Raw genomic sequence first — 60,948 nt, 5'->3', positions numbered from 1 at the left:
GTTCATGTACTCACTGTAAAGGAATGAATATAGTAATCTCAAACTGGCAGAGGCCACTATGGTAAGGGGACTTGGAAGCAGTGAAGGGTTCTGGTATAGATGAACCAAAGTGGGTTGTAGTACATACGTGCATGGAAGCAATGCTAGGAATCTCTCCGTATAGCTATCCTTACCTCAAACTAACAAACATGCTGTGTATTTCTTATTATATCTTATGTTTTCTCTTCTAAATCGCAGAACAAGAGGGACAAACAGGTTCTGCCTGGAAGCAGAGGTGGGGGTGTGTTGAGGTGGCCCAAACGTTGTGAGTAAATGTAACAATGATAAAATAAAAAAATAAAAATAATGACAAAATAATGCCACTTTGATTCCTCCTCAAGTGAATTAAATGTATATCCAGTATGTGACCATGTTATACAATCCATTAAAATGTGAAATATGATATACAAATTATGAATAACTTTATTAATTAACATGCATAAGAAACAGGGGAAGGAGGGTCTGCCATACCTGTCTTTCAGGATTTCACCTACTCAGAGCTCAGCCATTTAGGTGCTATTATAGCTCCTATGTTATTCTCTCCAACCAATCCCATTTTAGGGTTGGGAATATGATCTCGCTATTGGCTACTTCACCATCTGCTTACTTTATGACATCATTCTCCCACCAAACCTACTGCCATCCGGTAGAATCTTGGGGTTTCCATGGAGTTATCTGTAAACAAATTTGGATCAGTCCTTCATACTGGACAAATGAGCTGTTTATCTTCTTCTTCCCAGACATCTTCTAGTATTACCGCATCTCTTGTATCTGCAATTGATGTTAACTCTTCCGTGATCATGTCAGGTAAGGAAAACAACAACTTTAAAAAAAAAAACTTTTTTATATATAATGAAAAAATTAGATTAACTCACCAACCGTAAATTTAGTAGTAGACTCAAAGCAGCTTAGAATACTGGGGGGAAAGCATTGAACTAGAAATATGGAGACCTGATTTCATTTGTGGCTTTGACATTTACTAGGTATGTAACTAGGGACATTATTTACTCTATCACAAAATGGTTCCTCATCTGCTACATGAGGATACAGGACTGCTGATGTTCTGTTCCTTATGTTTTCTAATACTGAGTCTTAAAGGCCATGTATATAGTGAAATCAGAGATTTCCAGAGTGTTAGTTTCAACAAAAACAGATAAACCAAGGTGGTATTAAAAACTAGCCTCATATACCAAGATGTTTCATCTGTAACTGTCTACCTTCATTAAGATTCCACTTTTGTATTTCAAATTTAGCTCTGATCTAAAAGTAATATCCATGTGTTTTGGAGTTTTATGTTTCAAGTAGGTGAAAAGAGGAATAAGGAGAGAAGAGGGAGAGGAGTGGGTTATCAGAAGTAAAGATTTTCTAGAGAAAAAAGCTGGGGATTATTTACATTAAGCATAGGCTGACAGGAACTGAAGGGAATGAAGAAAATATATAAATGAGGAAAGAGAAAACATAAGAATGTCAAGCAGGGACACATTGTTGAGAAAAAAGATCATTTGAGAAAGAATGTTGACAAGCACAGTTGATTTTGTAAAAAATGCACAAAAGCAGTTAAAATCTACTCAAAGAAAAGCAAAATGAAGTTGTTTTCAGAAAATGCTTGTATTAATTGATTAGGAAGATGACTAAGGGAGAACAGGGTATCACTAGTAAAAGCAGTTTCTCAGATAAGTCACATTTGGTTGTTTGCATTTTTTCTAATGACTCTAGATATAGATGACAATTGACAGTTTTGAATATGAATATTTTAGAAATATATTTTATGATTGACTATTCCTACAAGTATAGTAAGAATAGGGTTTATATAGAAAGAAGGCTGATGTAATAGAATTTTTAATGTCTTATTTCATCCTGGATTATTAAACTACATGAATTCAAAAAAAATTGATGCATCCTAATGTGTCAAAAATAAAGTTTCAAGTAAAAGTTTCTTTTGATTTTATAATAATTTTCTTCTTTTTGTTTTGGTACTACTTGAGTACCTCCACACCAATAATTTTCTTCCTAAAACAGAGTACATTGTTATTAATAGTCACTGTTTTAGACACAAGAATAAAAAGAAAGACCTTTCTAAAAATAAAAGGTCAATCCCCACGTCTCTAATTCCACATTTATCTAAAATAATTTTGTGAATTCTTGGTTTTTTTTAACACTTAAAAATTGTTTGGACTGGAGTTATAGCTCAAGGACAGAGTATATGCTTACCACATTCAAGGGCCTCACTTCAATTTTCACATCAGCACCCCCCAACTTTTTTTGTTTTAGGTGGATTCTAGTGGTAATTTTTTTCAAGCTTTTGGGGTGACCTGTTACTGAAAGTTGAAGTGAATATAAGCTAAATTTTGGGTATAAATCTCAGAACTTTCAGCATTATTTTAAAGTATTTTTCCTGTTTTTTAATATGGCTATATTAATTGAAATATATACCTATTAGGATTGATATCTTTTACTTGTTGGGTATACTCAGAGATATATGAATGAACACAATAATGGAATTCCTTTATAATTATTGCTTTACTCTCCACTTTTTACAACTTTATTTTGTTTAGTTTAGTTTTTTTTATTGGTGTGGGAATGGCATCTCCCTATGTGACTCAACCTGACCTCAAACACTTGGACTCAAGTAATCTTCCTACCTCAGCATTCCTGATTGCTGGGACTACAGATGTACAGAGATTCATACCAATTTGTATTGAAATATTGGTCTAGACAAAATATGGCTACTTCAGTGTTCACATTTGCTGCATTGTTCTGTCTGTTACACACTTGTTACTGGTAGAGTTTCTCTGTCTACATGTACCCATCGGAAAGACATTCAAAATCAGGCTGGGTGGGGTGGTAGGTGCCTAAAATCCAAGGCATTCCAAGGCTGAGGTGGGAGAATTCCAAGTACAAGGCCAGCTTAGGTAACTTTGTTCAACCCTGCCTCGAAAACTTATTTTTCAAATTGAAAATCATTTCTACAGCAGTTTTGTTTTAGTTAATAGTATTCACTAAAAAAGAATAGATAACATTCATTTTCATAATATTATATATATATGATAACAGAACTTCCTTTATTATTATATTTACTATGCTTTTTAAAAATTTTTATTTTATGCTTGCTATGTATTCAAATCTAATTAACATCTATTTATTCTTTTTAATTCTTTGCAGTTTGTCTATCTTTGCAGAACTCACTATGTATTCTCCATACAAATCATATATAAATGTCTCTTTTATTCTTGGATGAGTTACCATTATTATTATTGAAAGCATGTTACATATGAATAACCTGAGGCTCAGAAAGTTTAAATAGCTTTTTTTTTTTTTTTGCAAAAAATATTTTTTGAAAACTATTAGGAATTTATTTTAACTTAGGATCCAAGGATATTCTAGTTTTAAAATGCTTCAATTCTAGGACATAGTTATAAGTTTGTAACAACCTACTTCATCAGTGACAGCCATCTTAAACTGTTTGATTTCTGGTGTTTCAGTGAGTATTGGAACTAAAGACTTCCTAATTACAACAACCTTAAGATAATACTGCTCCTCAAAGTGAAAGTCTGTCCATCTCATCAATTTCCATCACCCTGTTTCCTTCTACAGAAAATTTCCAAAATACATCTTTACTTGGAACTGCAAATTCTCCCCAGCTCACTCGTCCTGTGGTGAGCAATACCTCTTCCATAGTGGGAAGTGTCTGCAACCTCTCCAGAGTCTCTGGGCCAGCCATGACTTCAGCATGGCTGCGGCCATCAGCCTCTAACACCTCTTTCCAGCCACTCGTGGGTAGTGCCTACATTTACCAACATTCTAGCACAACTATGTTGTCTGAAGTTACTGGCCAGAGCCAGATACCTACTTCAGCTGCCTCCTATTCAGGTATTTTTGAGTGGGGTACTGCACAAAGCACAGAAAAGAAGTCATCCTCACCTGGAAACTTCACTGGGACTCTTATTGACCAGGACACAGCAAATTCTTCCATGACTGTAACAACCCAATATGATAAAGCTTCAGATGCCAATAAGGTGGTCCCCCTATCCCCATCATTACCTGCCAACTTTGTTCAAGCAACACCATCTCAGATTCCCACTCAAGCATATAGCATGTCACTTCCTTATCAGGAAGGAAGTCATGTCTATTACTATAATCAAAACACATTGGGGCCTCCGTTATCTGGAGAGCGTGGCTTCTGCCTACAATCTTATGGCTGTGTTTCATATGGAGGGAGTGGGTCCTCTATCTGTCAACCAGAAATGGTGATGGTTCTAAAGAAAGTTCAGCCTACAAACATCCTAACACCGGTTTCAACCTCTGGAATCTACTACTCTATGCCTGCTCAACCCAACAGAGAAATGAGTTTTCAAGGTGAGTACAAATAGCAAAAATGGAAAAGGAATAAGGTTAGCATTCAAAAGGAGAGACAGATCTGCAGATGAGTAGTGGTTAGTCCACAAATGGGTAGAGTTGAACTCCTGAGATTTCAACAACTACACTTACTCGGTGCTCTCCATTTCCAGATTTGATATAAGGTCAAGAGCTGGAGCCATGGATCAATTAGTACAGCACCTGCCTAGCAAGTGTAAGGTCCTGAGTTCAATGCCCACTACTTCCAAAAACAAAGAAACAATCAAATAAGCAAGTAAAAAAGTAAAAGTGAAAATGCAGAGCACTATAATGGTCATTCATGTTGTGTTTAAAAGTCCGCTTAAATCACACTGAATGAGGCTTCATTTTTCACTACCCTGGCAAAACCTCCATGCAATAATTAATTCCCTTCCAAGATCTTTTGCTTTTGTGTATTTAGAAAACACTTCAAAACCTTTCATTGTAGTAATGGTTTAATTTTCTTTAATTTTTTGGGTTCAAGATCTAGTCCAAAGTGAGTAAGCACAACATATGCCCTTGTTTATAAATTTCATGAGAAATGACATTGCTTTTTCTCTTACTACATGGTTTAACATATTTTTATACTCACAAAGAGGGAGCAGAGATTTCTAGTATTTGTAAAACACTTTTTGTTCATTTTTTCATGGTGTTTCTGATTGAAACAAGGGCCAAGAGTACAGTGACAAGTGCTCTACTAACAGTCACACCCTAGCCTAATACATTTCATCTTTCCAAACTTTGATTTGACTTACATCAATCCTATGAAATACAAAGAAAACCAAAAACCAATGACATTAACGGAGTAGCAGCAACTCCAACAGTCACGACCTATTTCCTAATGCAGCGTCCTGTCCATGGGTCTTAAGAAAAACCATAAAAGTGGCTTGCTCACTGTTGGCAGGTGCATGGTTGCTGTGTTGGTGTGCAGGACAAGAGTATCTCACTTACCAGGGACTGACTTCTTCCTTGATTTCTTTTCAGTGATGGAAACTTCCATGAGGACAGAGACTTCTGTAGAATTGCAACCTTCAAGCCAGGCATTTTGTTTTCCACAAACTTCAGATTTCCTTACATCTTGCGGTAGCATAAATGCTCAAATACTTGAGAATAACCCACCACTTGAGCTTGGAGACATTTCAGTACTAACTGCCGTCCAAAGTTCTACCAATAACCTGGCATTGCCTCAAGCTCCTAACCAGGAACAAATAGAACATGAGAATTTGAATGAAATAAAAACAAAGCTTTCAAAGCCTGTGGAGGCCTACCATATCCCAATTGACAATCGGGATTCTCCACTACTCCCTTTAGAAATCCCTGACATTCATCAATTTCTGGAATGCATCAAACCTTTAGACCAAGAGGAGAAGCCTGATTCTGAAAATGCCAATTTGGTCAAGAATAGCCTAAGTTTTGAGAACCAAGGGACACTTGAAAATAGGGTTGAATGTAGCAATGGTTTTGTGGACATGGCTGCATTGGTGGAGAATATTGAACTCCCACCTATTTTCAACTCATTGGCAGAACATCACCAGTCCAAATTTCCCACAACCATAAAAGCCAATGACATGAGAGATGCCAAGGTGAATCAGGGGCAGAAAAAGTCAAGGATTGTAAAGGAACTCACTGACTATATCAGAAAGAAGAAGGATAGAGATTCTGAGCTTATCGATGGAGCTCCTAAGGACAAAATTCAGCGTCACAACCCAGAGTGTCTTTTGGAGAGAGAAATGATTGTGTGCAGTGCTGTATCCAGTGACAGCCCAACTGTAATCACAACCAAGCATTCTACCTGCAAACCTCCAAAAGCTGCATACAGTAGGGCCAGCAAGGCTAAAGGCCTTGGGCAAGAAAAGACCAAAAACACCACACAAAACAATTCCAAGAAAGTTGAAGAGAATAAGCAGACAAGGAATAAAGTGAAGTCAGACGAGAAAACGATTCCCAAGATGAAGAGGAAGAGAAATCAACCCGAGCTTAGCCAGGAGACATTTAAAAAGCCTCGCACCTATCTAGGTATGCACATGCTGCAGTCAGTGCAGGTTTTTCATGCACTGGGGAAGAAGACTGATAAGAAAATTGGGTCATCCTCGTGTCGGGCTTTGGCAAATTTGAGCACCACCAAAGGCTCCCAGTATTCTGCAGCTATCAAATCACGGCTGGATACCCCACATGAGGGCAAAGGTCCTAAGAAGACTCAAGTCAAAGCCCAGAAAGAAGATAGCAGTGCTGGCAATGAATGCTCCTCTCCATCCCAGTATGAGCTGCCTCCACCTGGCAAGGTCAAGTTGATACCTTTACCTTTTCTGAATCCTGACAAGCCTCAACCTCGACCTGTTCCTCGGAGGCCACAGGCTTTTGCCTCACGTAGGCCCACTGGATCTTACCCTCATCCTAACTCAGCTCAATCTCTGGCAGTCAATGCATGTCAACCAGCTAGTGCCAACACATCTTTGATAAGTCCTGCCAAACCAGCTCGGCCAATTTCATTCAATGCAACTCTACCAGGTTTGACCAAGCCTACCCAGCCTAATGTCTCTCAGTCTGCTGCTGCTAGACCTGCACCCTACAAAACATCTTCTTTCACTTCTTTCCAGAGGCAGCCTGTTTCCACTACTATGGCCAAGTTCCAGCCACCACCTAAGTCTCAAACCCAATTTCTACTGCAAGATTTCAGCCTGCAACCAATTCCATGGAGAAAGCCCAATGTTCCTGAGCCAGTAATGTCAAGCCCCATCACAAAAGAGCAACGGCCAGAGCGTGAGGCCATGAAAAGGAAGGCTCAGCAAGAGCGCGAGCATGCAGCCAAATACACTTCTTTGGGAAAAGTGCAGTTTTTCATTGAGAGAGAAAGAGAAATGGAAATTTCTCAATACTATGGCTATGTAATGTAAGAGCTGCTATTGTTGGTACCCTTTAAGTATCAAACGATTTTCACATATATACATCGACATAGATATTTAAACATATAGATAGATAGGTATATAAAATAATATAGATAAAAATATAAAGATTTCTCTATTCTGATATATTTTAAAAAATAAAATTGAAGTAATGTAATAGAATTAAGAAATGAGCAATAAAGAGGTCTTTGGAGTTTTGAAATGCTACTACGTGTGGTTTTTTTTGATAGAAGTGGGGATTATAAAAAGAGGAACTGAAATTTGAGAGTACAAAGGGAGGGAAAGGATAAGAAATGAGGGAAGAGGAAGGCATGTGGTCCAGAAGTAGTATGGTTGAAAGGGGAGAAATTACATGGGCCTATAAGAAGAATCAGGAATGGGTAAAATGACACAGTGTGAGGTTGGGGTGTAAAGAACAAAATTTGGAAAATGTTTAGAATGGTAGAAGATGGGTCTCAGTTGATTAGAAGCAATGAAAAAAAATCATGCTTCATGAACAACCAGACAAGCATTTTAGAAAATTAGATTTAGAACTGAATTCCAACAGATTTAGGTTATCTGTGAATAATGCTGGGAATGGTGAATACAAAATATGGGAGAATCTACCACATGAGTGACAAGGGCTCAGCTATCCCGGGGGCACATGATAACGTGGGGCCTAACCCAATGAACTGCAACATCTTTGGGTCCACCCAGATGACGGCCTGCAATATAAATCACCATTCTCTCAACACCCTTCACTGGGAACTAAAATGGGCTACTTCAATGAACCTTCAGATACATTGTTCCACTTTACTAGTGAGGTTTAGCAATGGGCTGAGATCACTTTACATGCAAAGGAACAAGGTCATGATTTGAATCTGAGGTCCGAAACTTTGAAAACCTCATTTCTTTCAAGTGCCCATGGGTGTGCAACTTGGCTTTTGAGAGCACAGCATCTGGAGGTCATAGGTGGACAAGATCAAGTCTCTGAAGGGAGGCAAGTATTGAGTGCAGGGGCTGGGTCCTCCTCCACTGACCCTGGCATGTGCTGCCTTTTTCCAACCACTGCCATCAAGAGCGTGACAAAAACTGGGAATCCATGCCCATCCCAGGAGACAGGAATTCACACGTGAGCAGTGAGTCACCTCCGAGGGGGAGCATGCTGGCTCGCACGTGCAAAGGTGTCCCACGTCATGTGGGAGCAAGAGGGGGTGGCATACACGGCAGTACTATAGGAAGGGAAGGGAGTTGGAGAGTGAATGGGGTAGTGGATGTCAGTGTTGGAGAACTAGCAATTTACATATTAAAAATTATTTCATGAGACAACATTAAATTCACCATTTTAAAGGGTATAATTCAGTGAAATTTAGAACATTCTCAACATTTTTCAACCATCAGCACTATACATTCTGTAATATTTTCATTATTCCCAAAAGCAACACCTCTACTCTATAGCAGTCATGCCCCATCCCTTACTCTCTCTGACCCCAGATAGCTACTAAACTATCTGCCTTTTCTGGACATTTATAAAAATGGAATACAATGTGTGTCTTTTTATATCTGTCTTCTTTCACTTAGACATAGTTTTCAAGGTTCATCTATTTGTGTAGAGTGTGAGATTCATCCATTCCTTTTTATGACTGAATATTGCACATTTGTATATACACCTATCATTTGTTGGAGATTGGTTTGTTTCCCTTAGTAACTTACATGTGAGAGTGAATTCTGTGCTGAGTGACACCTAGCTACATTATTTATCCCATTCACATGTAAGAATAGAGAGTACCAATATTTTTTGAGACTGTATCCCTCTCTATATCTCAGACTGGCCTCAAGTCTGTCAAAACTAATCCTCTTATCTCAGTCTCAAAAACTGGGATTAAAAGTGTACATCAGCACATCCAATTTGAGGATCACTCTTTTAGCTTCCCAAAACATATCTTCTGCATTTTTGTTTTTGTTTTTATTTTTAATATTCAAAAGTAGAGTGGGTTGTTTTCTGGGATTTTCCATTTGTTTCCCATCTGGAGATTTATACTTTGTGTTTTTTGTTCCTCACAGCAATATCTCCTCTTTGCAGAGCTGCATTCTGATAAGGAGCTCTGCATGCTCATTTTCAATACTGTAGACTGGCCTGCAGATCCTATCATGGGTCCCTGTAGTTACCGTCACCTTTCATTATGCACAGGGAATTGGTTCTTTGAACTCTCACAGATATCAAAATTTGAGGATGCTGGAGGCCTTTATGTAAAATGGGATCGTATTTGCCTACAACTGGCATATATATTCTTATATATTTTAACATATCTCTAGATTACTTATTGTACCAAATACAATGAAAATGCTATGTAAATGGTTTTATCATTATACTGATGAGGAAAGAATGACCAAATAGTCTGTACATGTTCAGTTTAGACAAAACTTTTATTCAGAATATTTTGAACCAAATTCAGTGGAATCCACAGATGCAGAACCCATGGGTGCAGAGAATTAACTGTAATCACTTTGGGACTGGGCGAAATCCCAGGAAGTTTGCTCTTTCTCTCAAACTGGCCCACAGGAGACACCTTGCAGCACCATGAAGTCCTCTTGTGTACCTCTCCCTCTGGTTCAAATGTTGATGTCAGGCAGGTCTGGTGCTTACTGTTGGTGGTTTGCCTATCCTCTAGTCCTAGGGTTTGCTTTGTTCTCTGTTTCTGGATTAAATGCTTCTCATGGGTTTTAGTTTGACCTTTTTGCATGAGAGGGACTGAGGTTATTAAAAACTGCACTGTTGCTTCTATCTTTCTGGGGCTTAAACTCGAGTCTTTGCAATTGCTTGCTTACCAGACATTCTATGCCTTGAGCCACATCTCCAGCCCTTAAGTCATCAAGTTTGTGGTGATTTGTTAGACTAGTCACAAGAAAGTCATGTAATGCTGCTGCAACTAAATAGCCATTTGCAAAATAATACATGTATATTAAAAGAAAACAATTCTACTTCACTTGCAAAAAACAATTATTAATTGCTAATGGGATATGTGTACTCACTGTGAACTGTACTATGTCTTAAACCATGTAATCAAACTGGGCACTGACAGATTTATTTCCTGTTCCACATGATTTTCACAGGATTTTTACAATTTACTGCACTTACTGATGAAACCGCAGCTTCAAAAAGATATGGCAGCATTTAAAGGAATATATAATGACACTATGTTAAAACTATGAACACCCTGCTAGCAAAAGTTCACACAGTTTCTAACAGATGTCAAGTATTGCTATGAATCCTTCATGAATTTACAATATGCTGGTGTACCCCCACTGAATCTGCTGTGCTGTCCTGTGGTTGGCACTTCAGTGCACCTTTTGTATGTAGTCCCAATTGCTTTTCTGGCTCCCAAGATTGACCCTTAAAATTTGTCAACACTGAAGACATGATAATCATTTCACTGTGTAAGTCAGGTCCTGTAATTCTTCTGCTCAAGTCTTCCAATTGCTTCTCATTTCATCATGAGTCAAACTCAATGTCTTTACAATGGCCTAAAAGGCCCTGCTTACATCAGCGGTCTGCAAACATTCTCTGAAAAGAGCCAGACAACAAATATGTTATTCTTGTGGGCCAAGTTGTCTCTGCCTCAGCTAATCCCCTGTGCAGTCATAGCAAGGCAGCAGTCATGGAAAATACGTAAACAAATGGCTATGACAAAGGTCCAATAAAACTTTATTTATAAAAGCAGGCTGCATTGGTTCACTGACCATTGCCTTGCATGATGAATTGCATGTTCTCTTTCACTCACTCCACTCCAGTCATAATGAGCCCACTTGCTGTTCCCTTCCTAGAATGTTCTTCTCACTTTTTTCAGGTCTTTTCTCAAATCTTATCTCTTCAAAAAGAGCCTCTCTGATCACACTATGTGAAATAACCATCACTCCTGTGTTCTCCTGTCCCACTCTCTGATTCCCTTTGCCAGAGCCTATTTCTTCTGTAGAATGTGGACCTTCTGATTATACACTGTGTAACTGACTTCTTTGTCATATTATTTTCTCAAAATCTATCACTCACTTTCCCATCATTAAAATGTAAGATCCTGCTGTGTGTCAGTGGATCATGCCTGTAATCCTAGCTACTCAGAAAGAGAGATCAGGAGGATCACGTTTCAAGGCCAGCCAAGGTCATGAGACCCTATCTCCAAAGAACCCCTCAGAACAAAGGGCTGGTGGAGTGGCTCAAGGTGTAGACCCTGAGTTCAAACTCAAGGATTGCAAATAAATAAATAAAATGTAAGATCTTTGAGGGAGGGTAGTTTTGCTTCTTCCTTTGTCCCCCTCCCTTTCTTTCTTCCTCTTCCCCTCTCTCCTCCACTCCCAAATCAAATTCAGAGCATGCCAAATTGTTTTCTTGTTTAATTGACAAGCTGATTCCAAAATTCAAATGGAGGGAAGAGGACATATCTCACAGAACTTGAGGAAGATTTGCAAGACCTGTGTTCTATCCTCAGTCACACACATGTGCATGCACACACACACAAACAAATGCAAATAAACCAGAAATAGATATGGAAATAAAAAAGACAGAATACCAAAATAACCATGTAAAAAGAACAAAATAGGAATGGGAGGGATGGGTGGCTGCTTTCATGAATTATAAATCTGTTATAATCACAACAATATAATACCAGTATAAAATACAATTTGACTAATAGAATATAGTAAAAAGTAGATAAAGAAACCCATCTCATAAAGGACAAAGGCACAATGACAGTGCAGTTATAAGTTAGAATATAATAGTTTTCTCAACATATGGTGCTGGAATATCTGCCTATCCATATCTGCAAAATAAATTTGAATACAAACATCACACCACATACAAAAATGAACTCAACATGGATCAGCATTGAAATGTAAGACCTAAAAACTATAAAATTTCTTCAAGAAAACAAAGGATAAAATCTATCTGTCATAACGCTTGACAATGATTACTTAGATATGACATTAAAATCAAAACACATAAACAACAAATACAGAAATTGGATTTCATCAAAATTTGAAACTTCAGCTATTCATATGGCATTATTAAGGGATGCAGCTCAGGGTAAATTGCTTGGTTAGTTTGAGTGAAGCCCTTGCTTCAATCACCAGCAATTGCTCTAAAAGGATATTATTTTGAGGATGCACAGTCAGTGTACAAACTATCCTTGTGGTAAATATAGCTGATAAAGGAATGGTATTCAGATTACATAAAAAAAACCTCTTAAATCCCAACAAATAGTAATGTACATTTTAAAATGGAAAAGTACTTACAAAGACACTTTGAAAAAGATGTGTGAATAGAAAAATAAGGGCATAGAAAGATGCTCAATATTATTATTCATTATTGTAGTGACATTAAAACCATAGGTTTATGCACAACCCATCCATTAAAATAGCTAATTTTTAAAAAATTAGCAATCCTATGTGTTTGTGAAGATAGGGAGATGATGAGAATGAAAAAGGTACAATTATTTTGAAAACAGTTTTGTGGTCTGTTATGAAGAGATTATAACAGAGCATCAAGTATCTTTTGATAGTGGTTGATTTGTTAATCATCTTGATTCTGGTGATTAAGTACATGCTCAATACATGTCAAAATTTACCAAGTGGCTCAGTATATATATATGAAGTTTATTGTATATCATAATAATACCTTATTAATCTTGCAAACAAAAAATGCTGTGTTGGAGAAATAAGCTTCTAAGAGGAAACTGCAAGTTAAAGGTAGAGGACTGAGGTATTTAACCTTATAGTAATTAGAAGTGATAGCTGGATTTGAAGGAATAGGTTAACATGATCAGATCTGAATTTTTGTAAATACATAATTACAGTTGTAGAGTAGATCATGGCACCAGAAAGAAGGGCAGAAAGGAAAAAGAGTTCCAAGGTTATTGAAGTCTCTCAGGTAGAGATGATGGTAACTGACCTGATTATAGTAAAGGCATAGGAAAGAAGCAGGTCAACAAAAGTCCTAGGAGTTCCACTCACATTGAGAAAAGTGCAGTGGGATTATGATATTTTTTTCACTGAGCATCAATAGTTCTCATTTTGTTTTTATATAAACCACATTTCTGACATGAACAGTGGTGTAACAGATCATTGTTCTGCAGTGCAGTGTTAAGCACTGTACACATTGCTGCAATATACATGAGAGTCCATCTATGTATATAATGGTCCTATCTTTCACCATATGCCAAGTTGTTCAAACAGCACTAAGATATCCTCACAGTTGGGTCAGGCAGTACTCTGAGTCTGTTTTGGATGACCCAGTTAAGTTCAAGATCTTCCACTTATTTATGTCTTTTTTGCCCAATAAAATAGATAATACTATTTCAAAGTGTCCCTAAAACACTTATATCACATATTGAGTACTTTGATTACAGGCACGAGCCAGCTTTAGGTTTGGTAATATATTTAATATTATCATAAACAGTTCCAAAACAGTACTGTGTTCTTCATTAAAATGAATTTTAATGACATTGGCACCAAGTTATCTTTCCTTATTATTATTTGACCATGATTTAAAAATTATGTTTTCAACTAAGTACATTGTTTCATTGAAAGAAAATGTATAGGTTTTGGATGAAGTAAAAATGTTTGGTGCTGTCAGGGGATATGTTTGGTGTATTGTTCACAATCATGTTTTAAGATACATTAGCATGTTATATAAAATGTCATAGAATTTTCATTTTTTGAAAATTTTCTGTTAGTTTTTCTCATACATATTTGACACATGCATCACTAGTTCTGTGTGTATGTGTTTAAATTTTTTTGTAAATAGTCACTTAAAATGGTCTCTTAGATACTCTTTTGCAATCAATGTCTTCTATTGATTAAACTCAATAAATATTAACATGTAGAAATATTCACATTGTGGAAGTACAGTTATATGGATAATTATAATCTGCTTACATAGGGATTGTGTCCAAAATAATTAGCTTTAAAAACCTTACTCAAAGTGGTTTAAATTATAAAATCAATATTTTTATTATTTTTTTATTATTCCACAAGTGTTTATATGATTTGCTGTGCATATTTTATAAGTAGCAGGAACTTAACCTGTGTTCTCTGCCAAATTAAAAATATTCTATTATTTGGTTCTTAAATTTCATAGGATGATTCTCTGTATAATATATACTGCATCATCAAAACAGGAGTTATGTTTGTGTTATACCTAAATGTAGGGCTGTATTTCCTCATTTTCTGAAAAATCATTTGTCATTTATATTTCTCAAATCTGATAGTAACTCTTAATGCTTAACACTATTGATGTGAATATCCCTTTATTCATATTTTAGAATATGTAGCAAATTCTGTCAATCTATGCATCCATTTTTAAAATTTTTTTTGACAGTGTCTCACTGTTAGACAAGGCTGATTTGCCTCACTCAATCTTCTGAGTGTTGGGATTACCTTTTACTCTAAACTGGATTATTCTCCAGCTGTGTTTAGTCTTTGCAAAATATTTTTATTCTTCACTCCCCAAAGAGTTTGAAATTTAGAGGAGAAATACAATTAGCATTAAACAATGTCATAAATTTGTTCTTGTCTTTTGTCAATTTGTTTTGGCTGGTGAGCCAAAACATCTTGGGGCATCTGATACTGTCTGTAAATCTCTTAATAGTTAATGGTCAAAAGCCAATGTTCACTCTGTGACCCTCCCAAGAAATTTAAGTGACGTCTATAGGTATCTGTTTTCCTTGGTAGCAGGCATTTTCTCTGGACTGAATGTGTGTTACCTTCCACCATTCATGTGTGTAAATCCTCCATAGTGTCAGGACTGAGGAGAATTGTAGTTATAAGGTCATAAAGACAATGACCTCATGAATGGGATTAGTGCCTTTATGAAAAGCCTTTTAGGCCCTTGCTCTTATCAACAGGTAGAAACACAGAGAGAAACATCATCTATTTGGTGTTTGGAGTTTGCAAGGCTCTGGATTTCTTGGTGCCCAAGTATTACACATTCAGCCTCCAGAACTGTGATACATAAATATGTGTTCTGCATAAGTCCCTGAATGAGTGGTATTTTCTTTATTTAGTTATAGAAGCCAGAACAGACTGAAACAAGGGCAATTTTAACAGTGTGCCACAATCTGGGAAGTGTAGAGTAACAGAAGTTTGTTCGCTCTCAGCTCTGAATTGAAGGCTGTAAGTCTCAAATTAATGTTTTGTCAAAACCATGCTTCTCTACAAAGGCAACATGGAGGAGCCTTCATTGCTTCTTCCAACCCTTTTCAGAATGCTAGAAATCCATGACATTGCTTGGCTCCAGGTGCATCACTCCAATATCACCACATGGTCTTATAAGTACAGCTGGCACTGGATTTAGTATCCTTTCTTGTCCAGGATGACCTCATCTCAACTAGATTATATGTGAAATTACCCTATTTTCAAATGTCATAATTACAGGCACCAAAGTGTAGGACTTGAATATCTTTTTTTAGGAGACACAGTTCATCCCTCAACAGTAGTGGTAACTGTAGTAGTCTGGGAATTGTCAGGAACAGAGAACCGATATTATTCCATCTTAATTTCACCTTTCCATTCACATTTCCCATGGTCAGACATATAATATCAATCTATTTGGAGGAAGGCATTGTGTTTTCATCTTATTCAGGTTTTGAGGGAGACAGAAGTAAAGGAATAAAAGCCTATGCCAGCCCAATCCTTCCTTATTTCTGTATGACTTGACGATAACACACACACACACACACACACACACACACACACACACACACACACACACACTATCCATTTATACATATAAAGTGAATGTCTTTGCTTAATATGGGAAAAGTAAGAAGAGAACTTAACAGATTTTTTCTAAATATATTCTCTCATATTGTTCTGATTCCCCCTCCTATGTCTGCATCCTAAATATCCCATACACAAATCAGCCTTCAGTTAAGGGTTTTTCACTGTTGTTTGTTATAATGCCACCATTTCTTATTAAAAAGGTTTCCCTTTCTGTTTCCTAATTTCTCCAACTTGATTTTGGAACTCACTATCTTCACAATTGGTAATCCATTCAATATTTTAAATCAGAAATCTTTTATTCCCCTCTTACTTATCCAAACTTCTACAAATTCTATAGATGAAAATGCCAATATTCAGAAAGCAAATAGAACAAAGAAATACAAGCAGATTTGTGTACAATTGATATGTGCTGAAATTCCACTGCTTTACAAATTGATTTGTGACTAACTTCTCTGAGCTTAGTTGAATCACATGTAAGTGTAATAATGACATATAATAAAGGTACATTTTCACTTATAATGACATATCTTTTCCTATTATGGTTATCATCCTTAGGTTTAGTTTTCATTGCTTTATTTAAGTAATTGTAATTCAACAGAGCCAGATGTGCACTTGTAGCTTCCAGAAGTTGCTTGATGTATGTAGTAGGTAACTTTTCCATCTCTAAGATAAAACAGCTGACATAAGAATTTGAGGGGTAAAATTATCTATTTTGATTCATTGTTTCAGAAAGTTCAGTCCAAGGTTACTTGGCTGCATGTATCTGGGCCCATGGTAAGAGGATAATCTGGCTGTGGGAGCATATGGAGGAGGAAGTTGAACAGGTCATGATGGACAGGAAGCAAAGAGAGTGGAAGAGACTGGGTACCAGGGATAAGTTTCAAAGGCAGGCCCACAGTGACCTGCTTTCTCCACCTAGCCCCATATATTAATGTTTCACCACCTCCCAAAATACCACCACCAGTGTGGAACCAATGTTATTCCTATGAGACCGTGTGGGGATATTTCATATTCAAACCACAACAATGTAATAAGTAAATTGTAAAGTAGCAGGACAATAAAAGTCAATATAGTCAGTGAATTTAGTTAGAATAACTTAATTTTTGTTGGTAAATTAAGTGGTATGGGCCTTTCTCTGTTTCTTTTAATGTTTTATTTTAGGGAGGAATTAAAATTTACATACATAATTTTGGAATTAAGTCAACAACAAAATGAAGACAACAGAGCACCTGGCAGCTACTAGTTATAAATTGGCAAGTGCTCCAAAAATGCCTCCTAAAAAAATGAATGCTCAACTCACCATTGTCACTTTAACCAAAAGGAAAACAAGGTGCCAAAACAGCACCTGATCAAATTGATTATCCACTGTTTGGTATGCATTTCCGATCCCATCAAGTAAGACAAAGGAATTAATGGCAGAGGATTATCAAACACCTGACTGTGTTAAGGTTTGCTGTTCCCCACGGAGGAGGATGCCATGTTCTGTGTTTTGATAGTAGGATACACAGGACATAGCTCCAAACCAACAGCAAGATTTGTTACAGCAGGCACATGGAAGGAAATCTGAGGAATTCCCAGGTTCAAGCTCAAAAGAGTCTTCTTCCTTTGGAGTTTATTTAAAAAAACTCTTCAATCTTATAAACATATTCAGCAATGTAGCAGGACACAAAATGAACACACAAAATGCAGTAGCATTTCAATGTACAAAGAATGAACAGTCTGAGAATGAAATCAGGAAAACCATAGCATTCACAATAATTTCTAAAAAGCTAATATATCTTGGATTAAATTAATGAAGGAGGTGACTGACCTACGCAACAAAAAGTATGTTACTAAAGAAAGAAATCAATGGAGACATTTAGAAGATGGAAGGACATTCCATGCTCTTGTATCAGCTGAATCAATATTGTGAAAATGGCTACACCAGAAAACACAGTTTATATGTTCAATGAAATCCCCATCAAAATTACAATAACATTCTTCTCTGAGATAGAAAATCCAATCCTAAAGTTCATGTGGAACCATAATTGTCCTTGAATAGCCAAATCAATTTGGAGCAAAAAGAGCAATGCTGGTATCACAATACCCGACTTAAAACTATACTGTAGAAGCATAGTAATTAAAAAAAAAGCATAGTACCAGAACAAAAGAGACAGGAAGACCAATGGAACAGACACAAACCCATACACCTACAAACTTTTGATATTCAACAAAGGAGCCCAAAACATGCATTGGAGAAACAGATAGCCTTTTCAACAAATGGTGTTGGGAAAACTCGATATCCACACATAGAAGACTGAACTAGATTCCAGTCTCTCACCTTGTACTAGTGTCAATTCAAAGTGGATCAAAGATCTTAATCCAAGTTATAAAACTGCAAAATTACCCTAGGTAAAAATATGGAATATTCTGCATCATATATGCATATGAAACTTTATGAATAGAATTCCAATAACTCAATAATTATGAGAAAAGATTGTCAAATGGTACTGCATGAAAGTAAAAAGCTTCTGACTAGACTGAATATGACTAGACTGAAGAGAGAGTCTATAGAATGGAAGAAAACCTTTTTCAGCTATATGTCAGACAAGGAATTAATAAACAGAATACATGGGGAGCTCAGAAACTAACCCTGCAAAGCATTAAAAACCCACTGAACAAGGGGGCAAATGAACTGGACAGACAATTCTAAAAAACAAAGTAAAAGTGGCCAATAAGTATATCCTCGGTCATAAAGGAAATGCAAATCAAAACAACATTACAATTTTTACCTCACTCCAGTCAGAAGGGTTATCATCAATACTACATACAACTAATGCTGGCAAGGATTTGGGGGAAAAGGAATACTTTCACATTGTTGATGGGAATGTAAATTAGTGCAATGACCATCTAAAGCAGTGTGGAGGATCCTCAAAATATAAAAAGGGACCTAGCATACAATCCAGTGCTACCACTTCAGGGAATATATCTACAAGATGTACTCCAGGATACAAAAGAGTCATTTGCACACCCATGTTTGTTGCATCATTGTTCACAACAGCTAATACATGAAAATAGCCCAGATGCCCCATAACTGAAGGAATAAAAATCTACTCATTATGACAATGTGTCTAGATTTTTACATTGAAAAATTATTAGGCAACATACTTTTATACTTCTGTAGCAGTTAGAAAATCTTTTCAAAAGATTTCAAGTAGTTGAAATAGCAAAAATATATTAAGCAACTCTGATTAACATATATGAAGGAGAGTTTTATGAAGAAAAGTACAAATATTTTATTACAAGGGATTAAAGAAAGCCTTTGCACATGAAGCCTTTTAATGTTCATTAACAAAGAGATGCATCTTGATAACAGAGATTTCAAACTTCTCTACAATTTAATTTTCAGAAATACTACAATTAAAAATTTTGACAAGTTTGCCCTAAAATTTACATGAAAGTGCCAAGACTGAGGGTAAAGTTTTGTCAAGACCATGGTAGTGTGGCTAGTTCTACATGATCTCAGAATTTATCCTAAATCTTTAAAGCAGATGGAGCTGAATAAATTCAGACCGAATATCGTTGGGGATGTGAGGAAACAGGCATTAACTCCCTCTAAAACTTCCTGAAAGATCAAAAGTGGTAGCTGTCTGTGAACTTCTATAATTTTCACTCCCAGAGTTGTCTTGGTTCTACCCCTCACCAAACAAGCTATTCAACTTTTCTTTCAATACTTTGAGTTATTCTATTACCTCAGTTGGTTTTTCCTGCTTACACAAAAAGAAAATAATAACCTTAACCAGTTCACAGGAACAATGATTAACATTTGTCAGACAAGAGTAGGAACTGAATGTGGCTTTTGGTTTTTAAGCTTGGTTTCTCATAAAAATAAAATTATTAAGAGCAATAATTGAGTTAATAAAAGGAAGCCTATTTTGCCAGATAATTGATAATTTTGCATTTGAAAAACTTAATTTGATATGTGCTATGGTAATAATTCTCTTCCCACCATCCTGTTAATCAATTTCCATGTTGTATTTCATCTCAAAACAGACAACCTCTCACATTTCATGATGGTCACTTTTGTGTCACATGTTATTTCCATTATGTATGCATGAATGGTCCTTCTATATTTCTCCTTCACACTTCCACTCAATGATCAGAATGCCACATGTAATTTAGAAGATGGAAGGACATTCCATGTTCTTGTATCAGCTGAATCAATACTGGCTTCATAGAATGAGTTTGGCAGTGTTCTTTCCCATTTCTTGGAAACCTTAAGGAGTGTTGGCATTAGTTCTTCTTTAATGGTCTGGTAAGAGTCAGTGGAGAATCCATCAGGTACTTGACTTTCTTATTGGGGAGACTCTTGAAAGCTGCTCCTATTTCATTTCATGTTATAGATCTGTTTAGGTGATTAATTTCCTCTTGGTTCAATTTTGGATGTTCATATGTATGTACAAAGCTGTCCATTTCTTCTGGATTTTCCAAATTATTTCAATAGATGTTTTCAAAGTAGTCCCTGATGATTCCCTGGATATCCTTGGTGTTCATTTTATATTTGCCTTTTTGTTTCTAATTTTATTAATTTGGGTCTTCATCTAGTCATTGTAGTCACTTTTGCCAGGGGTTTGACAGTCTTTTTTATTCTTTCAAAGAACAAGTTTTTTATTTCATTGATTCTTTGTGAGATTTTTTTTTTGGTCTCTATTTCTTTGATTTTGTCCCTTCTTTTTATTATTTCTCTCCTTCTGCTTGTTTTGGGTTTAGCTTATTATTGTTTTTCAGGCAGTTTGAGATACAGCACTAGGTCATTTATTTGAAATCTTTCTGTGTTTTTAATATATGCACTCATAGCTACAAACTTTCCTCTCAGGATTATCTTTGCTGTGTCCATAGGTTTTAATAGGTTGTGTTTTCATTTTCATTAAATTCCAGGAACTTTTAGATTTAATTTGGCTTTTCTTTACTGTTTCACTCTGTTATTATCAATGTATCTCTCTAAACATGTTTCACAATTCACCACCAACTAAAATGGTTATTTTGTGATGCACCCCTGTGTTCCCATGCAGTAGCATGAACTGTGCAGAGAGTACAGTGAAGAAACTGAGAGTACTCCAGGGAACCTAGAACTTATGTAGCTTTCCAAAGAGCTTCCATTGCTTCCCACTGTGAGTATGGCTCGTGGGGCATCAGGGCACCACCCAGAAGTCTGTGACTAATCTCACAGTGCCAGGTGTGGTGATACCTGTTTCCCTGTAAGATGTCAATTCTCTCTCAGAAATAAGACCTGCCCCAGAGAGAGATACAAGAAGTACCAGGCTGCCTTTGGAAGACTTGACTCTTTTCTTGACGACTCCTCTTGAAGTGCACTTTCCTAGTGTAAGTCAGGTGGGAAATACTCTTTCTTTAGAACTTAACTCTGCTCATACTGTCTTCTGAGTATACTGGGCTGATTCACAGATACCCTGCTCTTCATGCCCTGTGATTGCAAGGCTACTCCCAGGCTACTTGGATAGGTGCAGCCAGTGCTGTCACGTGTCCAAAACTTGTCTGTCCCACCAGCCATGAAATATCTCCATCAGATGTCAGAAATGGCTTGCAGAGCACTTTGGGGAGAAGCTTAACTTAGTTTTTGGTTCTAATCATAGTAAAGTCTTACAATTTTTGATGCACTTATATTCTACTTTCAAATTATTTTATGATCTTTCTGAAGAAATATTGCTAAATTTTAAATGAACTTTCTCTTTCACAACATTATTAAATCTTCCCCTCTCCCACTTGTACCAATCCCAGACCAGACCTGTTTTATCTTCCCATTCCCTGTTTTTGTGAAAAAGGAATTTTTGTTTGTTTACAATAACTTCACAGGGAGTTGCCTTGTGACATTTCCATTACCAGTTCAGATTTCTTGACTTTTATAAACCCCAATAATAGTTTCACTATTCAGATTATTCCCAATAATAGCTTCATTACTCAGATTATTACCAATGTTTCATTGTTTTGATAAGTTAATGAAGACTTTCTTAATCCAAGTAAAATCCAAAGATCCAAGTAAGATTTCTACACAAAAATGCTTGCTCTTCATTATTACTAAAATTATGGCACAAAGATTTACTACTATATTTCCTCTAAAAATCCATAGTTTTGCTTATTAAATTTATGTCTTGATAATTGAGAGTTAAGTTTAGCACATGGCATGATGAAAGTATCCAAAATGGCCAAAACAATGCACCTGTATATCAAGTTGTCCAGGTACTATTTGTTTAAAACACTACCCTTTCCCCAACTGAATTGTCCCATCTTAAATATCAATTAACCATAAATACAAGGGCTTATTTCTTGACATTTAATTCTATTATAATTTTCTATTTGTCTATCTTTATGCCAGTATCAAATCGAATTGATTATTTTAGCTTTGTATTAAGTTTTAAAATCCATTAAATATGAGTCTTCCAACTGTGTTGCTGTTAGTATAACTTTGGGTAATTTTTTATTCCTTCCATTTCCTCACAGAGATTGGAACCAACTTGTCAATCTTCTGTTGAAGTTTTAAAAGAGTTTAATGGAGTCTATGCTTCAGATGAAGAAATACATTTTGATATAAAGAACTCTCATATTTAATGAAGAAAAGATGTCTATTTATTGATGTCTCTAGGTTGTTTGAATGATATCTTGCAGTTTCAGTGCGCAGATCTTTCTTGTACTTTTTTATTAAGTTAAATTACATTTTGTTTGGTGCCAATGTAATTAACCAATTTCTTTATTTCACTTTTGGAATGTTGAGCTGCTAGCGATAGGATGGAAGTAATAAAGTCCCACAATCTGAGTGATTTAAGACAATAAGAATTTATTTTATTTTATCACAGAACAAAGTAGTAAGAAGCCAGAGTGTCATGTTCCAACACTCTTTGGATTGTGGCAGCAAAACTCCAATCTCCCACTCAATCTTCACACAGACTCCTCTGTGTGTATCTGTCTTTTCTAATTCTTATTAGGACACCAGAGTTTTTGGATAAATGTCTCACCCCACTCCATTATGATCTCATTTGCACTATTTATGTCTATGGGAGCAGGAGGAAAAAACTGTTTCTTGAGGAAACATATCTTTGTGATGACACAATTCAACTCATTACAGCCACTACATAGAAGTAAAATTTATTTTTCATGTTGATTTTATATATTGCAGCCTTATTACATCCCTAAAAACTTTTTGATCATGTTTGTACAAATAGAGGTAGTTTTCTTCTTCCTCTACAATCTTTTCCTCTGATATTTTCCTGTCTAGATCTTATTATGAATAGAAGAGTAACAATATCCTGACTTATTCCTGACCTTAGGGAGAAATTATTGTCTTCCATCATGACATATGGCCTTAATTATGCTTTTTTCATAGATTAAGGATGTTTAATTCTGTTCCTGGTTTGCGGGGCATTTTTATCAGGAAGGTATGTTGGATTTTGTTATATGCTTTCACTAAGATAATCATGTAGCTTTAATCTCTTCTCAGTTGGATCCATATTAAGTTTATCTTAGTGGATACTCACATTTTAAACAAAATTTCCATTCCTAAGAAAAGTTCTATGTGTTCATGGTGCATAATCCTTTTTAAGTATGTTGATGCTAGGAAGTTAATAATTCTTGTGCCCATATTCATAATAGATATTGATCTATAGATCTGTTTTCATGGGATATTATTGTCTAATTTGTTATCAGAGTGACATAACCTTATATAATGACTTGAAAAGTGATAAACACACTTTGGAATATTTTTGAGAGTTTGTGAAGGCATAGCATTAACTCAATTTTAATTAAATTTTGAATTTGACAGAATTTACCTGTGAAGCCTCTTCCCTGAAAATTTCTGGCAGTGAAATAAGGTCACCACTAAATAAACTGTCTTAATTCTTACCGTTCCAATTAGATTTTAATGTTCTGAACTAGGGTCAGTTTGTGCATTTGTAGGATTACATGTCACTTAAATTATCTAATTTATTGTCACATAATTATTTATGCTATTCTCTCATAATCATTTTATCATAGATTATTGGCCATACACATAAGAACAAAAATTGAGTTTTTTCCAGGCATAATAGTAGGTGCCTATAATTCCAGCACTTTGGAGGTTGAGACAAGAGGATTACAAATTCAAAGCCAATCTGGACTACAAAATGAGACCCTGTCTCAAACAACCAAAAAACTGAGTTTTTTGTGGTTTTAATTTTATCACAATGATGTTATAAGTTCCTTTTATATGGTTCCTTGAGCATAGCTGTTTTCCTTACTCTTGGGGAGATAAAATGAGATTTTTTTGCAATATGTTTTGCTTTTGGTTGTTATTTTTATGCAAATTGCACTAAATTATCCTTGAAAGAAGGTAATATCTATTGTACTATCATTATAATAGTATTTATAATGTTAGATCACTGTTAAGGTTTGATATTAGAAAAAATTAGTTATACTGATAGGCAAAGTAAATTTCAATGTTTTGCTCTGCACTTCCCTGGTCACAAATAAGAATGAACAACTATTAAAATTTGTATTGGCAAAGTTCTGTCACCTGAATGAGCTGTTCGTAAACTTTGCTTATTTTTTTATAAGTGTTTCTACCTTTTTGTGGAGTTATATATTCTTATTTTATCACTTTCTATTTTAAATACCCCACAATCCATTGCTTATATTTTAACTTGGCTTCAAACTTATGAATAAGATATTTCTTATTTTGATAGGTGGATTCCCTACATTTAAAGTTTACTTTTTTAACATGTAGTTCTGTAATCAACATTAAATCCTGTTTTTAAATAGCATAAATCTGAATTTGTCACCAGTGTTGAGCAAATGGGTGCCTATGTCTTGTCAGTGCCCAGTGAAGCTTTCCATATTGTGGAACTTTCCATATTGGAATTATAATGACATAACCTAGTTTCTAGTGATCCACATGCTTAGGCTAAAGATAGTTTAAATGTGAGACAGCCTATACCCTCACTTCTGACTCTGCCTCTGTAGAAAAACGTAAGGATGGAATTCCTAATAGGCCTTTCATCTCCAAGACTGAACACCAGCTCTTAGTATTGTGTTCACCAAAGAGGAATCAAGCCTTCACATATTATCCTATAATATGATCTGCAACTGGAATCTCTATTTGTCACATATTTGAAAGAAGACCCTTCTAAAACCCTTGAGGTTTTATTTTATATATTCATTTCCCACTACTTACAGATTAGGGATCAAACAATGCTTTGACAATATACTGAAGAATATATGCATTGGCTCCCCAAAGATCTAAAAGATTCTTATCCTGTTCCTATAAAAGTCATTCACAATAACTAAATACAGTCATATTTTGTATATGCTGTGATACTTTAAACCACATTGTAGATGTACAATTAGCCATTTAGTATAAAAAGCTATTGACATTTATTGGCTGTAACTCAAAGAATCTTGGGGATAAGCACAGTCCATAACACTATCATCTCAATCAAGGCTATGAACAAAGCCACCACTTCCAAAACTTTTATCTTACACTCTCTATTATTAATTAGTATGGTGGCTCCTAGTTTTGTTGTAAGTCCAATGCAAATAAGATCTACTTTCTTAGAAAATCTTAAGTAGACAATACAATTTGTTCATAAAACAGTATAGTACAATAGCTTATTTATTTTGTATAACTAAAACTTTGTGTACACTAGAATTTAAACCCCTTCATTTCACCCTCTAGACATTGTGACTTACCATTCTATGTTTTGCTTCTAGAGTTCATTATTTTGTATTCCATACATAAATAAATTCATTTAGCATTCTTCTTTCTATGCCTAGGTTTTTTTTCACTTAACATATGGTATTCCATGTCCATTTATATTGTTACAAGTGGAAGGATTTCCTTTTTTAAAGTTGAATAATATCCCATTGTATGCAAAAAGGACAATTTATCTCTTTGGTTATTGAGAGATATTTTGTCTGTGTGCATACCTTGGCTATTATGAATAAGCCTGCAATCAATACAAGAGTGCACATGTCTCTGGAATGCTGATTTCTATACTTCTGAAGCCATACGTGGAAGTTGGATTATGGATCATGTGGTAAGGCTATTTTAATTGTTTTATGTACCTCCATACTGCTTTCCATAATGGATATACCAATTGATATTCCTAGAAAGAGTGTAGAAGGATTTCCTTTTCTTTACACCCTCCTCAAAAAGGTTTGAGCTGTTCATTCACTGTGGTTTTAGTTTTCATTTCTAATAGCTAGTGATGTTGAAAACCTATACCTATTATATATTATATATATATTGCCTGTCTTGTGTGGCAATCAAGTACACAAACAAGAACATTCTTATCATATCATCTGTGATAAACCTGAAAGGCTTTGGAGGAAAATGCTTAGGTCACAAACATTTGTTCCAGGAACTGCCCTGCTAAACCAATCCAGTGAAAAAGCCTGTCTTATTTTTTTTTCTGCAAAATAACAGAGGATTGTCCCCTATGAAGTTAAGATGAGAGTGTTACATGTTAAATGCCACTACTCGTGAATCAGAGCTCGCCAGCTCTCTCAAGCCCTGAAGGTCCCCAGGAGTTTCTTTCTAACAACTAGGGTGGATTTGTCTGTTCTAATAAACTCTTTTTTTCTGGGCAAATTAGACACTGCATTGGCCAGTGCATTTGTATACCAGACAGCAATCCTATTTTTATTTCCAAGTAAACATTCAACTGTTAGAAATCCATCTCTATATTTTTAATTTTTACTTGAGTATTTTTTGAAGAGATGTTGACTCAAGTTTTTCCTCAAAGATATATTCACACACATTTTCATTGATGTATTATTCTCAATAACCAAGAAATGGAACAAACCTTACATTCCACCAAGGTACACACATATATGCACACATACACACACAAAAGAAATGAAATATTATTCATTCTTTAAAAAATAAGGAAATTCTGTCATTTGTGACAACACAAGAACCTGAAGGACATTATGCTAATATGAATAAGATAGATATAGAAAGTCAATTACTGCATGACCTCACATATAGTATCTAAAAATTTAAATTTATAGAAACAGAAAGTAGAATAGGTGTATATAGGTATGGTGATGGGAGAAAAAAAGGAGGTGTTGGTCAAAGGACACAAAGTTTCAGTTAGTTAGGGGCAATAATTTTGAGAAACTAGTGTACTACCTGGTGACTATTGTCAATACACAATATATTGTAGACATAGAAATTGCTAAGGAAGAAGATTTTGAAAACCACCACAAGAATGATAAAAATGTAATCATAATGAATGTGTTGCATAGCTTGATTTGAACATTCTACAAGTTTACATGTATAAAAATATTGCATTGTATACAATAAATGTACATAATTTTTTAACAGAACAAAACAATAGTAAAAGAAGACTACTTGTGTAGTGGACAGGAAAGGAAAATGGGAAGGAGCATGGAGGAAGAAAGAGTAACAGACAGGGCAAATATGATCATGTTCATTTTGTGCATGCATGGAAATGCCAGGATGAAACCCTTTACTGTGAAAAATTTAATATGTGCTAATAAAAATAAAAAATAAAAATAAACACTTGTTTTAGAAATAAATTATATGAATTTAAATGAAAATAATATACATTTTACTCTATATTTTATAGAGTATATTTTGCTATCACTGCAATTTTTCTTATTTTTTCATATTATGATAAAATACAAATAACCAAAAATTTACAATCTTAACTATTTTCACTACACAGTTCAGTGGTGTTAAGTACATTCACCTTATTTTGTAACTAATACGTAGAACTCTTTTTAGTTATGGAAAACTGAAGGCCTATATGAATTAAACAGCAATCCCAACTCCTCCTCTCTTCATTCTCTGACAATCACTGATCTACTTTCTGTCTCTATGAATCTCTCAGATTTCTCATGTTAGGGAAATCATCTATTTGTGCTTTGGTGAATGCCTTATTTTACTTAATATAATGTCCTCAAATTTTATTTATTGTATAATATATACCCGAATTTCACTTAAGACTAATAATCCATGTGTATATATGCCACATTTTATTTATCCATTCTTCCATTGTTACACATTTGGGTTGTTGTATCTTTTGACTATTGTGAATAGTGTTGCTGTGGACATGGCTGTTAAGATAAATTTTTGAGACTTTGCTGTGAACATTTTTTGTGTTTATACTCAGAAATGGAATTCTACACCACATAGCATTTTTGTTTTTAAATTTCTGAAGGACAAACCTACCATTTTTCGGAAGCAGATACTTTATATAGCATTTTATATTCTGTATGTTTGTAATTAAATTTAAAAATTATACATATATATGATCATAAGCATATGATCATAAGCATATGATCATATATATGCAACTGAAGAAGGCTTAATTTTTATACTTTATATGTAGTATTGTTGTACTGGGTACATTGAGACATTTACAAAATTTCTTTTGTAATTTTTGTTAATTTTTTCAATATTTCTACAATAAGTAAGTATTCGATTTTATAACTAAAAATATTTATTTACACATTTGGGTTGTGTACCTTTTGACTATTGTGGATACATTTGACTGATTTTCATATATTTTAATCTTCAAGCTCAATAGACGAGTCAGTGAACACATAGCTGCTATTATAAAACAAGCATATTAAATGTCTGAAGTTATACCTCTCTTTTCACATAACTCATTGCTATGTTGTGAAAATTAAACAAGTGTAAAGAGATTACAGGAGGGACAGATAAGTATTTACAAATATTCACAAAACACCTATTATGTACAAGACACCATATTATTTTTCATTTTCTTAATCCTTAAAATGACTTTTAAAAAGTCTCCATCAGCATTTTCAAAATTTAAAAATTCAGGTGCAGCGAGATAATATAACTTGTTGAAAGCTATGCACCTGGTAAGTGATCAAACTTGACTGAAGTCCAGGGTGTGTGTGTGACCTGTTAGGATATAGAATGCCTGAGGACTCTAAGATGATAAGCAGGAGCTGCTTTCTTGCTGCTACTGAAGGACATGAAAAGAATTTACTTCACCTATTATGTTTTCCAGCTGTATCAAATAACCTAGAAAGGAACCTAAGATGTGACTTAAAAGGGAACCAAAAGAATGAGGATCCATAATAATCAATAAACTCATAGGGTAATAACACAAGATATTTCAATCATCAGACATAAAACATATATGACAGAAGACAGCAACTAATATATGAGATAAACAAGACATGCAAAAGAAGATATTAAGTAACATGGCAACAAATTACAGTTCTATAATGATAATTATTTTTATATTCAGCATGTCCAAAGTGTTGCATAGTAAATGCTTAGGAACATATCAACTAGCTAAGCATTAAAGAATGGATAGAATTTCATGAGAAAGAGAAATTAAAAGCACATGACACAAGAAAAGGCAAGAAAAATAGAAATGTGCAACATTTATCAAGAGAACTAAATCCATCAGTAATTCAAGAAACCAAATAAAACAGAGGCTTTGCTTTGAGAGGGTCAATACTCTGTTAAACACCCATGATACATCAGGAGAAGCATGCTTGAAAAAATGAAGATTCAGAATTTCTTGTAGGCAAGAAAGAGCAACTTAAATGCTTGCATAAAAAGTTACATAATAAAACTATAATGAAAGTTAATATAAATCCTATAATTTAAACAATATGTTTGTGAAGTTATTTAAATTGAAAATAAAATTATAAGCATTTATCACTTAAACTATGATACTTTGAACCACACATATTATGTAATTTTTACACCTAGCTGATTACCATGCATCACTTTCATTATCATTTTTGTGCTGAGTACAATTAGCATCCACTCTCCTAGCATTCTTGGAGAGTAGAATATATCTCCACTAACTATGGTCACCATGCTATACAAAAGACTTCCTGAAATTCAATTGTAATTTTTATCTGTTGGCCAACAAAACATCTTCACAAATACCCTGCCCCCACAACTCTACCTTTCTCTGTTAACTATCATTCTACTCTTTAATATTTTCTACTTTTAAGAGATGAGTGTTTTTAGATTCAATATATGATAATATCTTGGAGTATTTATCATTTTTTATATCTCTTCTATTAGTATTTCTGCTCTAATATTGTCTGGTCCTGACAAGAATGAATTCATCTTGATCTCAGCAACTTTCAGAGCAAGCAATACAATACTAGATGTTTCCCATTAAGCAGAGGCAGAGGTGTAGAATGATTGTCTTTTTGATCATAGGGGGAAGGTCCAGGGAGGAGTGGAGTTAACAGGATGAGTATTCATAGGGCACATACTCTAAAAGTCATGTACATTAAAGGTGGCATGACAGTTAAGACTAATCAAACAATATTAAATTGTGAAAACTGAGTACAAGAGCATAAAACATATTGCAAAGGTAGTCAGAAACTTAACACCTTTATATTAGTTTCTTAGTTTTACCAACTATGAGAAAGAGGAACATAACTTTTACCTTTACCTTTACCTTTGAAGGCCATGTTGCATATTTAGACATTAGCTGCACATAAGAAAATAACACACTGAATTCCTATCATTGACAGATGGTAAAATAGATTTTTCACATATGATCTGATAACACTAACAATACTTTCCTCTCTCATTTATAACTCACTGAAGGTAATTTGCAATTTGTCCTGTTTTAAATTGGGAAAATGTTTTAAAAAAATTTTTATTAGTATATAATAGGTACATATGAGCTTTCATTGTGGCATGTCAATCTATACATATACCCTGGTTTGATTCATCCCCTCCATTACTCTCCTACCCATCCCATTCCCCTTCTTAAAATAACTTCAGGAGGTTTCAGCACTCCATATTCATGTATGTATAAAAGATACATCAGACACGTTCACTATCCTTTACCCTCTTCATTTACACTTTCCCACCAACTAGTGCACTTCCCTAACACAACTTGCTTTACATTCTTGTCCTTCATGTTTTTAAAGGTCTCTTCATTATTCAACAGAGACTCTGCCTTGGTATTTTACCTGTAAACATATTGTGTTTAAATCAGTCTAACCCCCTCCACTAGTCTTCCTCACCATTTCCTCATGCCCTATATTATTCAACATTTTTCAGTGCATTTTGTTGTGTCTTGTTCCTACACAGATGTATTTCATCAAATATTTCTTTTTTGAAAAGTACATCCAAATAAATGAAATATCTTTTATTGACTTTTTGTTATTATTATGCTGATTAGGGGTACATTGTGGCATTTACAAAATATGTACACTGTGGTTCTTTCAAAATATCAAATATATCATTCTTGAATTGACTCCCTCCACCTTTCTCTTTTATCTGATCTCCCTCCCATTCCTGGAATACTTTCAACAGATATCATTTTTTCCACTACATTCATATGTGCACAGTATTTACACCATATTCACCCTTTTACACCATTTCCCCACATTCTCCCCACACCCCCATTGGTATCAGTCTCCCTCAGGCATGACCTGTTCTGCCCTCCTGTTCTCTGATTTTGCAAAAGAGAGAAAAATAGAAATGACATTTTTGATTGTTTAAGATAGTTACATAAGGAGCTCCTATGTGGCACCTGCATGTCTATATGTATTATAGCAAACTTTGGCTAAGCTCCTCCATTTTTCTTCTTTCCACTTTAGTCCCTTTTATATGGGATTAAATATTATATGGTTATTTTAACGAGTTTAAAGATTCCATATTAAGTATTATGTAGAGCATACATCAAACATACTCACCTTAACTTCATTCTTTTCTCCTCCCTCTCATATGTGACCTGCTATTAGTGTGACCTGTTTTTTTTTACAATATTTCTGCATTTGTGTTACACCTATATTCCACGTAAGAGAGAAAACATACAACTTTTGGCCTTCTAAACATGGCTAACTTCATTTAAGATGTTCTCCGGTTCTGTCCATGTACCTGCAAATGACAAAATGTCACTCTTCCTGTGGTTTTGTAAAATTCAGTTGTATATAAATACCACATTTTCTTAATCCATTCATCAGTAGTGGGGCATCTTGGCTGCTTCCATAGCACAGTTATTGTGAATAATGCTGCAGTAAACATGCATGTTCAGGTGACTTTATTACAACCTGACTTACCTCCCTGTAGGTATATTCCTAAGACTGGTATACCTGGATTATATGGCAGCAATATTTTTAGATTTTTGAGGACACTCTAAACTGTTTTCCATAGTGGTTTTGCTAATTTATATTCCCAACAGCTGTGTACAATGGTTCCTTTTTTTTTCCACATCCTTGACAATATTTGTTGTTGTTTGTGTTTTTGATGGTAGGCATTCTAACAGGAGTGAGATGAAATGTTACCTTGGTTTTGATATCATTTACTTCATGGCCAGGGATGGTGAGAATTTCTTCATGTGTATATTAGCCATTGGACTTCTTTCTTTAAGAAAGATCTGTTCAGTTCATTTGTCCATTTTTTCATTGGGTCAATGAATTTTGGGAAGTCTAGTTTCTTGAGCTCCCTGTATATTTTGGTTATCCAACTCTTGTCAGATATATAGCTGGCAAAGATTCTCTCCTATTCTGTGAGCAGCCTCTTCATTTAAAGACCATTTATTTTCTTGTACAGAGCTTTTTTATTTCATATAGTCCCATTTGTCAATCCTTTTTCTTAGTTGCTGAGCCATTTAAGTTTTATTCAATAATTCATTGTCTATGCCTATTGAGTCCAATGCAATGTATTCTTTGTTCTTCCCTTCAATAGCTTCAAAGATTCAGGTATTATATTAAGGTTGTTAATCTACATTGAGTTGATACTTACACAGGGTGAAAGACATGGATCTAGCTTCAGCTTTCTGCATGCAGATATCTAGTTTTCCCAGCAGCTTTTGTAAAAGAGGCTCTCTTTTCTCCATGGTAAATTTTTGCACCTTTGACAAAGTTCAGGTGGAGTTGGTGGTGTAGATTCATATCTGGGTGTTCTGTTCTTTCCACTGGTCTTTATATCTGCTTTGTGCCAGTACCATACTTTTTTATTGCTATGGCTCAATAGTATAGTTTAAAGTTGGGTATTATGATACCTCCAGCATTACTCTTTTTGCTCAATATTGCCTTGGCTATGGTATTTTGCATTTTGTGCTTCCAAAGGAACTTTAGGGCTGATTTTTCAATATCCATGAATGTCATTAGAATTTTTATGGGAATTGCGTTGAACATGCAGATTGCTTTTGGTAACATAACCATTTTTATTATAATGATTCTGCTAATCTATGAGCATGGGAGATCTTTCCATCTTCTGTAATCTTTTTCTATTTCTTTCTTCAATAGTTTATATTTTTTCTTGTAGAGATCTTTCACATCCTTTGTTAGGTTTAGTCCCATGTATTTTACTCTTTTTGAGACTATTGTTAATGGAATTATTTTCCTATCTTCTTTCTCAATCTGCTGATTGTTGGAGTATAGAACAGTATTGATTTTTGTACACTGATTTTAGTATTGAGTTTTGCTGAAGCTGTTTATGGTGTCTAGGAGTATTTTGGTGCCAATTTGGATCTATTAGTTATAAGATCATGTTACCTGAAAATAGGGATAACTTAGCTACTTCCTTTCCAATTTGTATTCCGTTAATTTCTTCTTTCTTACTTAGTGCTCTGGATAGGAACTACAAGACTATTTTGAAGTAAAGAATTTATCATTCTGTGCATGGCTTGTTTCACTTAGTATAAAGACCTCCATATTCATCCATGTTGTTGCAAATAACAGCATTTTATTTTTTTATCATAATGAATTCCTGTGTGTGTGTATCACATTTTCTTTAACAATTCATCTCTTTGTGGACTTTTATGTTCTTCTACATGCTGATTCATTTCTTTTGTATATATATATATATACATATATATACATATATATGTATATATATGTATATATATACATGTACATATAAATACATATATTGTATATATATATGTACGGTAATATGGTTACTGGATCGTGTTGTAGTTTTTGTTGGAATTTAAAACAGTATTTTAAAAGCAATCAGCTAATGGTATAGATCATGATATAAAGTTATTCCCTAGATATAGTAAAGGATTACAAGAAATACAGACTTTTATTAGTATTACAATCAGAAAATGCAGTTCCCAGTAAGTTCACAACCCCACTAATTTTAGGAATTTCAACTTGGTATCATTGACAGTATAGATGAAGGCATTGCACTTGCATTGTTAGGTGCAATAGCTTGAGGAATCATCCTATGACTGTTTTTTAAATTCTTACTATGAATACCTTAAAAATGAGATTAATAAACCAATGTATTACTGAATATAAAAATCTTTGAGTTACATTGTTAGTAAATGTACCTTGCTCGTGAAAACATATGTCCAAATTCTGCCTTAATTTTAGAAGCATATACAAAATGGTATGCAAAATAATATATATATATATATATATATACATATCTTGCATAAATAAGACTCAAACTGAACTTGGCAATTCTGTAGACTTAAAGGAAGTATGCAACATGTTTCCAGACTAATGTATATTTGAAACAGTGAGATAATTTCACTGAAGAGCTTTTAAAAGTTTTGTATAAAAGTTGTATGTTTTAAAAACTCAAAACTAATATATAATCTTTTAGCAGGTAGAGAAATGGAATAAATTTTTCATCCTGCTGTCTCTATTCTCTCCAACACCTACATTTTATCTAACGCTAATTGTTTCAATGACATGCTTGTAAACTGTTTTCTATGTCCATATAAAATTAAATAGCAAAAATAATCATATGAATTTAAAACATAAATTAAGTTTCTAGAAGATAATACAAAAATTCTCCTAAGAGAAAGATTACATTTATAGAAAGGACACTTTGAATAGTGACTGCTAAACAGAATTAACTTTAATCTTTGTGAAAGAGCCTAACATTCAAGTGTTTGATATTATTCTGAAATATAAAATAATAGAAGAAGGATGCAACTTGATAAGAGTGTACACTGAAAGGAATCAAAATTAGCATGGAATGGAGATTCCTGAACACCTGTTTAAAGCAGCACTATTCACAGTAGAGAAGTTATGAAATCGGCCTAGGTGCCCATCAACAGATGAATGGATAAAGAAAATGTATGGAATTTTATTCAGCCATAAATGAGAATGAAATTACATCATTTGCGAGAAAATGAATGCAACTTGAGATTGTCATGTTAAGTGAAATAAACCAGACTGAAAAAGATATATACCACATGTTTTTTGTCATATGAAGAATAGATTTTTAAATAAAGTCTTGAAAGCATGAGGAAGACAATAAGGGGGAACCAGTGGGAGGAGGGAGATGGACAAGAGAGTCATGGGGCTGAATATTGTTTAAGTATAGAGTACAAAAGTTATGAAAAACAAACAAAATTGTCTAGATGTTGAAGCAGATAATTCCAACAGAAGATACGCAAATGGCCTGTATCACTAAAGTGGGTGGAGTGCAGGAAGGACTTGTGAAGGTTGCAAGAAACTCAAGGATACATTCACACAAAAAACTTGTTACCTATGTGTCAGATTTTAGAAAACTTCCTATTCTTGCATATTTTATTGCTAAATCTGTTAAGTGTCTGTATAATAACAAGAATGTTTAGCTGAAAGACCTGCAAAGGTCAGATTCTATTAAAATATGGTCTTTAAGGAAATAAAATAATAAGATAGGTAAAATAGGAATTGAAATGAGATCATAGTCTCTAACATTTACAGCTACAGTAGGCAGTGAAAACAGGCTAACTCCTGGCCAGATAAACATAAAAGCTGACAATGATGGATATTAAGTTCTTTTATCCTATATACCCTATATGTCTTTTAACCAGAAAAAGTTAAAAGGTGTACTTAAAACAAAAAACATAGTCTGAAAATGAAAGCAATTGTGAGCACCAGATTAAGACAGAGCCCAGATTTTAAAAATATCAAAGAAACACTGTGGACGACTATGTTTAATTTTCTAATTAATTTAAGGAAAAACTGGACAACGTGAAACAGTAGTGAATAATGTAATCAGAAACATGAAAATTCTAATAAAGAATTAAAATGAAGTGTTAAAACTCTAAAACACTGTGACAGAAGTAAAGAATATCTTTCATATATCTCAGTGACATAGGCAAGGGAAGCATTGGTAAGCATGAAGGTATATCATTAGAAACTTTCCAAGTTGAAAGACAAAGGGAAAATATCATGAAAAAAGAAGAAAAATATCCAAGAATTGTGGGACAATTGCAAAAGATGTAATATGTGTAATGGGAATAATAAATCCAAAAAGAAAGAAGGAAGGAAGGAAGGAAGGAGAAAAGGGAGAGAGGGACGTAGGAAGGAATAGAAGGAAGATCAAAAGCAAGGAAGGACAGAAGGAAGGAAGGCAGGGAAGAATCAAAGGAAGATGAGAAGGAAGGAAGGAAGAGAGGGAGGGAGAAAAAAAGAAGAGGAGGAGGAAGAAAGAGAAAAATATGAAGTATAATGCTTGAGAATTTGCTAACATTAATAGCAGACATCAAGACATATATCTAGGAATCTGAGAAAACATAAACAACAATCAAAAACAAATTTTCACCTAGACATATCATATTCAGACTGAAGAAAATCAAAGAAAAAGCGAAAACTCTGAAAAAGATAAAGGGAAAAGTAAACTTACATAAAGAAAAAAAGATGTATATTACAGTGACTTCTCTTCATATCATGCAAGACAGAAAACACCATATACACTTACAACCCATTCAATGCCACCTTTACATGCTAGTCCTCACCAGAACCCTGCAGCTGCTGTTGCTCTGTGCACACATGCACTGCATCCCAAGTTCTGTCACCATTCTATGAATGACCCTGCCTCACAGTCAAAGCTGTCATCATAGAAAGCTAGCCTACACCCCAGAACCTTGAACAACTGCTGCTCCATATATGCCCACATTCCAGAGCCTGGCTGTTTAGTCACTCTGCAAGCATCTACATTGCAAAACTACACATGCCGAAGGCATACCCACACTGCAGTCCTCAAAGTATCAGTATCTGTGCCTCAGAGCCACTGCTACTCCATGAGCACCTGAAGTCAAGATTCCAAATGTCTGGCAACTCCACGGATGCTGTTCTTCACACACTTTTGTCACCATCATAATCACAAGCAGACTGCATGACATTTCAGGCACCATGAGGTATCTGCCCTGCCACAGCTTCCTCCAGGAGAGGGAAAAAAAAGTGATCAGGAGAATCCTAACACTCTGTGCTATGAAAGCCCCTGATAGTCCCACACTATTGGGCAATGAGGACTCCTGCATTTTTCACCAGTACTGCCCACAGAAGAAAGAGCTCCATGGACATGAAGCTGCTGCACCCTCACTGGATCCTGAGCTGCCACACGGCACCTAGCTAGCACACTCTCAACTATCATACACGAATATCTTGCTGTACCAAAACTATGAAGTCTGGAAGAGGTGGGTATTCCATCAAATGCACACACATCAATGCAGACAAGCAGACATATTAAAAACCGAAGATACATGTTAAAATAAAGGAAATACCATATTTTTTTCCCAAAAATGATACATATGAATTGCTTGACAAAGTATTTGAATAATTATTTTAAGGAAGGTGTAATAAAGCCCTGATATGTAACTTTACTAAAAGCAGGAAAACAATAGAAGTTTAAAAGAGCAAGAGAAATAATAAAGAAGAACCAAATAGAAATTCTGTAGCTGAAGAATACAATGAATAAAATAAAAGCTACACTAACTAGTGAGTGTCAACAGCAGATCAAGCAGAAGAGAAAATATATAACTCAAAGAAAGGTTATTTGAAAATATACAGTGATAAGTGAAAAAGAAAAGGAATAAAGATAGCCTAGGGGATTTATAAGACATCATCAAGAGAACTAACTTTTACATTATAAGAATTATAGAGCAACAGAAGAGAAAGGGAGTAGAATGCTTATTTAAATTAAAAGTGGCTAAAAATGCTCCCCATGAATGGGGAACAATATAAATATTCATTTACACGAACCTAAAAAATTTCCAATCAAGTTTAAGTAAAAAATGTTTGACCAAGACATACTCAACCTCAAAGACAAAATCAAAATCCAAAACAACAAAGAATCTTGTAAGGTTACTTCCATACAGTGGAATTCTCCATAAAAGCTATTATCAGATTTATAAGCAGGAAGATTTCAGGTGAGGAGAGAGTGAGAAGAAATTTTCAAAGTCTTTGGAGAGAAAAAAACACCTTCCAGGAAAAAATAATTTACCCATCAAGGAGACATACAGAAATGCAGGACAGATATATATTTCACCTGATTAACAAAAGTTGAGAAAGTTAATCACAACCAGAATTTCCTTACAACTAATGCTAAAATGAATTCTTCAACCTGAAATTAAAGGATACTAAATAGTAACGTGAATACATACAAAATTATAAAAATCATTGGAAAAATGTGACTAATGTATAGTCAAATTCCGAGAAGTCTAATACTGCAATGTCACTGATGTTTAAATAATTTGTCTATAAAATAAAGTTTAAGAGACAAAAACATTAAGCTATATCTATAGATATAATAACTTGCTAAGGGATACATATTATAAAAATATATTAATTGTGACATAAAAAACAAAGTGAAAGGTGGGAGTCATAAAAGCGTAGTTTTATAATCAATCCAAGTAGTATTTTAATTAGCTTACAACAGATAAGCAAACTTACCAGGTGTTACATGTAAGCATCATGGTAAGCACAAGCCAAAACTGGGGGGCCTGAGTTTATAAAAAACAGAACTTATATAGTCCCCTCAAAAGGTTCACAATAGTTTTAAGGACACTCAGACTGAAAGTGAAGCAATAGAAATAGATATTTCTGATTGAACTAGTATGTGATATAAATTATTTTACAAACATCCCATTGAATAACATAAATATATGACTGATATATTTTAAATGTTTTCAACAAAATATTCTCTCTGTGATTTAGTATCTGCATAACAGGGAATTTTTTTCTTAATTGGAAGTAATATATTCACACAACTCATGTTAAAAATGCTGTTCTTTAAGAGAATAAAAATAAGGCAAAAAATATTAGTCTTTTGCATTAAATATAGAAAAATCATGTTTTTATTCTCTTTGTTGGAAGGGCTTCCTGGGATTGAACACATTTTCGATCATTGAGCTACATACCCAGCTCTTAAGAAGAATTATATTCTTAAGTATAATTCTATAAGTGTAATTTTTGAAAAGTAAAATAATTTTAGAGTGGATAAAGGAAATAGATATGCCATGCAAATGCAAGCCAAAATGGACCTAACTCTACTTTCATCAGACAAGACGCCATAAGTTCAAATTAACACAAGACAATTATAATATTTCATTATGTAATGATAAAATGTCAATTAATAAAAATAATATAACAAAGCCAGGCATGATGCAACATGCATATAATCATGACTCTCAAGGGTCAATAGGAGGATCACCAATTTGAGGCCATCCTGTGCCACAGAGTGTGAACCATTCTCAAACAAAAGAAAATATAATAATTTTGAGTATATATACACCCTCACTGAAGCACCTAATTGTATGAAACAAGTGTTAATATATCTGAAGAGACAGACAGACATACATGCAGTTCTGTAAATGCATCACTTTCAACAATGGACAAATCATCCAGACAACACATCAGTGAAGAAGACTTGAACTATATTTCAGAACAAGTGGACTGAACAGATACAGAACATTTCATCCAAGATAAACCTTGACATCAAGTGAACATGAAACATTGTTCTGGATGGATGTTGTGTTAATGCACAAAACATGTCTTAGTAAATTTAAGAAGTTTGAAATCATAACAAGACTATTTTCTGTTTACAATAGTATGAAACTAGGGAGAGGGAGGGGGCGGACTGGGTGATAAGGGAGGGGGTGGGCGAAGGGGGGAGAAATGACCCAAGCCTTGTATGCACATATAAATAATAAAACAATAAAAAACAAAAAAAAAAATAGTATGAAACTAGAAATGAATGAGAGAACAAATTGAAAAAAATCACAAACGTGTTGAAATTTAAACACTACCTTCCTGAGGAAACAGTGGGTCAAAACAGAAATCCAAAGGGAAATGAAAAACTATCTTGTGACAAACGAAAATAGAAACACAACGTCTGGAATTCAGCAAAAGTAGAACTAAGAGGGAAGTTTATTTCAGTAAAGGCCTACATTAGAAAAAGAAAGCTATCTTTAATAAACAGTGTAACTAGAAGCAGGAAAAGAGCAACATACGAAGCCCATCATTTTATTGTTTCAAAATTGTTCATTAGTCCATAAATTTGCACAGGGATTTCTGCTTCCATCAATGTTGGAACATCAGGAACCATTCTACCTTGAACCACTTAAATACTTGACAAAAATATATAAACTAGCATTCAGAAACCAGAAAATAGGAATTGCAGTAGTGAAGGAAAACAAAGAAGGGCCCTAATGATGTCTCCAACTTACTGACTCGCCACAATTTCACAAAAAGTAACCTGAGGAAGCTCTAATGGTCTCATTGAGTCCAGGGGACAAAACTCATTGTTTAAGGAAGCCAATGCAGCTAAGAGGCTTTCATCATTACTTCCACAGCTCTTGCTACATTTCAAGCCCAGTTGGCCAGAGCTCTCTTGGATCAGAAATTTCTATAGAATTTGGATGTGCTATAGAATATTCAGCTATGGTTTCTTTGAACATGGCAACTTTGGAGTTTAAAGCTAAAGTTGAAACAAGGCTTAATGATAAGCAACTTCTTTCAACCAAATTTTATTTTACACATGTAAACTGTAATTCCATCAGATATATTACATTGTTTCAAAATTCTGTATTAATACTTTAAGCCATATACCAACAAATTGTCCTTTCTGTTGGCATTTTGTCAGAAATATGTCATACAAGTTCTACCCAACCTTTATATTCATGAATTGACAAGTACTCAGCTGCAGTCAGAACATCAGTATATTTGAGATGATCTAGAATTGGTAGTATCAAAATAAACTAATCACATCATACACTTATCACTGTAACACCTTGGAGGATTGCTTTCATTTCAGGACCAAGTTAAAATCACAATTTAAAGTCGCTATTCCAAGTACCAGAATGGAACTGCTCAAAAATGAGTCATTTTCGGTATCATGCAGACTTAAATATCAGTTTTAATTGATATTTAATATGTGCTTGATAGCTAGCTGAAGTCTATGACTCCTAACTTCAGAGAATCTGTGTTGTTACCAAAATTAGTAATTTAAATTATATATATTTATACACTAGACAGAAGCTATTAACACAGTGATGTAAAAAGAATGGATACTTAGATAGTTCAACTGGAAAATCATCTGTAGCTTTTTCAGTTGAATGAGTTTTTATGAACTCTAAAATAATTAAAAGCATGTATTACTATAAATTTCTAAAAACAATTTTGTAACTAATTTAATTTAGATGGGTTTTCTTTCTATTTTAATAGTGTATATCAATTGTCCAAATGGGTTTTATTGTGATATTTCCATAAGTGCATATAATGTACTTTGATCAAATTCACTGCATCTACTATTTTCCTTTTCTTCTCCCCTTTTTCTAAACAATTTTTATGCCGTTACTTTAGTAATTCACTAAGGAAAAAGTAGTAGCTGCCAACACTGAATCCTTCCAGCTGAATCAGGCAATTTACTTGTAGTATCAGAAAGAATGAAAGTAATGATTATTATTTTTTGTTTTGCAATACTGGGGATCTAACCCAGGGATCTGGGTAGACTAGCAAGTGCTGTAACACTGAGCTACATCCCCAGCTCTTGTTTTTTCTCTTACATTTATTTCTATTGGTTGATAGAATTATCAACTTCCTTTTCTTTCATATTAAATCACTAAGTTTTGCCAACTATATCAAGTAAATATTTCTCACTCTTGTTGATTTACTAGTATTCTAATACTGGTATTTAACACACACCTAAGATAAAATAAAAATTTGTTTTTCTTATTCCCAGCACCCAAATCTAACTTCTATAAGGTGTGAAATTATTTCTCTAAAATTAAATCTAACTGTGTCATTTTGCTGCAAAAGATCTTCTTAGTTCCCTATTACAAGCAAGAAAAATGTCCCAGTGCTTTAACACAGCATCCATTCAAGTAGGCCACTTCCTGACTTATCCCTATGGATTACCTAATGCTCTCATACCCATCCAGTTGTAATTATCTATTAACCTTGTTTCTTTGTGCTTTACCTTCTTAAAATGACAAATGTTTTCCTCCTTCACATGACTAAATCCTGTTCATCCTTTATGGCTTCCCAAAGTCTCTCTTACTTCTTCAGGCTGAATAAATTTGTCTTTTTTGTGAACTCATTGCTAATTAACATACATTTATTTTGTCTTAAATTATATTAAAGTGATTATTAATGTGTTTGTATCCTGTAAGCTATGGATTTTATGTGGGCAACAACCAAATTGTACAGTGCTCATTTTGTGTGTTTGCAGAATCTGGAACATAGTAAAACTTGTGTTGAAATATCAAACTCACTATTATACCATTGTATAACTTCATATTTATAAAAATTTAAACTGTAAGTCTCAAGTGTTAGTATAGTTGGAAAATCCTACAAAGGTTAAACAGCTATACAGCATTATCACCTTCAATTTGCTGCTCTATACAGGTACATGACTTCCCAATGCTAAAGTATCAGTAAATAAAATGTTTTAGCACATCAAACAACAAGAGTTTAAATTACACACCGTGAAGCCCCAGGGCTTTTTCGAGGTCCAGGTCCTGGCTTGGCTGGAGGCACTGCGCAGGGCCCAGTATATCAGGATATGTCTGGAGCACTGGGGATGTGGTAACAGCTCCAACTGACTGGCCCGCTTTGCCCACAGCACCCTTGGCTGTGCGCACTATGGCAACAACTCAGAGCAGATCTAAGTCAAGGCCGTCGTGGGCCTAAAGCACCACGTGATGCCGCTGACATTGGTCAGGATAGAGGTTGGGGCGTGCAGTGGGCACAGGTACAAGAGGAACTCTGCAAAGCGCACTGGAAGAAGCGCAGGGTGGTGAGCCTGAAGTGCTGGTTCCCCAACCTCATAGACATGGTGGCACTGGAGCTCACATGAGGGCCCTAGTCAGCTACCTGTGGCCCCTGCAGGACACGGGAGTATAGCCGGCCAACATTAGCCAGAAAGAGCTGTTGGACCTGCTAGTGGATCGACCTGATTCTCTTCCACTACCAGATGGCTAACTTCTATGGTCTCCTAAGCAACCTCTTCAGCCTGCAATGGGACTTGCACTTTATGCAGCGCGCCATGAGCAATCTGCACCACTGAACAGGCGGTGCGCTGGTCTTTCTGGACAAGGAGGCAGGCTTAGGTACCAATGTCAGGTATGTGGAACAAGTATAACAAGGCAGTCAGTGTGCGTGTTCTGTGAGCTTACTGCACTGCGCACGTCCTGGAACTACCCTCCAGTTAAGATCTGGTGGCCAGGCTGCCACAGCAGGCTGCAGCACCTCTACTTTACCCCATGAACCTTGCTTTCCTGGACTGGTTGTGCATACTAACCCCCAATTTCAGCAGCTGCAGCGTCACTCCTCCTTCCTCCCCAAGCACATTTTTCATCACAAAGCCAAGTATTGCAGCCAGCCTGGGACTTAACATCACCTGAGGAGGATGGGGAGACCCAGGACTGAAGTGAGCAGTGCCACCGATGAGACTAGCCTGCCAATGCCCAGCTAGTGGCTTGGGCACAAAGGTGCCTGTCAAATTCTTCATCCACCTGACCCTTCCTTTTAATCCCAGTCTATATCCTTTCCAAGTTGGGGAAGTCCCAAGGCAGAAGCTTAACATTCCCTCCAGGGAATCCTCCAGGATTCCTTCCTGTGTCCCCATGGACATTGGAGGGAAGAAACTAGCCTCTGGGGCTTCCCCACCCCTCACCCTCCGCTCTGACCATTGCCCTTTCCAAAAGAAACGTTTCATTTGAGCCATTGAGCTATTTCTGCAATTTCCTACCAAATATAGCACTGGTGGTCCCCAGCAACACTGTGACATTGGCTTGTAGAGCCTTCTTCCTTGTTCTCCCTTTGTTCCAGCACTGCCATGGTGAGCTCACTGTTCAGAGCAGGGGAGGGCTCCCAATAGGACAAAGACCTCCTATGTCCACTGGGTATTCCTGCACACCCTAACAATTTAACTGACTCATTCATGAACTTACTTCGTTTTGACCTGAATGTTTGAATTCAGGAGTGATTGTATGAACTGAATCACATAATGAATTTCTTCCTGCCTCTCCCAATAAACCAACATTTTGCCAGTGATGATGTTTATCAGAAGGAAAAAATAAGATCACCTCTTAGCACTTTACTTTGTTTTCTCTTTAATTACTTATTAAGAAAATTTTTTTTTAATTGACAGAATTTGCCTTCTATGTATATATGTGCTTAAAATGCAGTGTAAATATACTAAACAAACTCCCTTATTTTAAAGGGAGTTTAAAATTAAAATACACACCATGAGAATTAGACTATGTAGTCTAGACATATGAAGTTTGTGAAATAAAAGTCAAAAAATTCTTTAAACTTTATTCATAGGTATTAAGGTAAATTAACTAGTAAATGGGCATGATAAAGCATAAAAGGCCAACTGTGTAATTCTGTGATTATCAGCAATATAAGTAAATGCACCAACAACATTAACAGCAAAAATCAAAAATAACAAAAACAAATCAGTAGAAATGTGAGATGTGTCTTTGCTAATGTATTTTTTATGCAATTTCATTTAATGGAAGGATAATTACAAAACCTGGGCAATCACTTAATTTCTTCATAATTAAGTCTTTTCCTTTATAAAGAAGATAAAACAAGACAACATCTGGGAAGAGCCAAGCACACAGCTTATTGCATAGTAACTGTCCAGAAAGTGAAGGCTGGCACTTTTTATATGTAATTAGGGACAGGGAGTAAGGCAGAACTTGTATATCTGAAACAAGAGATATGGTAAAAGTCAAATGCTTAGAGTCAGAGATATTGTAAAGGCAGGTGCATACCTAAAGATCATCATGCCAAAGAATTCCCTTGTCAATGGGCAGTGGAGATCCCTGATAAACTCAACTGGCAGGTTGTGGGGTATTTAGAGATTGGATTGCAAGAGAAAAACCCCAAGTCTGAAAAATAAGAGCTAGCGATTCTTCAGGTCCCCTGACCTAGTCCCTCCTAGGATGGTATGAATGGTTTAGCTCCCAGAAGAGGAATCTATAATGAACTGAATTGCATCCCTTCTAGTCATTAGTTGAACTTTTCATCTCCAGTACTTCAGAATGTTTATTTATTTAAAATGAGGTCATAAGGTTTCTAATCCAATATTACTATAATCTTTATAAAAAGTGAAAATTTGAGCAAAGAGATATACTACATAGAGGAAAGATATCAATGATACATAGGGAGAAGACAACTATGAACAAGACAAACAGAAACCTAGGACAGCCACAGGTTGGAAGGAACCAACCCTGCTAACACCTTGATTTTGAGTTCTAACCTTGGAAATTTGTTATGTTTTGTTTTCGGGAGCAATGGGGTTTGCAGTCAGGGTTTTGCCTTTGTGGGGCAGGCATTTTACTGCTTAAGCCATGCCTCCAGCCTTTTTGTTATGGCTATTTTTAGATAGGGTCTCACTTTTTGTACACCACCCTGAACCATGATCCTCACACTTAAATTTCCTGTCATCACTGGGATGGCAGGCTCCTATCACCGTACCCTGGTTTTTCTGTTGAAATGGGTTCATGTGAACTTCTCATGCTCAGGCTGGCCCTGATCCATGATCCTCCATCTCAGCCTTCCAAGCAGCTAAGATTACAGGCTTGAATCAGCATACCTGGCTGACATTGAGACAATAAATTTCTGCTGACTAAGCTGCTTGGACTATGGTATATTGTTATTTTTTTATAAAGAAAAACAAGAGAGAAAGAAAAAGAGAGTGATAGAGCATCAGTAATATTGTAAAATATAACATCTGTGAAGGTAGAGGATCTAGGATATATATTGAAAACTTTTGAAAAATGGGGGAGGGAGGTAAAAGGGTAAGGGAGAGCAATAGAAGGTGTTGAAGGTACTAAGTAAAGTATGTCCAGAGTAGGGAGACATTGAGAAAACATTTTGAATGTCAACTTTTATAATAATGATAAAAGACAGGACTGTCAAATAGGTAGAGTGTGTGGGGGAGTACTAGAGGGAGGAGGCAGGGTGAATGAAGGAGATTAGGTGGGGGTAATGTGGTTGATGGACTTTATACACCGACATGAAATAGAACAAGGAAACCTCTTGCAATTGCTTTAATTGGGGCAGGGAGGAGGTTGACGGGGAGAGATGTTGGGGATGATGTAACTAATGTACAATATAAGCCTAATCAGAATTGTCACTATGAAGAATGAATATATTCATTCATTATATTACTATCAATACAATGAATATAATATATAATGGATATAATTACTATTAATGGTGTAATAGTTACAAGCACAAATCCTACAATGAGAGTACCTGGTCTAAACCTGTTTCACTCATTTATGAAGTATGTGAACCTGAGGTGAGTTTTTTAACCTAGCTGAGCTTCAGTTTCCTCATCTATTAGAATATGTTTAAAATATCTCCATTCTCATAAGATTGTCATGAGGATCACAGGAGATTACACATGTGAAGTTACTAGAAAAATAGCTAGCCCACACTAACATTAAAATGCCAAGTATGAATATTAATATTTGGTCTGAAAGTGCTTATGTCTAATAGTAAATAGCTGAAGTGAATAAACCTAAACTTCTGAACTATGGGAGTCCCCATGGGCGTCAACTCAAGTTACATTCTTTTTAATCTTTTAAGTCTAGTCATTGACACATAGAAATCTAAATAAAATAATTACGGACTGAATCATAGCCATCTCCATCTATAGATGTTTTTTATTTGAATAATAAGGAGTCTTATACAAAACAATGATTATTTGTAAATAAAATTTTAAGATCCCCAGAGTGATGGTGGGTAGGGCACCCAAAGCCCACCATCTCCCGCGCTCTGTCCACCAGTCCCTCCACTGGGGACACTGCAAAGGGCCTCACTGCTGAAGCAGTCACCCACTGCCCAGAGGGGCCCCCTTCCTTCCCTCAAGATGTGACACAAGGTTGGCTGATCTTTCTGGTGTTCATCCCCAAGCTGCTGATGGTGTACAACTGGCATTTTGTATGACATCTACTCTCATCTAAATTCAAGTTTCTACTTCAACAGGTGAGAGATGCAGGATCCCGGGAGAGAGACCATGGGCCTTCACTATCTGAAACTGAAGACCGTCAGCCTCTCCACACAGGACAAGATCTGCTCACTAACATAGGGCACCTGTTGATGAGGGCACTGACCCCCAGCACCATACAGGACAAAAGGCCATTGCAAACCCCTGTCTTCAGTGACAGAGGTCACTTTAAGTCGTGAAAAGGGATTGAAAAATTTGTACTTGGATTTCACATCCAACTCAAAAAACCTTTACATGTAAGACATATAAAATAGAGGGAATTAAAACCAAATTGGACCACAGCAAAATTCATCTTAAAGATTTTATTGCTTCTCTACCTCTCTGCTTAACACACTTGTTACTTGGCTCTTGGGCTTTTTTTTTTTTTTTTTGCACTGAAGTGAATATGTTAAACATTTCAGGCAGGAAAAAACATTTTGTTAGTAGTAAAATGTACTCTTTCCTTTACATTTTCACTTGTCTAAACTTGGGGATGCATCTCATTACTGTCAGCCAGCTGATATCCATGTCCTCATCCTAACTCATGGATGTGTGAATTTACAGCTTGTCATACTATCATCTCCTTAAGTGATGTGAGTCATTTGTATCAAACTCATCAGGTTCAGTTGGCATTTAAAAATATCTTCAGGAAAATTACACTATGATTCAGCATTGAAGCAAAAGATTATTCCATATGCACAAGAGCATGGAAACAGAGCCTTGGGGTGGATATTAGATATTAGTGAAGCAAATATTCATCATTGTGGGAATGTCCAAAATTCCATAATTTCTTGTGAGACAATAACAAGTTGCTTTATGAGATCTAAGAAAGCAAAATAGCTACAAGTGGGTGAAACTGTACTATGTTTTGTTAGTGAGGCATGTTCAAAGGTATTTTCAATCACACTCCAAGCAGTTGAAGGCAAGAGAAATTTCCATAACCTTCAGAATCGATGAAGTGAAATTCAAAGCAACAAGAATAGATGTGACCTATTCATGTCTCCAGCAGGATTATCAAGACATCAAGCAGAGTCCTATCCAAAGCTTCCTGCTGCCAGTGGACAGAAGTCAGGATTGGAGCATTGATTCAAGAAATGATATATTGTCAGTTCTCTTGACACCAAGGACCCTGTATGGGAAAATGCAGACATTGATGACTGATTTGAAAAGTAATTCAAAAGAGTATAAAGTTACAGTTACAATTTAACCTATTTGTTTTACACATTCTTCAGCATGCAAAAGAGAGGTGTGATAAACATCTGTTTAACTTTAAAAGCCCTATATAAAGAAGTATAAAATAAACATTTTCTGTGACACAAGGCATGTGTCATAGTGTTTTTTCTTAAAGATACTTATAGTACATATTAACTATTGATAGGCTCTTAGATTAAGAAAAAATGGGAATTTGTAAATTTATTTTTCTTTTCAAGGTAGCAGTTATTTATTGGGGGACTTAATTCTGCCCTTAAAATGTTAAGATAATTTCCTTGTATGATATACAATTTTGGAGGCAACCTATACAAGATTTGAGAGTAATAACTTATAGATCTAAGAGCTGTCTTCTACTTTAGGAATTCACTCTACTTCAGGGCTAGTCACTCCCTTAGTATGGGAGGAATTTATGTGGAAGACATGTTTTGGAGAAATAGCAGTTGTTCTTCACAAACAACAATTCAGTGACAAGACCACAAAGATACTGGGCATTGAAAAAATAGTGGGTGATGATACCTGCTGAACTGTAAAATGACTCTTGACAGGTTTCCAGGTTTATCTTAACTGAACTTTGGACTGAGTGTTTACTAGGGAACAGACATGGATTAGCAAGTCTCCTGTTTAATGTCCCATGCCTTGTACAAAAAATGAAATGCAAAACCAATTTATTGTGCTAATTGAAGTTCTTTATTTTTAACTTTTGTCTCTCAAGAGGTATGCATCACCCCTTTGATGTTGGTGTATAAAAAAACTATGTTTGATTCCTCAATTCCTCACACTCAAACACTCTGTGTTAATAGTTCACTGGCTCTGCCCCAAGTTGTATTCCTGTTGAACACCTCTTTTCTGATACTGTGGCCCTTTGGACATACAGAAAGGGAATTCAGAGAACTGTACATATTTGCTGGGGTAAGATGCCCAGCAGCTGAGAGTGGAGCACAATCATTCTGTCTTCATTGACTTATTACATGTACTGTGAAATGCACGAAAATAAATGACATCATTTCTAGCATTAAATTTAATGTGTCATATATGAGGTAAATATCACATTAAAATGGCCATTAGAAAAATGATTGATGCCCCAAAGCATCTTAGTACTGGGAGGATATTTATGTGATTTTTCCAAATTATAATGTTTTGAGTTCTGCGTTCTTTTTTAACATATTTTTATTATTTAAAGTTCTACACTCTTTCTTTTTAATTTTATATTCATTAATTCACATGTGCATACATTGTTTGGGCCATTTCTCTCCCCTTCCCCCTGCACGCTCCCTCTCCACCCTACCCCCCTCGCTTCCAGGCAAAACCTGTTCTCCCTTATCTCTAATTTTTTTGAAGAGAAGACATAAGCATAAGAAGAAAGAGAAAGCATTTTTGCTAGTTGAGATAAGGATAGCCATACAGAGAGATTCCTAGCCTGGCTTCCATGTACAAAGGTGTTACAATCCAAGGTGATTCATCTCTACCTGACCTTTTTACAAGTTCCTGACCCCCTTCCCATATTGACCTCTGTCACTTTAAGGTTTCTGTATTAGTTCCTCTGTTGTCGGGGCATCAAACACTTTCATGTTTTGGGTTTTCCACCTGTCCCCATACCTCCCATGTGCTCTCCACTTATCATGTAACCCAAGTCCAACTACATTGCTGTATTTACCTTAGATCTAAAGACTGCATATGAGGGAGAACATATGATTTTTTGTCTTCTGAGCCTGGCTGACCTTGCTCAAAATGTTCTCCACTTCCATCCATTTACTTGAGAATAATAAGATTTCATTCTTTTTCATGGCTGAGTAAAACCCCATTGTATGTAAGCACCACATTTTCTTAATCCATTCCTCTGTAGTGGGGCATCTTGGCTGTTTCCATAACTTGGCTATTGTGAATAGTGCTGCAATAAACATGGGTGTGCAGGTGCCTCAGGAGTAACCTGTGCCACATTATTTTAAGTGTATCCCCAGGAGTGGGATTGCTGGATCATATGGCAGATCTATGTTTAGATTTTTAAGAAGTCTCCAAATTTTTTTCCAGAGTGGTTGTACCAGCTTGCATTCCCACCAGCAGTCTACAAGGGTTCCATTTCCCCACATCCTCACCAACACCTGTTGTTGGTGGTATTTTTGATGATGGCTATTCTAACAGGGGTGAGGTAGAATCTTAGTGTGGTTTTGATTGGTATTTCCTTTATGGCTAGATATGATGATCATTTTTTTCATGTGTTTTTTGGCCATTCAAATTTCTTCTTTTGAGAAAGTTCTATTTACTTCTGTTGCCCATTTCTTTATTGGCTCATTGATTTTGGGATAGTATAGTTTTTTAAGTTCCCAGTATTCTGGTTACCAGTCCGTTGTCTGATGTCTAGCTGGCAAACAATTTCTCCCAGTCTGTGGGTGGTCTCTTCACTTTAGAGACCATTTCTTTTGTTGTGCAGAAGCTTTTTAATATTATGATGTCCCATTTGTCCATCCTTTCTCTTACTTGCAGAGGTGCTGGGGTTCTACTGAAGAAGTTATTGCCTATACCTATTACTTCCAGAGTATTCCCTACTGTTTCCTATACTAACTTCAGATTTTTAGGCCTGATATTAAGGTTCTTGATCCATTTTGAGTTGTTACTAGTACAAGGTGATAAACATGGATCTAGTTTCAGTTTTTTGCAGATGGATAAACATTTTTCCCAGCAGCATTTGTTGAAGAGGCTATCTTTTCTCAATTGTACATTTCTGGCACCTTTGTCAAGAATAAGGTGGGCATAGCTGTGTGGATTCGTATTCGGATCCTCTATTCTGTTCCACTGGTCTTCATGTCTGTTTGTGTGCCAGTACCATACTGTGTTATTGCTATTACTTTGTAATATAGCTTGAAGTCGGGTATTGTGATACCTCTAGCTGAGTATTGCCTTGGCTATTTGCAGTCTCTTGTGTTTCCAAATGAACTTTAGGGTAGATTTTTCAATCTCTGTGATGAATGTCATTGAGATTTTGATGGGAATTGCATTAACCATGTAGATTGCTTTTGATAGTATAGTCATTTTTACTATGTTGATTCGACAAATCCATGAGCATGGGAGATGTCTCTACCTTCTGTAGTCTTCCTTGATCTCTTTTCAGGGGTTTGCTGTTTATGGTGTCTAGGAGTTTTTAAAGAGCTTATTGGGTCTCTAAGATACAGGATCATTTGTTCTGAAGATAGGGATATTTTGACAGTTTCTTTTACATATTTGTATTTCTTTTATTTCTTCTTCTTGCCTAATTGCTGTGGCTAGGATTCCTGTACTATGTTGAATAGGAGTGGGGATAGTGGGCACCCTTATCTTGTTCCTGATTTTAGGAGAAATGGTTTCAGTGTCCACCATTAAGTATGATGTTGGCTGTGGGTTTGTCATATATAGCCTTCATGATGTTGAGATACTTTCCTTCCTAGTTTTCTTAGTGCTTTTTTCATGAAGTGGTGTTGGATCTTGTTGAAGGCTTTTTCTGCATCTATTGAGATGGTCAAGTGGTTTTTGTCTTTGCTTCTATTAATGTGATGTATTACATTTACAGATTTTCATATATTGAACCACCCCTGCATCCCAGGGATGAAGCCGACTTGGTCATGATGAATGATATTTCTGATGTGTTATTGGATTCAGTTTTATTGGGATTCAGTGTTATTGGAGATTGGCCTATAATTCTTCTTGGAGTTGTCTTTGTCTAGTTTTGGGATAAATGTAATCATGGCTTCATAAAATGAGTTAGGAAGTGTTCCTTCCCTTTCTATTCAATGGAACAATTTAAGGAAGGCTGGTATTATTTCTCCTTTAAAAGTCTGATAGAATTAAGCAGAGAATCCATCAGCTCCTGGACTTTTCTTTATTGGGAGACTACTGCTGCATCAATTTCATTTTGTGTTATAGATCTGTTCAGGTGATTAACATCTTTTTGGTTCAGTTTTGGATAGTAATAAGTATCTAGAAATCTGTCCGTTGTTTCAAGATTTTCAAATTTATTGGAATATAGGTTCTCAAAGTAGTCTCTGATGATTTCCTGGATTTCCGTGATGTTTGTAGTTATCTCCCCTTTTGCATTTCTGATTTTACTGACTGAGTTTTTTCTCTACTCATTTTAGTCAGGTTTCACAGGGGTCTGTCAATCTTATTTATTTTTTTTCAAAGAACCATCTTTTTGTTTCATGGATTCTTTTCATGGCTTTTTTCTGTTTTTATTTCATTGATTTGGGCTCATATTTTTATTATTTCTCTCTTTCTGATTGTTTTGGGATTTACTTGTTCTTGCTTTTCCAGGAGTATGAGATGTGGAATTAGGTCCTTTATTTGAGGTCTTCCTGTACTTTTAATATATGCACTCATGGCTATAAACTTTCCTCTTTGGACTGCCTTTGCTGTGTCCCATAGTCTCGTGAGGTCATGTTTTCATTCTCATTAACCTCCTGTAAACTTTTAATTTCCTCTTTTATTTCATCAATGACCCACTGGTCATTGGGCAATGAGTTGTTCAGCTTCCAATTGTTTGCATGTTTTTTACTGCTGTTTTTTGTTGTTGAGTTCTACTTTTAATGCATTGTGATCAGAGAGAATGCATGGGATTATTTCTATTTTCTTATATTTGCTGAGGCTTGCTTTGTGCCCTAAGACATGATCAGTTTTAGTGAAGGTCCCATGGGCTGCTGAGAAGAATATATATTGTACAGAAGTTGGATGAAATATTCTCTAGACATCAACGAGGTCCATTTGATCTATGGTGTGATTTAGTTCTACAATTTCTTTATTGGTTTTTTGGTTTGGACAAACTATGTATTGTTGATAGATGGTATTAAAATCTCCCACTACCACTGTGTTGGAGTTTATATTTGTTTTTAGGTCCTTCAGAGTATGTTTGATGAAACTGGGTACATTGACATTGAGTGGATGTAAGTTCATAATTGTTATTTCCTTTTGGTGTATTTTACATCTTATTAGTATGCAGTGTCCTTCTTTATCTCGTTTGATCAATGTAAGTTTGAAATCTACTTTGTCCAAGATAAGTATTGCTATTCCTGCCTGTTTTTGACGGTGATTGTCTTGGTGAATCTTCTCCCAGTCTTTCACCCTCAGCCAGTGCTTGTTTCTTTCGATGAAATGTGTCACCTGTAGGCAGCAGTTTGTTGGAAATTTCTTTTTAATCCAGTTTGCCAAACAGAATCTTTGTATGGGGTAATTAAGTCTGTTAACATTCAGTGTTAGTATTGATAGGTATGTGGTGATTCTTGTCATTTAGTTGTTTTCGTTGTTTAAGGGTTTCATTGTGTGCAGCTGAATCAATGTTACTCTCTACTTTCTTGCCTTTTATTCTCCTGTGGTTTGGTACTGGCTCTCATTTTGTGATTTTTGTTTGCTTTCACTTTCTGAGTGTAGATTTCCTTGAAGAATCTTTTGTAGTGGGGGCTTGGTGGTCATATATTGTTTTAGTTTCTGCTTATCATGGAAGACATTCATTGCTCCATCTTGAATGATAGTTTTGCAGGGTAGAGTATCCTAGGGTTGACGTTATTTTCATTCAGTGCCTGAAATACTTCACTCTATTCTCTTGTTTCTTTTACAGTTTCCATTGAGAAATCTGCTGTGATTTTGATGGAGTTACCTTTGTATTTTATTTATTTATTCTATCTTACAGCCTTCAATATTCTTTCTCTATTCTCTGTGCTTGTTGTTTTAATGATACAATGTCAGGGCAATCTGTTTGGTGTTCTGGTGGCTTCCTGTACCTGAATGGGCATGGCATAGTTTTTCCTAGATTTGGAAAATTTTTTGTTATTATTTTGTTGAAAATATTACAAATTCCTTTTGCTTGCACCTCTTCTCCTTCTTCAATGCCCATGATTCTCAGGGTTGGCCTTTTGATGGAGTTGGTTAGTTCTTGCACATTCCTTTCAAAGGTCTGGAGTTGTTTGACTAATAGCTTTTCAGTTTTTCCTTTAATTTTCATTTCATCTTCAAGTTCTGAGATTCTGTTTCTGCTTGTTCTAGTCTGCTGGAGCAGCCTTTCTTTGTGTTTTGTATTTTTGTTTCATTCTTTTTTCTGAGGTTTTCCATATCATGGGTCACTTCCTCTTTAATATTTTCAATTTTGTCCTTAATTTGTTTATCTCTCTATTTATGGTGCTCTCTGTTTCACTTTGGTATTTATTTAGGGCTCCTATGAGTTTGTTTATTTGTTTTGTGTCTTCTCATATTCTTTATTTTTGTTGCCTTGGAAGTTCTTGAGTGCCTCCTGTATGTTTTGGTTGACCATATCTAGTAACATCTCCATGAAATTCTCAGTGATTACTTGCAGGATTTCTTCTTTCAGAGAGTTCTTTTGGGCTTCATTGGGTTCATGGGCATAGTTTATCTTTGTTTTGTTGGAGTCTGGAACTGGGCATCCATTTTCTTCATTTCCCTCTGAATCCTGTATTAATTTATTTTGGGGGGGAAAATGGTTTCCATCCCTTTTTCATATTCCCATCATTCCACTTGGTGCTGTTTCTGTCCCTGGCCTGTGTGTAATTTAGTATTAGCTAATCAACAATACTAAAATTCACACACAAAAAAAGAAAGAAAACAAGAAAAAGAAAAAAAAAAGAGGGAGATGTGGTGGACAAACAAAGGGGGAACAAAACAAAAAAACACATTAAAAACTTCCTGGTTCAAGAACAATAGAATTTCACTCTTATTAGTTTTGGTGTTACTCTTTTAGCATTCAGTCCTGGTGTTGGTATTTAAACAGAAGCTCTGTCTTAGTCTGGAGATCAGCTCTATGGCTCACTAGCCATCCTGCTTTGGGATTGTATTTTTGCTGTGTTGGTTTATTGGGGGCTGTTTCTTTGCCTTGTGCCCTTTCTCTGGGGCAAGTTCAGATATCCGTCAGCTGGCTCTCTGCTGTCAGCATGTTATACTGGTTTACTGACTGTTTTTCGATTTTGCAACATCATTTAACTTTGGATGTTGCTCACTGGCTCAGGAGATGAGCTTTGTTAACCACTATCTGCCCTATTTCAGGCAGCAGCTTGTTGCCCACCCACTTTCAGCCCTTCTGCCTTTCCAGTCTTTGTTTACTGAAAGTTTGCATGGAGGTCAGCTCATTGCTCCTCCCCCCTTTCTCCGGTGCACTCAGAGCACCCTACCTCCTCTGCTGTGTGTTCCTTTTCAGTTCCTTGTTTATTATTCAGGTTTTTTTTTTCCTTTTTTTCAGGGCGGGGATCAGTCTGTCCAGGGGGCTATGCTGGCTTATCCCAGAGGTAGCTCTGGGAATACTGCATGCCACTTATTTGCTCACCTCTTAGTCTGCTTCTCTCAAGCAGGTCTGGAGCCAGTGTCTGGTGGCACAGGAGCCCTCCTGTTTTCTCAATGTAACATAGTGTGGAGAAGCTTTGTGCACGCTGGGGGTTCAGAGTGTCAGAGTTTGAGTCTTCTTTGTGGTGTTTTTCTGCCAAGTATAGCTCTAGCATCTTAGCAAAATTTCTGTTTTACAGAGCTCACCCTGGCTGCTTCTATCCTCTAGTCACCATCTTGGATCCTCTGTCTAGGTTCTTTTTAATGTTTGTGTTTTGTGGTGGATATGTAAGTTCCAGATGCTAACAGTTGCTGAAATACTTTAACTGGTGAGCTTTCTGTTGTGTTATCATTAAAGAATGATCACTGATGTAATCCTGCCCCAAAAAACCTGTAGTTACTCTCAAAGTTTTTTTTTTCCAAAGCGTATGTCTTTTTTTTTATTGTTGTGCTGGGTAGGGGTACATTGTGGCATTAACAAATGTTCTTACACAATATCAAATATATCATACTTGAATTCACACCCTCCATCATTCTCCTTTATTCCCTCCTTCTCCAATTACTGAAACAGTTCTAACAGGTAATATTTTACCTTTTACATACATGTGTACACAGTATTTGCACTATGTTCACCCTCCTATACCCTTTCCCCAGCTCTTCCCCCTCCCTCCAATTGGTGCCAATCCCACCCCCATCCCCAGTCAGGACATGTTACACCCTTCTGTTCGCAGATTTTATAAATGAAAAATATGACATTTTTTCTTGTTTAAGACAGCTACTCAGGGAAGTGAGTAGCTGTCTTAAACAAAAAATTCTTGTGACATTTCCAAGTATATATGTAATATAACCCAAACTGCTCATCTCCTCTATTTTTCTTCTTTCTACCTTAGTACCCCTTTTATGGTGATTTCAACATGTTTAAAAATTCTGTGTTCACTCTTATATAGAGTACAACAACCATATTCACTTTCTTAACTTCCTTCTTTTATCCTCTACCTCTCTTATGTGACCTCTGCTTAGTGAGTCAAGCCCAAATTAACCCATGTAAAGATTTACATGTTGGATTTTATTTGTTGGCATGTAGACATCAAGCATTTCTTATTTTACAGAATTTTTTCTAAATCTGCTTAACTTGGAAAATATCCCTAAAAGCATATTAATATTCTCACTTGGGGAGAGAAAAGAGAAATTACTGATGCCATTATGATAAGTCTACAAACTAATCCTTTGTTTAAAACTTTTTGGGCACCTCACTCACCATCATATGCATTTCTAAGGATAGTAAGAAAGGGAAAAGAAATACTTGTTAATGAAGAATTATCTATGTGATATAATACTTCTGTCCCTTTTCTGTTTTGTCTTAATGTTTTTGTAGCTAAACTTAACAGAACTACATACCAGTGCATTTCCAGTCTCAGTGGGAAGTGGATAAACATGTGGTTAATGTTAAATTGAAAATTATGAGCATTAAAAACAAATGGAAATATTGAAATATTCCCTGGACACTTCCAGAAGATTATGGTGATAAGTATTCTAACTTATTAAGGATTCTAAAATTGAGGACTCCAGTAGAGTTTTTCATTTCCTTCAAAGCCAACCACACCCAAATCCATTTTCTTTTGCCTCTGAAACTTTTTGTGAAAATTGCCTATAAGGCAAGTAGTATTGCTGAGATTTAAATGCCAAGACTCTACATGTGTGTGTAACATTGTTAAGTGAGGTTTTAAATATTTTCCACAAGTTAACTCTAGAGCTTAATGGATTTTCATAGTGCAAACAAAAACCATCTCATATTGGGTTGCTGTTTCAGACTTGCTGACTCATTTCCTTAGGTAATATTAAACTTAACAATCATTTCAAATACTATTTTTTTGAAAGTTTAGAATATATAAAGAAATGGATTCACAAAGCAGGGTATCTAACACATGTTGAAAGATGTGAAATTATTGCTTTTTTCCTGTTAAGACTAAAAATTACTAAAGTTATTGTAAGTCAGAAATGAAATATTTTCTTAGTGTCAGGCATGTTTTAATGTAACAGGTAGCCAATGTAAGTACATTTTGACTGAAGAGTAGTGCTTTTGTACGTATTTGAAGTTCACTTGCTCACGACCAGTCCTCAAAATGTAGAGACTTGCAGAGAAGTAGTAGAAGAGTATTGAGTTATGGAGTCTTCAAATAAAGCTCTTTGTATTGTCTGCTTTTAAAGTGTCCCAGAGTGTAAACTTAAAGCATAAAGAGTTATAGTAAGAATGGCTACATTGTCTTTCTTAGTGTACATATGCTACCTGTTTTATGAGGGATATTTAACACACCTCCAAGTCAGTTCTGTGCATAAACATTCACCAAATACTGCTGCTGTGGTTTCTGAGGAAAGTTTTTGTTGTATTAAAATGCTTTGTCATCATGCTTCATCACAGAAAGGTTATAAGGAATTAGAATTTGTGTGTGTGCTATTACCTCTGTACAGTAAGATGTAAAATTAAATAGGACAATGTGTGTAAATGATCATGTTTATGTTTTAAACAAAAAGAAATCAGATGAATAGGCTCAAATTAAATCCAATGCTATGAGAAGAATTTTAAAAAATAAAGCTGGGGGAAGAAATATATGAAACATAGACTGGACGACTAATGAAGAGATTAATGAAGCAAATGATAGAGCTTTGAAAGGATCAACAAATTTGAAAGCTCTTGGTTATTCTGACTATATTAAAAGAGAGAAATTCAAATTGATAATATCAGAAATGAGTGTGGAGACATTACTAATTACCATAAAGAAATAAACAGCATTATAACGCTGTCATTCACTCTATGTCCCTAAGTGCAATACCTCACTGAAAGGAGAAATTCTTAGAAACACAAACTACCAATGTTGATAGAATCAATATAACATGTGAATGGAAGAGTGCAATGATAACAAGTAAAGGGAATGAATAAGTAATCAGAAAACTTTGCTTTTTTTAAAAAAGCAACTGATACCAAACCTTTAGAAAATTTGAAAAAAAAAATAGAAAAGAAAGGAATAATTCTGACTTCATTCTCTGTGGCCAGCATTTTTTGATGCCAAAGACAAACACACATCAAAACAAAACCACAGACTGACATTACTTATAAACATGGATGCAAAGATTTGTAGCAAATGCTAACAAATTGTATTTTGCAGCACTTTGCAAGGATTATGCACCATTACCAAATAAGACTGATTTGTGGAATGCAAAGGTGGGTCTATGTGCAAAAATTGGTGTAATAATTGATGTCAGTAGAATGAGGAACAAAACATCATCTCAGGTGAGAAGAAAAGACAGTTGACAAAATTCAACATCTTTTCATGATTTTAAAACTATGTAAAAGTTAATGAAAAAAATTTGGTATATATACACAAGGGAGTATTATTCAGCCATAAAAAAGAATGGAATTATATCATTTCAGGAAAATGGATGGAAATTGAGATATCATGTTAACTGAAATAATCCAGATTCAGAAAGACAAATAACATACATCTCTCACCTATGAAGAGTCTACATTTAAAACAAAAGGACATGAACACAAAAAGTAGGTTATTGTGGGTAGGAACAAGCAGGACATGGAAGGGGAGAATATGATGAAAGTATTTTGCGTGCACATAAGAAAATGGCATAATGAAGCCCATTTAAAAATTGTGAGGAAATGAGGGATAGGGGATAAAAAAGAGTAATTGAGGGGGTGAATATAATTAAAGAACATTATATGTATTATGGAAACATCACAATAAAATCACTCATGTATAACTAACATGCACTAATAATTAAAAAAGAACAATGACAGTGGCACAAGCCTGTAATTTTAGCTACATAAGATTTTGAGAGTGAGAATGTGGTTCAAGATCAGCCCAGTAAAATATTGGTGAAACCCTATAACTAGAAAGAAGTCAGATATAGTGGTACATTCCAGTAATCTCAGTAAGAGACAAAGCAGAAGTACGAGGATCACAGCCCAACGTCAGTCCTGGCAGAAGAATAAAATGCTATCTGAAAAATAAACTAAAAGAAAAAAGAGCTTGGTGGTATGGCTTATATGGTGGAGACCTTCCTGACAAGTTGAAACACCAGTACTGCTGAAAAAAGATGCTCAAGAGTGGAATAGAACCTTCATCAATATCACCAGGGGCATTTCTAAAACACTACAGCTAACATTACACATGTGTTCTAGATATGTGATCTACACAAAAATAATCATGCTAGCATCATACTGTTTTCTTCAGTTTTGCAGAAAGCATTAAAATCAGGACATGAACTCTTTAACTTGGTTCTTCTTTATCAAGACTGTTTATCTATTTGGTGATCATTGCAATTGGATGTGAATTTTAGGATGGATTTTTTTCATTTTTGCAGAAAGGCTGTTGAGATTTTGAGATGGATTTCCAAGTATCTACAGATTGCTTTGAGACATATTGAAATCTAAAAGATAGTGAGTCTTCATTCCCATGAATGTGAAATGTCTCCACATTTATTTAGGTTTGTCTTTAATTTCATATAGTGGGTTTTTTTATAGTTTCCTGTGTACATGTCATTCAACTTATTAGTTAACTTTTATAAGTATTTTATTTTTGGTGCTATCAAATTATTTTTCAGATGTATTGAAATAAAATTAGTTTCTCCATACTAACCTTATATCTTTCAAATTTACTGAGTTTATTTGCTCCCTTTTTGTATTTAGAGTCCATAAATACACATGGTGATTGGTTATGTATGATTGTTTTTATTGTATGAGGGTCCAGACATTATATATCTTTAGTGCAAACCATACTTTGAATTTTAAATTTGAACCTGTTACTAGGCTAACAATGGGTGGTATGATGTAAAGTTAGGCAGCAGCAGCAACAAGTCATATCTTCTAGTCAGCAATGACATCACAGTTATAAACAGCCAATGACATTTTTCTGTTTTTATTGTTCAGTCAATATTCACTAAATTAATAAGACACTCATGCCTTATGCTAAAAAAGGCTCTGTGTTAGGCCAGAAATCTAAAACCAAGGGGTAGGTAGGGATATACTTCTTCATGAGGCACTAGGACAATTCCATTACTCACTTCTTTCTAGCTTCTAGTGGTTATCAATACTCCTTGGCTTTTGAGTGCATGACCCCAATTTCTGCTTTTTGTCCTCATGTGGCATTGCTTTTTAATTTTTCCTCTTCCACCATT

The 60,948-nt window shown here is 35.4% G+C and overlaps 1 protein-coding gene across 1 annotated transcript; it reads left to right on the top strand.

Moving 5' to 3' along the window:
* Positions 1 to 752: 752 nt before the first annotated feature.
* On the top strand, positions 753 to 7,307 carry LOC141417291 (uncharacterized protein C2orf78-like). Its single transcript, XM_074055422.1, has 3 exons — positions 753 to 846; positions 3,634 to 4,395; positions 5,398 to 7,307. Exons 1-3 carry the CDS (start codon positions 753 to 755, stop codon positions 7,305 to 7,307), a joined length of 2,766 nt encoding a protein of 921 aa, XP_073911523.1.
* Positions 7,308 to 60,948: the final 53,641 nt, after the last annotated feature.

The sequence above is a fragment of the Castor canadensis genome, chromosome 15 (assembly GCF_047511655.1).
Source record: "Castor canadensis chromosome 15, mCasCan1.hap1v2, whole genome shotgun sequence".
NCBI classification, from domain to species: domain Eukaryota; kingdom Metazoa; phylum Chordata; class Mammalia; order Rodentia; family Castoridae; genus Castor; species Castor canadensis.
Note: the sequence above shows the minus strand (reverse complement) of the source record. Positions and strands in the feature narration are given on the sequence as shown.

Coding starts and splice junctions, on each gene's coding strand:
- LOC141417291 (XM_074055422.1), top strand. CDS start 753: ATGAGCTGTTTATCTTCTTCTTCCCAGACATCTTCTAGTATTACCGCA. Junction 847..3,633: donor CTCTTCCGTGATCATGTCAG/GTAAGGAAAACA, acceptor TTCCTTCTACAG/AAAATTTCCAAAATACATCT. Junction 4,396..5,397: donor CAGAGAAATGAGTTTTCAAG/GTGAGTACAAAT, acceptor ATTTCTTTTCAG/TGATGGAAACTTCCATGAGG.